This window comes from Scyliorhinus torazame, chromosome 14 (assembly GCF_047496885.1).
Source record: "Scyliorhinus torazame isolate Kashiwa2021f chromosome 14, sScyTor2.1, whole genome shotgun sequence".
NCBI classification, from domain to species: Eukaryota; Metazoa; Chordata; class Chondrichthyes; order Carcharhiniformes; family Scyliorhinidae; genus Scyliorhinus; species Scyliorhinus torazame.
Window position 1 is genome coordinate 169,184,103 of NC_092720.1, and position 72,089 is coordinate 169,256,191.

General features: G+C 47.2%; 1 protein-coding gene across 1 annotated transcript; it reads left to right on the plus strand.

Moving 5' to 3' along the window:
• The first annotated feature begins 6,099 nt into the window (after window positions 1-6,099).
• LOC140390207 (uncharacterized) lies at window positions 6,100-35,178 on the plus strand. The gene is made up of 2 exons (XM_072475173.1): window positions 6,100-6,282; window positions 33,598-35,178. Exon 2 carries the CDS (start codon window positions 33,982-33,984, stop codon window positions 35,011-35,013), a length of 1,032 nt encoding a protein of 343 aa, XP_072331274.1. The 5' UTR covers window positions 6,100-6,282; window positions 33,598-33,981; the 3' UTR covers window positions 35,014-35,178.
• The last annotated feature ends 36,911 nt before the right edge of the window (window positions 35,179-72,089 follow it).

The following is a 72,089-nucleotide window of genomic DNA, read 5'->3' on the forward strand; positions in this document are numbered from 1 at the left end:
TTGCCCACCCTTAGTTGCCCTTCAGAAGGTGGTGGTGAATAACCTTCTTGAATTGCTGCAGTCCCTGCGATGTAGGTACACCCACAGTGCTGTTAGTGAAGGAATTCCAGGATTTTCCCCCTGCGACAGTAAAGGAACGGTGATATATTTCCAGTTAGGGTGGTGAGTAACTTGGAGGGGAACCTCCAGGTGGTGGGGTTCCCAGGTATCTGCTGCTCTTGGCCTTCTAGATGGTAGGATGGTTGTGGTTTTAGAGGGTGCTGTTTAAGGAACCTTGGTTATTTTCTGCAATGCATCTTGTAGATGGTACACATGGATGCCACTGTTCATTGATGGTGGAAGGACTGAATGTTTGTGGAAGGGATAGCAATCAAGTGGGCTGTTTTCTCCTGGATGGTGTTGAGCCCCTTGAGCGCTATTGGAACTGCACTCATCCAGGCAAGTGGAGACTATTCCATTACACTCCTGACTTGTAGATGGTGAACAGTCTTTGGGGAGTCAGGATGTGAGTTCTCACTGCAGGCTTCCTAGCCTCTGACTGACTCTGGGAGCCACAGTATTTTTCTTTTCTGAGGAGGTTACAGAACAGGATGGTGGGTGGTCTCCCATCAGTGAGAATCCTCAGACACTCTGTCCTCCCAGAGAATTACACCTCACCTTCTCATATTCAGTAATGACCCATCAACAAAACCCAGCCTGCAAATCAGAAGGGAAATGCTTCCAATACACTCAATATTCAACACACAGCCAATCAAACAACTCAGCACAAAGCACCGAGTAAACAGATCTCTCAGCTGGATCTTCTCACAGCACAAGGGGCATTTACACACCTGATTGCCACAGGATAGTCAGACTGTCTGCACATCCATGTGCATACTGTTACAATCCGATTCGATGTTGTAACTGGATGGAAAGATCCCAGAATGGAACCTTGGTTCAAAAGATTATAACCTTTTATCTTCAGAAAACGTAGAGGAACGCTAATTCATCTTAACCAGTAAAAATAAACTAACCATGAAAAAGTGGATTATAATGTAATACTCCCCTATCTCCCATTAGTTTCACAAATATACACATACTTTAAGGTTAATGCGGATTACAAAGTATATCTTAAGCTACAAAGCTCTCAGACACACAAAGTCCCTTTAAACACTCAGACTGGCGTGTGAAAATACACACTCCACTCTGAACCAAAGTTTGTGTCTGTGGATTTCTCCATAGAATCTCCCCCAGATGATTTTTATACTGTGAGCCACCTCGTCTCACTTAACTCTAGCTTTCACACGAGTGGTTTCAAATTCCGCTTTCAAAAAGACTTACTTCCAAAATCTTCTTTCAAACAAGGCTTTTCTTTCGATGCATCCATCAAGGATTTGCTTACAGGCATTACAGCTACCCCTTCACGATTGGTTTGTCTTGACTGCTGCACAAACTCTTCACAATTGCTTTAACTATGGATTCCCAGACTCTACGGAAATGGCATCAAATTTTTCATTTCCCTCTGAAGTTTGCTATCCCACTTTAATTCTGGTTACCGCAACGGTCTCTCACAACACTTTGTCTTTTTTATCTTGAATTCTCCTGAACAATACCTTGGCCTCTGTTCTCTTGACTCTTTTCCCTCGCTATCTGGACTGTATCTGGGAAGTCTGCCTCTTTAAAGCTCCCTTATCCTACCCAGTCATTCTTCTGGCAGAATTAAGAGATGTCCACTCTTCGGTGTCCTGTCTCCAACAAAGAAATTAATCTAAAACTAATTTCAAAAGCCTTTCTATTTTAAAAGGCCCCCAGTTGCTAAGTAACTACTGCTTCTTCTGCCAACCTGTATTTACTCTTCACGCCGTAACCTTCTCCAAGCACAATAGAACCACAGTTAGAATTGAAACCAACCCCCACACATACAAACAACTTTGTCCAGAATGAATGGAACTATAGGTGGGCAGCACAGTGGTTTGCACTGCTGCTTCACAGCGCTCGGGACTCTGGTTCAATTCTGGCCTTGGGTGACTGACTGTGTGAAGTTTGCATGTTCTCCCAGTGTCTGCGTGGGTTTCCTCCAGGTGCTCTGGTTTCCTCCCAGTCAAAAGATGTGCAGGTTAGGTGGACTGGCCATGCTAAATTGCCCTTAGTGTCCAAAAAAGATGTGGTAGTGTTATTGGGTAATGGGGATAGGGTGGAAGTGTGGGCTTGGGCTGGGTGTTCTTTCCAAGGGCCAGTGCACTCGATGGGCCGAATGGCCTACTTCTGCACTGTAAATTCTATGAAGTGTAATGTAATAAATTAGCTTTGATGTTATGCACTCCTTGCTGTTCTTTGTCAACACTACAACCGTCACCATCCTGAAGAACAATACAAAGAACACAACATGATACCAGGAGTCACTGCTAAAGGATTTTAGTTAGGTTTAGTAAAGTTAGAAAGAAAATCGTCAAGAAATTTTTTTTGTCGAGGTTCTGTCATCGAAGAAAAACCCCATGCACTCTAAGCCATACTAAATTGCCCCGGAGATACATTGGTGGGGTTATTGATTTCGAGCGAGGAAGAAGGCTTGGGTGGAGGGCTCTTTCAGAGGGTCGGTGCAGACTTGTTGGGCTGAACGGATTCCTTCTGCACTATAGGGATTCTATGATTCCCTTGGGAAAGGTTACCCTGCATTCCTTATTGGATTAATTATTGACCATCTTACATTTTGGCCCCTAGATTTGAAACCCCAACACAAATGGGAACATTTTTCTATTTACTTTCACATTCTTAGCTTTCTAATTCAGCAGGGGAAATGAGACGGTGGGGGGGTGGGGGGAGAGAGAGAGAGAGAGAGAGAAAGAGGACGAGAACGGAGGGGCATGGTGGAGAGTGGAAAGAAGCTGGAGGTGTGGTTGAATAGGCTGGGTGGGGTGCAAGGCGCGTGGGGACGAAGCATGATGAGGCAAAGCGGGGGATAGAACAGCTCGTCAGTGGGAGCAAAGAGTGGCTTTGGCAGAGGGGTAGAGGGAATCTGGGAGTGCCAGGGGTGAGATGAATGGGTGGGGCAAGAGGAAAAGAGGCAGGGAGAGCGGGGGTTTACCGATGGCTCTGAAGTGATACGGGGGGAAGGGGAGCCCAGATGGGAGTGTGAAGGAGGGGAGGTGCGGCTGGTAGAGGGACCTGGGGGCCCGGGGGGGCGAGGGAACTGGGGGCCCGGGGGGGGGCGAGGGAACTGGGGGCCCGGGGGGGGGGGCGAGGGAACTGGGGGCAAGGGAACTGGGGGACCGGGGGGGGCGAGGGCAGTTGGAGGGGGAGTGGGAGGGCGGGGGACAGACTTGGAGGGGGAGGGGGCGGGCGCTTGGAGGGGGAGGGGGCGGGCGCTTGGAGGGGGAGGGGGCGGGCGCTTGGAGGGGGAGACTTGGAAGGGGGAGGGGGAGACTTGGAAGGGGGAGGGGGCGGCGAGTCGGCGGGGGCGGCGAGTCGGCGGGGGCGGCGAGTCGGCGGGGGCGGCGAGTCGGAGGGGGTGGAGAGCCGGAGGGGGTGGGGAGTCGGAGGGGGTGGGGAGTCGGAGGGCGAGGGGGTAGGGAGTCGGAGGGCGAGGGGGTGGAGAGTCGGAGGGCGAGGGGGTGGAGAGTCGGAGGGCGAGGGGGTGGAGAGTCGGAGGGCGAGGGGGTGGAGAGTCGGAGGGCGAAGGGGTGGAGAGTCGGAGGGCGAGGGGGTGGAGAGTCGGAGGGCGAGGGGGTGGAGAGTCGGAGGGCGAGGGGGTGGAGAGTCGGAGGGCGAGGGGGTGGAGAGTCGGAGGGCGAGGGGGTGGAGAGTCGGAGGGCGAGGGGGTGGAGAGTCGGAGGGCGAGGGGGTGGAGAGTCGGAGGGCGAGGGGGTGGAGAGTCGGAGGGCGAGGGGGTGGAGAGTCGGAGGGCGAGGGGGTGGAGAGTCGGAGGGCGAGGGGTTGGAGAGTCGGAGGGCGAGGGGGTGGAGAGTCGGAGGGCGAGGGGGTGGAGAGTCGGAGGGCGAGGGGGTGGAGAGTCGGAGGGCGAGGAGGGGCGGCGAGCCGGAGGGCGAGGAGAGTCGGAGGGCGAGGGGGTGGAGAGTCGGAGGGCGAGGGGGTGGAGAGTCGGAGGGCGAGGGGGTGGAGAGTCGGAGGGCGAGGGGGTGGAGAGTCGGAGCGCGAGGGGGTGGAGAGTCGGAGGGCGAGGGGGTGGAGAGTCGGAGGGCGAGGGGGTGGAGAGTCGGAGGGCGAGGGGGTGGAGAGTCGGAGGGCGAGGGGGTGGAGAGTCGGAGGGCGAGGGGGTGGAGAGTCGGAGGGCGAGGGGGTGGAGAGTCGGAGGGCGAGGGGGTGGAGAGTCGGAGGGCGAGGGGGTGGAGAGTCGGAGGGCGAGGGGGTGGAGAGTCGGAGGGCGAGGGGGTGGAGAGTCGGAGGGCGAGGGGGTGGAGAGTCGGAGGGCGAGGGGGTGGAGAGTCGGAGGGCGAGGGGGTGGAGAGTCGGAGGGCGAGGGGGAGGAGAGTCGGAGGGCGAGGGGGAGGAGAGTCGGAGGGCGAGGGGGAGGAGAGTCGGAGGGCGAGGGGGTGGAGAGTCGGAGGGCGAGGGGGAGGAGAGTCGGAGGGCGAGGGGGAGGAGAGTCGGAGGGCGAGGGGGCGGCGAGCCGGAGGGCGAGGGGGTGGAGAGTCGGGGGGCGAGGGGGTGGAGAGTCGGAGGGCGAGGGGGTGGAGAGTCGGAGGGCGAGGGGGTGGAGAGTCGGAGGGCGAGGGGGTGGAGAGTCGGAGGGCGAGGGGGTGGAGAGTCGGAGGGCGAGGGGAGTCGGAGGAGGAGGGGAGTCGGAGGAGGAGGGGAGTCGGAGGAGGAGGGGAGTCGGAGGAGGAGGGGAGTCGGAGGAGGAGGGGAGTCGGAGGAGGAGGGGAGGGGAGTCGGAGGGAAGTCGGAGGGGGAGTGGGGTTGGAGGGGGATTGGAGGGGGAGGGGAGTCGGAGGGAATGGGGGTTGGAGGGCGAGGGGAGTTGGAGGGCGAGGGGAGTTGGAGGGGGAGTGGTGTTGGAGGGGGTGGGGAGTTGGAGGGGTGAGTTGGAGGGGGAGGGGAGGGGGAGTCGGAGGGCGAGGGGAGTTGGAGGATGGAGGGCGAGGGGAGTTGGAGTGGGGTTGGAGGGGGTGGGGAGTTGGAGGGGTGAGTTGGAGGGGGAGGGGAGGGGGAGGGGAGTCGGAGGGCATGGGGGTTGGGGGATGGAGGGCGAGGGGAGTTGGAGGGGGAGTGGGGTTGGAGGGGGTGGGGAGTTGGAGGGTGAGTTGGAGGGGGAGGGGAGTTGGAGGGGGAGGGGAGTCGGAGGGCATGGGGGTTGGGGGATGGAGGGCGAGGGGAGTTGGAGGGGGAGTGGGGTTGGAGGGGGTGGGGAGTGGGGTTGGAGGGGGTGGGGAGTGGGGTTGGAGGGGGTGGGGAGTTGGAGGGTGAGTTGGAGGGGGAGGGGGATGGGGGTTGGAGGGGATGGGGGATGGAGGGCGAGGGGGGTTGGAGGGGGAGGGGGGTTGGAGGGGGAGGGGGGAGGGCAGGGGGGGGTTGGAGGGGGAGGGGGGAGGGCAGGGGGAGGGGGTTGGAGGGGATGGGGGTTGGAGGGGGAGGGGAGTTGGAGGGGGAGGGGGGGAGGGGAGGGGGGTTGGAGGGGGAGGGGAGGGGGGTTGGAGGGGGAGGGGAGGGGGGTTGGAGGGGGAGGGGGGAGGGGGGTTGGAGGGGGAGGGGGGAGGGGGGTTGGAGGGGGAGGGGGGAGGGGGAGGGGGGAGGGGGGTTGGAGGGGGAGGGGGGTTGGAGGGGGAGGGGAGGGGGGTTGGAGGGGGAGGGGGAGGGGGGTTGGAGGGGGAGGGGTGGTGCGCACCCCAATTCCAACAGCCGCTCGGGATCGCGCTTCCTCCAATTCGAACTCCGAAAATTAGACGCCAACCGCCGCTGCGCGCGACAGAACAACATCCCCCATCAGGCACCGCGAGCGGGAGCCCCAGTGACGTTATCCCCGCCCCATACTGAATTTGGTGGTGTTGCGCCTCTGATTGGCCGTGAGAGACGTCAATCGGGGAGCCCGCCCACTCTGGCCATTCACTCCCCTTCCACCACAGCTGCTGCACACCCCAGACAGGGATTGATGTGACTGTGAGTAAAATTTCAAAGCTTTTGCAGATTTTCTTTGTTATAACGCATAAAAGATATTGCAGTGTACAAGACTCCGCTTGAGTGCGACATAGATTGAATGGGACTTTGGTTCAGGTGCAAATTGCGGTCGTGTTGCTCCTTTTTTCCACTGTTTATTTCGATCCAGAGGTTGGCGAGTCCCCAGGCTAGGTGAGTGCAACCTTTTACTATATCTACACAAATTATTGGCTACATGACTAATTGAATAAAAAAGGTTGATCAGGAATGGAAGGTGTGCAAATATGGACGGCAGGTCAGATGATTGGACAGAATATAAAAGGAAAAATTAGAGTATGAGTGAAAGCTGGTTAGAAATAGAAAGATAGATGTTAAGAGTTTTGATAGATATTTGAGAATGGGCGGCATGGTTGCACAGTGGTTAGCAGGGACCCGGGTTCAATTCCAGCCTTGGGTGACTGTGTGGGGAGTTTGCACGTTCTCCCCGTGTCTGCACGGGTTCCCTCCGGGTGCTCCAGTTTCCTCCCACAGTCCAAAGATGTACGCGTTAGGTGGATTGCCCATGCTAAATTGTCCTTTGTGTCCAAAGATGTGCAGGTTGGGTGGGGTTATGAGGATAGGGCAGGGGAATGGACCTGGGTAGAGTGCTCTTTAGGGCTGTAGGAATTAATATGATTCAATGAAAAAAGGAGTTAATAAAGTGGGTACTAGTCCTTTAGATGGGGAGTCTGGGACATTGATAATGCAAAATAAAGAGATGGCAGATCTATGGAACAGGTCTTCACCGTGATGGATATGAGTAACATTCCAGAACAACTGCAAATCAGGGAATGGAAGGGAGGAACTCCGGAAAATTACAATTACTGGAAAAACAAGTGGTACTGAGCAAACTGTTGGGGCTGCGGACTGATACGTGCCGAGATCCTAAACGAAAGAAAAAATGCTGGAAAATCTCAGCAAGTCTGGAAGCATCTGTGGGGAGAGAAAGGAGCTACTGTTTCAAGTCCGGTGACTCTTTGTCAAAACTAACAGACAGAGAAAGTGGGAAATATTTATACTGTGGAGTGAGAATGAAAGATAAGCCATAGCCACAGAAACCCAGGGAAACCGGGTGCTAATGGCAGTCCCCAGAGAGGACAAAAGATGTGAAAGGTCAAGCAGCAGGGAAACTAACATCAGAGGATGAACTGTAGGTGTGGGGGGAGGGGAAGGGGGAAGAAAAGAGGAGAAAGATGCAGGAAAGGTGGATAAGATTGGGGAGGGTAAGTTCTGATGGACTTCATCCTAAGGTCTTAAAAGAAAGAGCTCATGAGGTAGTTGATGCATTGGTTTTAATTTCCTAAATTCCCTAGTCTTAGGGATGCTTTCATTGGGTTGGAAATCGACACATATATCTGGTTTATTCAAAAAGGGAGGGTGACAGAAAACAGGAATGCACAGACCAGTTGGCTTGACATCTGCCTTGGGGAAATGTTAGAAGCTATTATTACAGATATTATAGTGGGGCACGTGGCAGAATTCAGTGTAATCAGGTAGAGTCTAGACAGAGTCCACGTGGTTTTGTGAGAGGGTATAATGTTTAATCAGTCTATCAGAGGCATTTGATAAGGTGCCAATTCAAAGTTTATTGCGGAAAATAAAAGTTCATTGTGCAGAGGGTAACACGCTGGCAGGGATAGAATATTGGCTAGTTAGCAGGAAGGAAAGAGTAGGTTTAAAAGGATTGTTTGCAGGTTGGTAAGATATAATGGGTGTTGTGCTGTCGCCTTAGTTTTGTTTACAATTTATATAATTGATTGGTTGAAGGGATCAAAAAGGTCTGGTTGCTAAATTTGCTGATGACACAAAGATGGGTAAGAAAGTTTTGATGAGGACATAAGGAGGCTGCGAAGTGACACAGATGAGTTAAGTGAGTTGACAAAAATTTGGAAATAGAGTATGTGGGAAAATGTGAAATTGTCCATTTTGACGGAAAAATTAGAATAAAATACAGGCAGTCTTCGGACTTATGACACAATTGGTTACTGAAAACCATGCATGTCGAAACATCGTAAGTCGGATTCGACTTTCCATCGGAGAAATGTTATAAATGATTCCTGAACCAAGGCCGGCAATCACTTATGGGACTCCCAACAGTGTTTAATGCTCTCAAATGTCGCCCTACCAAATTGCTGAGCTGACTGTTGACGCCTGCACACAGCACAAGTTCCTCAGTTAGTGTGTGTGAATGTGTGTGTGTGTGGGGGGATTTAATGAGGCCATCGATCACTGTCAGTTACCTGTTTAACCTTCAACTTCCGTGAGTCTGAGCGGATATTAAATACTAAGCGTATAAATGTATTAAAATCGCAACGCTTGTGCCAAAAATATTTAACAGAATACAACACTTGTGTCCAACCTAATAAAGGCAGTTCAACCTGTGCAGTCATGTAGATGGGTGGCGCAGAACATCAATGGGCAGTTATGAACTTGCTTGCGTGCCAAGTTGAAACCAGAGTTGTAAAGTAGAAATAGGGTTTCAATTTATAAACGTGAGTTCCATTCGTCGTAACTCGAATGTTGTAATGTCAAGAACTGCCTGTAATATCTAACTGGAGAGCGATTGCAGAGCTCTTGAGATGCAGAGGGATCTGGATGGCCTGGTACATGAACCACAAAAGTTTAATTTGTAGGCACAGCAAGTAATTGGGAAAGTTAATAGAGTGTTGCGAGTGGAATTGATCACAAAAGTAGGGAGGTCATGCTTCAGTTATACAAGGTATTGATGAGACTACAACTGTGTACAGTATAGGTCTTATTTAAGGAAAGATGTAATTGTGTTGGAAACAGTTCAGAGAAGGTTAACAAGACTAATACCTGGAATGGGTGGGTTGTCTTTTGACGAAATGTTGGTCAGGCTGGACTTGTATCCTTTGGTGTTTAGAACATTAAGAGACCAATTGTTTGAAACAGGGGTCTTGACAGGTGGATGTGGAGAGGATGTTTCTTTTGGGGGGGAATCTAGAACTAGGGGTCACTGTTTAAAAATATGGGGATGCCTATTTAAAAACAGCGATGCTTTCCCTGAGGGCTGTGTGTCTTTGGAACTTTTCCTTAAAAAGTGGTGGAAGCATAGTCTTCGAATATTTTAAGGCAGAGTTGGATTAATTCTTGATAAACAAGGGGGTGAAAGATAATCGGGAATCGATAGAAAAGTGGAATTAAAGTTGAAATCCGATATTATTGAATGGTGGAGCGGGATTGAGGGGCCAAGTGGCCTACTCCTCTTCATTTGTACGTTCATATAGCCACACATGTCCAATACTGAATATCCAGTGACTGAAGGAATATTCTTGTGATGTAACATTACTGGTGATGGCAGGAGTGGGTATTCATTGAGTCTAATGGTAGCAGTTCTGATTAGGGGAACTGGTGTGTTCTTGACACTGTCGATACTCTTCAGTTGTTGTTGCTGATGTTCTCCCAGCCATGTGAGTGCTGAGTGTTTCATCACACTCTTGACTTGAACTTTCTCAATGGAGAGGATTTGAGAGGTCTGGAGGGGAATCCTCCAAGTGCCTCAGGAGGAGGCCAGGTTCGATAATCCCTCTATATGTTTGGCTGAAGATACTTTAGCCTTGATTCTTGTGCTTGTGTGCTGAGTTCCACAGGTGAAACCTGTTTTTATCTCTCCTCGGATGCTGTCAGGAAGACTAGGTTTTTCCAACACTTTCTGTTTTTACTATTATTCTCCTGTTGCTTGAGTGCCCTCAGTAGTGCATTAACTAGGTTCAAACCTGGACTCGAAAGTGTATCCAGTGCTGCTCCCGACCTACCTAATGGTTTGAGGGTAATCCTAGAGTGGGAGCTATGCCGGGCCGAGAGCTTTAGAAAGAACGTGATGCTGCTGCTAATGGTTCATTTCATGAATATCTCTTTTTGGGTCCTCTGCTTAATGTACTTCCGTATTGATTTTCTATGAACGTGTTTAACCTGAAGTCATGATACTTCACGGAGTCAATATTGCGGATGTGCCAGTGAGATAAGACCAAACCAGGGATGGTGATAGAAGAGTGTCCAAAAAGTCCAGAATTTATTAGTTGTAGTTTTGGAACATGGAGTGGTCAGTGATTTCTTTTTTGTATTCATTCACAGGACACGAGCAACTGTGATATGACCAGTATTTATTGTCCATGTCATGTCTTAATTGGCCTTGATAATGTTGCTCTTTTTAGCCTTAGTTTATTAGCTCTGATTATGTCACCTTTGCTCACGAGTCGCCAGGTATCTTTCTGATACCGCCACGTGGTTCAAGTTCAAGTTATGATTAATAAGTCAGCACACCGCTTAGTAAGATTGAAATCAACGGTCATTTATTATATACAACAATTAATGCTTACACAATAATCCTACTATCTATATCGGAACCTACCACTACTGGCCGATACTTAACTTTAGGAAGAGCCCACCAGGTCAGGGAAACGAATGGCTTATCGAATCGGATCTGGCCCGCGGGATTCAAAAAGGCTGATACGGGTCGATGGCTAGGAGTCTTTATTGGGTAGCGATCGCTGGAGTCAAACTTATAGTTTCTGGTTGATGTTATTGCGAAGGTCGCGAGCAGGAGAAGAAGGGGGAGAGAGAGAGATCTGAACTTGGCCCCTCACTTTATAGGGCCCAGGGGCTTCCCGCCTCTCGGTGCGGCCCTTGACCCTGAGTCCCAAGTGATTGGACTTGTTCCCAATCACTGGGTTTGATATGTCCAATAACGGGGCGATTCCTCGATCGGGGGGTGGTCGTTCACCTGTCTTTGTTTCGGCCACTGCAGGCGCCGACAGGTCTGGCCCGGCATTCAATTGCTAATATGTTGCAATTGTTCCCGGGGATAGCCGATTAAACTGCAGATGTCTGGGCTGATGTGCTGCTAATAGTCTTGAGTATCGATGTGGGCCGACTTTCCCAGAGCCGAATACGCTATTCTGTCTGCAGCTTTCCGTTTGTGTCCTGTTGGCTGCTTTTCCCGTCAGCCTGGGGGGGGGGGGGCACCTCCTACATGGCCACTACTCTGACCCTAGCTATGCACAAAAATTTACCGAAACAATTCTTGAGGGCGCTATGTCAGGCAGGGTCATGTATCTACAAAATAAAAACTTGGAACCTCTAATTTTACCTAAATACACTCATCAAGCATTGCATCATCCTATCTCTCTAAAACATACAACAACAATCATAACATTCCATATATTCTTTCCTTGCTTGGCAGTCAAGCTCAGGATCATACATTTTTTTTTTCATGAAAGTTTTGTACATCTTTTTATTTACAGGAAAACGCAAGTGCTTGTTCTTTATTTTTGTATTATAGGTCGCGGGGGTCTGGGGTCTGTTCATACCCGAACATAGGGGATTGGATCCGATATACCGGGGTTCGAGCGTGGTACGCTCTCCTTCTCCACTTGCGGAGGCGCATGGTCTGTACTGCACAGCAGAGTATGGCCAACGCTAATAGTGCTTCAATGACGTACGACAGGGAGTACCAAGTTATGAACTTGGCACACCAGGATAATGCAGCGTGGCTGGTGACTGGGCCCTCGGTACTGCGGGCAAGTGAAACATTAACGGCAGGGGGGTTTGAAGTAATGGGGTCCGCGTTCCCGCGCAACCAAATGTCCAGTATAAAAATCTTGATCACGATGAAAGAAGTCCTCATGGCTGTCCTCTTTCTTTTTCTTTCTTTATGTTCTCTGTTTTCTCCGGTCCTGGAGCTTCTGGAGTTCTGTAAAACAAGCATAGTATCTGTAACTACCTTGGTATAATATCCGGTATGTTAGTGTGTCTGTCCTGCGGGGCCAATTATTCCCTTACAATTGGTCACTATATGTGACTCCCTCATTTTTATTTCAAAACAAATGTTAGGACACGGCACACTTCCCAATGGTGGACCAGTGCTGATTTATCATCCAAATGTTTCTAGGATGTAAATAGCATTTGGCAGCAACCCAAAGGTTACCTAAATCAATAAAACTGTTTTTGAAATGAAAAGGTCGAATGAGGTGCGTATGGGCCGCGACGGGTAAGATTTGGATGGAGTCCCCGGGTAGGACGGCTACCAATACCGTATTTTCCCTACCCGAGCGTTTTTGACCAACGGGGGGGTCCCCAGGCAGGGCGGGTCTCACGCCGTTTCTCCACTGCCTGAGCAACCGACAAGAACGGGCAAAAATGTAGTCAACATGGTGGGGTTGCTGCTTTGATTCTCCCGTCAAATCAGGAGAGCAGTTAGGATCGGGCGTCTGATACCCGAACAAGTATCAGCTGAAAAGCTAGTTCCTCTGAACAAGCGTCTGGTCTGTTGACCAGGTATCTGCAGATAAGTTGGTACCACTGAACAAGCGTCTGGCCGCGGTGGGTGTCCGTTGGAAAGTGCTAAAAAGTTCAGGTGAATGGGTGTGTGGCGGTGAGAAAATTCTCCTGTTGGACGAACAACACTTGGACAAACATACAAACAACGTAAAACATCCTGCAGGTTCCATCAGGAAGGACAACACTTTTCACCAAGTGTCTCCTTTAAATCATCATGTGGACACCTTAGTTCTCTGTTGCAAACAGGGTCGCAAAGGGGTTGGCGAATTGGGGGTCTGACTCGGGGGTCGTCCCCTTCTCCCGGGTGCCAAATTCTGGAGTGAATTAATGTTGAGAGGGCTGCGTGGTATGAGTTGGGGTTGCTTTCGTCGTTTCGGACGAGTCTGTAGGAGTTGTCGCGGTGCCAATGGCGTTCGTCAAGTTGTGTGGGGACAAAGTCGGGGTCGTCCGTGTGGTTCGGTGGTGTGGTTTGTTTAAGAAAGTGATGAGGAAGGGATCACTGGAGTCGAACTCGGAGTCGCTGGGTGTGGGACCAGGATAGTAGGGAGGCGTGCTGTGGCTGTCGTCGGAGTCACAGTCGCTGTCTCTGCTGCTGCAGTCTGTGGGCGTTCCGGGGCGGAGTGTAAAGTTTGTGGGTGGAGTCGGGGGCGAGTCCGTGTCTGGGCTGGACGTGGATGGGGTTGGCGTGGTCACGTTGGCTGTGGGCGGGGTTTGGTCTGCTGTGTCAAGCATGACGTGGTGGGCGTGGTTTGACTGTGCTCCATAAGCCTTTAGCTGGTTTATGTGAAACCACGCAGTCTTACCATTTTGGTATTTGATTTTGTATACCGATGGGCTTACTTTATCCGTAATGGAGTACGGGGCCGAGTATTTCGGAGACAGAAATGTGCTGGGGTTATACACAGACAACATAACTTGTTGTCCTATATTACACTCCGTTGCATATACTGCCTTATCAAAACAGGCCTTGCTCTGTTTTCTTTTAATACCCAGTTTAACAGCGGCTGCTAACTGAGCCGTTTTTACATTGACAAGTAATTGTTCAACGGCTTTCTCGTGGGTGAGTGCCGTAACTTCAGGGCTGGTCAGGTCTAAACCCAACAAGTACTCTGTCCCTTTCATGGGGCGTCCGGTCATGAGGGTGTGTGGGGTGAAACCTGTGGAGGTGGAAACAGTGTTACGCAAAAACATCAGCGCAAAGGGGAGGACAGAATCCCAAGTGGTGTTGTTCTGCTGGACCATTTTTCTAAGGGTGGTTTTTAGGGTCCGATTCATGCGCTCCACTATACCACTCGATTGAGGGTGGTACGCAATGTGACATTTTTGGGTTATGCCAAATACCGTGAGGATGTTCTGCATGACCTGTCCCGTAACGTGAGAACCTTGCTCCGATTTATTACTGCGGGGGAGTCCCCAGCTTGTAAAAATGTGGTGGGTTAGGATTTTGGCTGTGGTTTTCGCGGTGTTGGTGCGGGCTGGAAATGCTTCCACCCACTTTGTAAAAGTGTCTATGACCACCAGAACATATTTATAGCCATTCCTGCAAGGGGGCAATGGACCTATAAAATCGATCTGGAGGTTAGTCCAGGGGCCGTTAACGGATCGGGTGTGGCTGAGATGTGCCTTTTTGGCATATCTATCTGGGTTGTTCTGAGCGCAGATGAGGCAATTCTCAATGTAATGGGATACATCCTCTTTGAGATTAGGCCACCAACAGAGCTGTTTGAGGTGGGCTGCGGTGGGTTCGATTCCCTGGTGTCCATGACCATCATGGAATAAACAGATTATTTGGTTCCTATCCTGCTCAGGAACCACATAAAGGGTGTCCTTTAGCACCACACCGTCATGTGTGGTCATTGTATTTCTGTACCTCTCGTATGAGGCTGGAAACTTCCCTTTTCACGATTTCAGTGAGAGCGCTATCCTGCTTCTGGGCCTCTACTAGATCTTCGATCCTAGTCTGCGTGACCTGAACGGCACTCACTGGCGCACTCCCTGGGGCGCACTCGGGGGGGCTTCCAAAAATACCCATGCCTGGATCCTGCCTTAGCCAGTGCGCCGGCTTTTACATTTCCAGGGGGGGAGGAACGATGGTGGCTGTGGACTTTTATAATGCCAAAGGTCCGGTTCTTGGCTTTTTTCAAAATATGGCGGAGTAATGGGGCTGAGGGGAGGGGTTTCCCATCCACGGAAACAAATCCTCTCGTTTCCCAGAGGGGCAGAAATTCAGTGACGCTGTTGCACACGTATAGACTGTCTGAATATATGTCTGCTGGGCTGGGGAAGGAATCTGGGTGCTCTACAATGTAAGCGATGGCCGCAAGCTCTGCTGCCTGCGTGCCTAAGTGTCCGGGTAACTTTAATGCGATTTCCTCGAGGGCGCGTCCCTGCGCGTCCTCCACATAAATCCCACAACCTGTTATGCGTTGCCCATCCAGGATCGTGGAAGATCCATCCACATAAATCCTAATGGGGTCACACGTGTCCGGGTGAGGGGGGGTTCTGAGATGGAGTGGCTAGTTTTCTGGGGGATGTTTTAGCTATAAAGGGGCCTGTATTATGGTGGGGCGAGATGATTTCACACTCATGGGGGGTTCCGGGGTACTGTAGATTGTCCGCTAAGTATGTGTGTGTTTTGGTCCGTTTGACTGTGATGTCCCGTCCTTGTAAGAGAAGGGTCCACCTAGCAGCGCGGATTTGGCTGACGGTACCGTCCTTAAGTCGTCCGTCTAGTAAAAGTTGGGTGGGGGTGTGCTCGGTCAAAGGGTGATGGGGTTCAGTCTGGTAATGTATGAGAAGTACTGGACTGCCCAGAAAACTGCGAGCAGGTGTCTCTCACAGGCTGAGAATCCCTGCTCCACAGCATCTAAAATTCGTGAGGCATAAGCCACGGGTCTTAGCTGGTCGTGCCGTTCCTGCAGGAGCACGGCTGAAAGGGTGCGGTCTGTGGTCGCTACCTCTGTTGCGTAAGGGGAAAGCGGGTCGGGAACTTGTAGTGCGGGGGCGGCTATGACCGCCTGTTTTAATGATTCCACAGCATCCGTATGCTGCGGAAGCCATTCCCAGGGGGCTCCTTTCTTTAGGAGGTCTGAGAGGGGCGCTGCCTTGCTGGCGAAACCGTCAATGAGGTTTCGGCAGTAGCCAACCAGTTCTAAAAGCAACCGGAGGGCTGAAACGTTTTGGGGAAGGGGCAATTTAGCGATCGAGTCAATTATTTTGTGCTCGATCTCGCGTTTGCCGTGTGTGATAATAGTACCCAAATATACCTTTCTCTTCCAATATCTGGGCCTTTTTGGGGTTTACTTTACAGCCAATGGAATGTAGTAATTCCAGGAGTTCGGACAGAAGCTCAATGTGCTCTTCCTTTGTGTCTGTCTGCAGTAGTAGATCGTCTACATACTGTACCAGACATTCGGGGCGAGAAAATTTCGCTAGTCCATTTGCCAGCTGTCGGTGGAAAATGGAGGGGGTGTTATGGAAGCCTTGTGGCAGGCATGTCCACGTGTACTGCTGCGCTCTGAAACTGAAGGCAAATTTATACTGGCGCGCCTTTGCCAATGGAATGGACCAGAATCCATTATTGACGTCCAAAACCGTGAAATATCGGGCATGGAGTCCCTGTTTGAGCATGGTCTCGGGACTTGTTGCAACGGTGGGGGCTGCTACGGGGGTGACTTTATTGAGTTCCCGATAATCTATGGTCAAGCGCTCTGATCCGTCGGGCTTCCTTACTGGCCAAATCGGGGCATTATTAGTTGAGGCTACCGATCTTAGGACACCCTGCTCTAATAAACTTTCTATAACCTTTAGGATTTCTCCCTCTGCTTCTAGGGGGAATCCGTACTGCCTTTGGGGTCTAGGGTCCGGTCCTGTTATTTGTACAGAGCCAGTCATCCGTCCACAGTCGTGCTTGTGGGTCGCGAATGCTGCCCTGTTCTTTTGCAGGACTGCCCTAACCTGTTGGCCCGTGCTGAGTGTGGTGGGGTTGAACCAAAACTCGCCTACTGCGCTAATTTTGTTCATATAATCCCCTACATTGAGCGTTGCGGGGGCTATAGCGGATTTTGCCATCTTCCAGACACACTGGTTGACTGGATCGAAAGAGAGGTGATGAGAATTCATGAAGTCGATCCCCAAAATGTGCTCTGCTGTTGGGGGCAGGTCGACTAACATTACGGGGTGTTTTGTATTAATGGTTCCGATCTGGATGGGTACAGGGGTTGTGATATGTCCCTGCTGTGAGTGGCCTGTGAAGCCGCTGAGGGTGATAGTGGCTGTGGTGGGCCACGTGTCCTTACCAAGGGTGGAGCAATTTAAGATTGTGCGGGACCCTCCTGTGTCCCAGACAAGCTCGATCGGCTGTCCCTTAACCTTTGCTGCGACTACGGGTCGTCCTGACCTATCCCAAAGGGTATCGCAGACCCAGCTGGGGGAGCCTGTACACCGTAAGTCCGTTCCGGTCAAGTCTGTCTGATCGGACTGGGCGCTAACGCTATGTATGGGTTCTGCTTTTTTCTTATTGATAGTGCCTGTCCGTTGGTCTCTCTGTGGCTTTTTAGGGCCATTGCATTCTTTGGCAAAATGTCCCAATTGTCCGCAATTGTAGCATTCTTGCGGTTTTGCTGGGGGGCTGCTCTTTCCCTCGTTTACCCAGGCGGGGTTGTGAAGAGTGGTTCTTACTGCCTGCACGTCTGCGGCGGCTTGTTTTTCCTCGGGGGTTCTAGCTGCGGGTTTACTGTGAGCCGCTTGTTCCCAAACGCAGGACAATCTTTTGACCACCCACTTCTCATTATGAGCCTCCTCCGAGGGGTCATAATTACGACAGGCATTCTGTCCTGCTTCCGTGGCATGGGAGATAAGGGTGCGGGTCCATTTGGCCATATTGTCTGCGGACAAATGGGCACGGTCTACGTTTCCGAAAACGGCTTCAAAGTGAATCCACAAGCGTCCTGCGAACGCTATGGGGTGTTCAGACTTGTTCTGTCTGCACTTATTTAGGCCATATACGGGGTCGCCCCGGTTATACCCGATCGCATCCAGGATCGCGGTATGCTTTTCTGCAAGGGTGCCTCCTCCTACATTCTGAGTCGGGGAGGGCTGCTGCGACCGATGGGTCTAAGCTGAGGACCGTGAGCTTTACCTGCTCTTTCTCATCCAGGCCGTACATGGTCGCCTGGTGTTTGACGGTGGCAAAGAAATGGTGTGGGTCTGAAGCGGGGAAGAACGGTGTGATTTTAGCACACGTGTCCCGTAATTGGGGCACTGTGAGGGGGGTGGAATATAAGACTTCCGCCTCGTCTGCTGTGGCTGTGGACACTGAGGGAGAATTTTGAATTCTCAGCCGGTACGGGAATTGAACCCTGCAAGGTCTTCCCCAAACCACACTCCATCCTATCTTGGAAATATATCACCGTTCTTTAATGTCACTTGGTCAAAATTCAGAACTTCCTCCCTATCAGCACTGTAGGTGTACCTACACCTCATGGGTGGCTGTGGTCAAGGAGGCAGCTCAACACCACCTTATCAAGGCCAATTAAAACATGACATGGACGATAAATGCTGGTCATATCACAGTTGCTCGTGTCAAGTGAATGAATACAAAAAAGAAATCACTGACCACTCCATGTTCCAAAACTACAACTAATAAATTCTGGACTTTTTGGACACTCTTCTATCACCATCCCTGGTTTGGTCTTATCTCACTGGCACGTCCGCAATATTGACTCCGTGAAGTATCAGGTTAAACAAGTTCATAGAAAATCAATATGGAAGTACATTAAGCAGAGGACCCAAAAAGAGATGTTAATGAAGTGAACCATTAGCAGCAGCATCACATTCTTTCTAAAGCTCTCGGCCCGGCATAGCTCCCACTCTAGGATTACCCTCAAACCATTAGGTAGGTCGGGAGCAGCACGGGATATACTTTCGAGTCCAGGTTTGAACCTAGTGAATGCACTACTGAGGGCACTCAAGCAACAGGAGAATAATAGTAAAAACAGAAAGTGTTGGAAAAACCTAGTCTTTCTGACAGCATCCGAGGAGAGATAAAAACAGGTTTCACCTGTGAAACTCAGCACCCAAGCACAGTTGGAGAGTACGAAAATCGGATCAGCGCAGGAGGAGATTTCTGGTTTGACCCTCGAGCCATTAGTCAGAACAAACAAGTTAGGGAAGTCCTGCAGCAACACAAAGCAGCATTTGCACAGCACAAGCACGACTGTGGCAAGATCGCCGGCTTAGTGAATATTACAGGTCCCGACCCCAGACCACAAAAGCAGTGCGGTTTTCCCCAAGAAGCAGAGGGAGAAATCTCAAAAGTGATACAGAGTTTGCTTGATGAAGGCGTACTCCGATCAGTAGCCTCCACGAATAATGCACCAATTTGGCCCATCAGGAAACCCGATGGATCATGGCGACTGACCATTGATTACCGGGAACTGAACAACGTAACCCCAGTAGCAGCCACCACCGTAGCCACGAGTCCTGAGACCATGCTCAAACAGGGACTACAGTGAAAAATATTTTTGGTTCTGGACATTAGCAACGGCTTTTGGTCCATTCCATTGGATAAATCATGCCAATACAAATCCGCATTCACATTCCAGGGACAGCAATATACGTGGACGTGCCTTCCACAAGGCTTCCACAACTCCCCCCTGCATTTTCCACCGACAGCTGGCAAATGGATTAGCAAAATTTTCCCGACCCGATTGTCTGGTCCAATATGTAGACGATCTGCTACTACAGACGGACACAAAGGGAGAGCACATTTTGCTTCTCGCCGAACTATTAGGACTTCTCCAACAAATTGGCTGTAAAGTGAACCCCAAGAAGGCCCAGATTTTACAGGAAAAAGTGATTTACTTAGGAACAGTAATCACACATGGCAAATGCGAGATCGAGCAGAAAAGTATTGATTCGATCGTCAAATTACCCCTGCCCCATAATGTCTCAGCCCTCCAGTCATTTCTAGGACTGGTTGGCTACTGCCGAAACCATATCGAGGTTTCGCCACAAAAGCAGCGCCCCTATCCGAACTTCTCAAGAAACAAGCAACTTGGGAATGGCTTCCACAGCACACAGATGCCGTGGCTGCTTTAAAGAGAGCCCTCAGCATTACAGGTCCCAGATCCACTTTCACCGTACGCAATTGAGGTTGCAACTACCGACCGAACCCTTTCGGCCGTGCTCCTCCAAGAACGCCATGATCGATTAGGCCCCATGGCATACGCCTCACTCGTATTAGATCCAGTCGAGCAAGGATTTTTTGCCTGCAAAAGGCACCTGCTCACAGTCTTTTGGGCAGTACAATACTTCACCTACATTACAGGACTCGACCCCATCACCATTCTCACTGAACACACCCCAACACAGCTACTACTAGATGGTCAACTTAAGGATGGCAGTCAGCCAGATCCGCACAGCCCGTTGGACCCTTCTTTTACAGGGACGGGACATCACAGTTAAGAGAACCAAGACCTACACTTTCCGAGCCGATAATTTACAATAAGCAGGTACCCCACATGAGTGTGACATCATCTCCACGAAACATAATACAGGACCCTTTGTACCGAAGTCAGCTTCCCCGAAAGCAGATACTACACCCCAGAGACCCCAGCCCACAGACACATGCGCACCCCTGAGAATCTATGTGGATGGCTCCTCCACAGTTTTAAACAGGAAAAGAATTACCGGTTGCGGTATTTATGTAGAGGACGTGCAGGGACGCGCCCTAGAAGAGATTTTGTTAAAATTGCCAGGACATTTAGGCTCACAGGCAGCAGAGCTGGCAGCCATGGCTTATATTGTAGATCACCCCGGCTCGTTTCCGACCCCAACCGACATATATTCGGGCAGTTTATATGTCTGCAACAGTTTAACCGAATTCCTACCCCTGTGGGAAGACGGAAACCCCCTACCCTCAGCCCCATTACTCCAGCATATTCTGAAAACAGCCAAAGATGGGAAATATGGCATCATCAAAGTTCGTCGTCATCATCCCCCCCCCCCCCCCCCCCCCCCCCCCGGTAACGTTAAAGCAGACCCCCTAGCGAAAGCAGGTCCCAGACATGGTCACTTTTGGAATCCCCCCGAAAGCGCCCCAGTACACGCGGTTCAAGTTTCACAGACCAACATTCAAGATTTGGCAAAGGCTCAAAAGGAAGATGAGCAGCTCCGGGACGTTTTAAAAGGCAACTTCCCAGCCCCTTATGATAAGTTTACAAACGCGATAACCACACATGACGATGTGATTTTAAAAGACGGCATTTATGTAGTCCCCAGCCAGGACAGGAATCAAATTATTTGTCAGTTCCATGACAATCACGGACACCAGGGCATTGAACCCACCCTAGCGTACCTCAGACCTCTCTGCTGGTGGCCTGATTTAAAAGCCAAAGTTACACATTACATCGAGAATTGCTTAATCTGTGCCCAGAACAATCCGGACAGATAAGCAAGAAAAGCTCAGCTAAGTCACACCCACCCCGTTAATGGCCCCTGGACTAATTTGCAAATCGACTATAAAGAACCCTTACACCCCTGCAGAAATGGTTTTAATTATGTGTTGGTGGTCATCGACATCTTCACAAAATGGGTGGAAGCTTTTCCATCCAGGACAAACACTGCCAAAACGACAGCTAAAATCCTCACTCAGCACATCTTTACAAGGTGGGGACTCCCACGCAGTATAGAGTCCGATCAAGGCTCCCATTTTACAGGACGTGTGATGAAAAACGTCCTCACAATTTTCGGAATAAAGCAAAAGTTCCATATTGCATACCACCCCCAATCGAGCGGCATAGTAGAAAGGATGAACAGAACTTTAAAAGCGACCCTCAGACAAATGGTGCAACAACACAACAGCACCTGGGACACAGTTCTCCCATTTGCATTAATGTTAATTTGAAACACAGTATCCACGTCCACAGGATACACCCCCCACTCCCTCATGACCGGGCGCCCCATGAAAGGCACAGAATATTTGTTCGGACTGGATTTGGCCAGCCCCACAGTCACCGCCCTCACGCATGAGAAAGCAGTACAACAGATTTTTGAAAATGTGAAAGCAGCCCAGTTTGCAGCAGCCGTTAGGCTTGGAACCCGCAAGAAACAAAGCAAGGCTTGCTTTGATAAAACTGTACACTCCACCGAGTTTGCAGTAGGGCAGCAAGTGATGCTTTCCCTATGCAACCCCAGTTCATTCCTTTTCCCCCAAATTTGCCGGACCGTACTCCATCTCTGATAAAGTCAGCCCCTCTGTATATAAAATCACCTATCCCAATGGCAAGTCTGCAGGCTTATGGCTCACAGAACAACCATGCACACCACATCTCGCTTGCAGCAGCAGATAAGCACGCCCCGCCAACGAACTACGTATTCCTACCCTCCCCCAACATGCCCAGCCCGTCCTCAGACACCAGTTCGACTCCACCCCCAGAGGCACGACTTTGTCTCTCCCTTCCTTCAACCAGTAGCGATAGCGATGATGAAAGCCCCAGCACACCACGTTCCGATTATACCCCTGCACCAGGCCCCACTCCCAGCGATTCCGAACATGATTCCAGCGACCCTTTCAAAATAACGTTCATGAAAGCCCCTGACCCAGATCCACCGCCCGACGATTACGGATTAAACTCGAACAGCTCCAACCTCGACACAAGATTCTGGCACCGAGCCAATTCGTTCAGGCTCATCCGGAATGATGAGATGGACCCCAATTCGCCCCAAGCAGCTTTAGCGCACCTACTCCAGTCAAGAGTATGGCAGCCGGGAGAAGATGATGACATAGTCTGACTCCCACCAAACAAATCCCTTTGCGACTCTGTTCGCTTTAGAGCAATGAGGTGTCCAGATGATGGTAAACAGGAACCGATGGAGAGTTACGGTGTCCTTTCTGATGGAACCTGCACCATGTTTGTAATGTGTGTTTGTTTGTTACTGTGAATGTTGAATGTTGGTTGTTCACTTAAAGTTTTCCATGGCCCCACGCCACACCTTGATGCAATCATAACTACCCCTCTGACGCCCAATGGCTGTTAAAGGAACTAGTTTGTCGGCAGATAAGCGATCATAACTGCTCTTCTGCTTTGAGGGTAGAGGTTAGCAACAAATGCAACCCCCATGACGACCACAAATTCTTACCGTTCTTGCCGGTCGCTCAGGCAGTGGCAAAACGGCACTGGTCCCCGCCCCTGCCTGAGGACACCCCACTGGTCAGCTACGCTTGGGTAGAGCACATACGGCATTGGTCACCGTCCTACCCGGGGATTCCACCCATTCTTACCCGCCGCGGCCCATACACACCCCATTCTGGCACTTTTAGTTCAAAAGTCTTTTCTTTGGTTACGGCGACCATTAGGTTGCTTCCAGATGCTATTTACATCCTCAAACACTGGGATGGTAGATCGCACAGGCTGCGAGGCAGCTCGCGCTGTGTCAGTATTTTTCTCGGATGTCTTGTCCCAAATATTTGGTTTTTAAAAAATGAGAGAGTCACGGATGGTGACCAATTATAATGGGTAAATTGACAATAAAAGGACAGACAGACAGACACACGAGATCTTAAACAAAATAATAACAGAAGTTTTGCTTGTGTCCATAGAACCGCAGCTCCCAGATGAGACTGAACCTGTAGGTCCATTAGCATATTGATGGCCCATCTCCGGAAACAAAGAAAAGACAGTCAAGTAACCGATCTAGCTCCATACATCACGGCGCCAGTTCCCCAAACCGAAAGCACAAACAAAGCCAGGCCAACGGCCACCTAGGACACGCCCAGCCATCAGGGCACCCACCCCTTTATTGGTCAAGATCAATACGAGTTAGTAGGATTAGCAAACCCGGGCAGTATCGTGGGGGTTACATGTAATGTGACATGAACCCAAGAGTTACAACCTTCCCGGTTGAGGCCATCCCCATGTTACTGAACTTGGTTACCAGTTTCTGCTCGGCGATTCTGCGTTGTCATGTGCCTTGAAGGCCGCATTGGAGAATGTTTACCCGAAGATCGGAGGCTGAATGTCCTTGACTGCTGAAGTGTCCCCGACTGGAAGGGAACACTCCTGCTTGGCAATTGTTCATCCATTGTCGCAGCGTCTGCATGGTACCACACCTGAGTACATCCTTTCCTGCATCGTATGAGGTAGACAACGTTGGCCAAATCGCTTGAGTGTGTACCTGGTGGGTGGTGTTCTCACATATGGTAGTATCCATGTCAATAATCTGGCACGTAGAGGTGGCAAGGAGGTTGTGTGGTGTTGTGGTGCTATTCTCCTGAAGGCTAGGTAGTTTGCTGTGAACAATGGTCTGTTTGAGGTTAGGCAGTTGTTTGAGAGTGAATTGACCGGGTCAACCCGGATGAGGAATCTGATGAAGCGAATGTTGTAACTCTGAAATTGGAGCTGAGGGGAGCTGACCTCCCCCACACCCCGGACAGGACAAGGCTGTTAGATAACTCATGGAGCATCGACTCACAATGAGCCTCACTTTACTTCCCAAGTTACTGAGTCACTTTCCAAGCATCGAGTCAATCTCCTCTCTCCTTCCCCGCTGTTACCAGACTCCTAAACAACCCTCTTATGGACTGACCTGATTAACACCACACCCCTGTATGCTTCACCCGATGCCTGTGTTTATGTAGTTACAATGTGTACCTTGTGTTGACCTATTATGTATTTTCTTTTATTTTCATGTACTTAATGATCTGTTGAGCTGCTCGATGAAAAATACTTTTCACTGTACCTCGGTACATGTGACAAAACAAATCCAAATCCGAATGCTATTCCCACACTAGAAATCTCTTGTCAAACGTTTACCGGGGGAACTGAGACAGCAGCTGCAATAACTGAGGTTTCATTCAGATGGGAAAATGATAAGTTTAAATCCCCACCTGAGCTGCTGCTCAAAGTCTCCTCCGTTTCACTGGTCAGTTTCCCAAGCTTCAGGAAACTCCTGTTACTGCAGAAATATTTGGATTGGCTGTGAGAGACGTCAATCAGAGAGCCCACCCACTCTGCCAACTCTTTGCACTTCCGCTTCCAGAGCTGGTTTCCTTCCTGTAGGGACTGAAAACCAAGTCAGGAGACGGTGAGTAAAGGAGCAGAATTTATAATAATTACATGGCCTAATATTATCCATACTTAATATTCAGGCAGTCTGACTATCCTGTGGGCAATCAGGTGTGGAAATGCCCCTTATGCTGTGTGAGAAGATCCAGCTCAGAGACCTGTTTACTCGGTGTTTTGTGTTGAACTGTTTGATTGGCTGTGTGTTTGATATTGAGTGTTTATTGGAAAATTTCCCTTCTGATTTGATTTGATTTATTGTCACATGTACCGAAGAACAGTGAAAAGTAATTTTCTGCGGCTAAGGGAACGTACGCAGTATGTACATAGTAGACAAAAAATGAATAATCGACAGAGTACATTGACAAATGGTACATCGAGAAACAGTGATTGGTTACAGTGTGGAACAAGGGGCCAAACAAAGCAAATACATGAGCAAGAGACAGGCTGAGTTTTGTTGCTCGGCCGTTACTGAAGGTGAAAAGTAATTATCTGGGCGGTACAGAGTGTCTGAGGGTTCTCTTGTTGAGTGTTTGTGTGTGTGCCTTTTAACCTTTAACATGATCAACCAGCCCATGTCACAGTTCAAATTTATGTTCCATTCTCCATAGAAGCATATTTTTGCAGAAACCAGTTCAACTTTACCCTTAGTTTATTTTTTAAAGTATTTTTATTCCAAATTTTCAACATTTTTAGTTTACAACAAACACAACCACCCCTCCCTCAGCAGTGAACGGTAACCAACTCTCCAATATGCAATTTTTTAGAACCCATCACCGGCACCCCCACCGAGCAAATTTCACTTTCCCCAGGGCCAAAATCTCCCGCAGGTCCCCCCGCCACGCCGGGCACAGGGTGGGGAGGCTGATCTCCACCCCAACAAGACCCGCCTGCGAGCAATCAGCAAGGCGAAGGCTAAAACATCTGCTCCCGCTCCCGGCTGCAGCTCCGGCTGGTCCGTCACCCCTAATCTGGCTTCTAGGGGACCGGGCTCCACATTCACATGCAGAACAACCGAAATGGTGCTGAAAACTGTCCTCCCAAAATCTTTCCAGCTTCGGGCAGGCCCAAAACCGACGTACATGGTTCGCAGGGCCCCTCCCATATCGCTCACAGACATTCTCCACCCCCTTGAACAGCCGGCTCATCCTTGACTTTGTCAGGTGCGCCCCGTACGCTACCTTCAGCTGTATCAGCCCCAACCTTGCACACGGCATTGAGGCATTTACCCTCCGCAGCACCTCACACCACAATCCTGACTCTAGCGTCGCCCCCAGCTCTTCCTCCCACTTCGCCTTAATCCCCTCCATGGCACCCATCCTCTTCCAAAATCCTCTCGTAAATCGCCGAGACGGAACCCAAGCCACAAGCTTCAGTCCAATCCCAAATTTCTCTAACACCGCCATCAAGTAACTCCACTCCACCCGATCAAACACCTTCTCCGCATCCAACGTCTCTCTTCCCTCTGCCGGAGAAAGCACCACATTCAGCAGCATCCTCACACGATGACAACTTACGAGCCCTGTCTGATCCTCTCCAATTACCCTTGGGAGGCACTCCTCCAACCTTAACAGCAGCACCTTTGCCAATATCTTGGCATCCACATTTAGCAGCGATAAGGGCCTATACGACCCACACTCCACCTGATCCTTGTCCTCCTTAAGCAACAATGAGATGGAGCACTACCCCATTGTCCATCACGTCCTCGAACATTTCCACCATCAACGGCGCCAGCCTACCCTTAGATTGTTTATAAAATTTGACCGGGAACCCATCCGGCCCCATCGTCTTCCCTGCCTGCATCCTCCCGATTGCCACCTTCATCTCCTCTACCCCCATCGGCTCCTCCAGCCTTGCCCTCGCCACCTCATCCAACCTCGGGCACTCTAACCTGCCCAGGAACTCCCTCATCTCCTGCTTGTCCTCTTATAGCTCTGACTTATACAAGACCCTATAAAACTCCTCAAAGACCCTGATAATCTGTTCCGGAGACACCACCAATTCCCGTGTCTTGCCCTGAACCCGAACTATCTCCCTATGGAGCTGACCTGCCCACATACGCCCTGCCTTCTCCCCGTTCTCTTAGACAGCCCCCCCTCACCCTTCTCAACTGACACACCACTTTCCCTGCAAGTTCTTTCTCTTTCCTGGGAGCCTGGGGTCCGGGTGCCCTGCATCCACCTCCAAAATCTCTTCTACCAACCCTTTGCGTTCCTTCCTCTCCTCCGTATCCACCTTGGTCTTAAATGAGATCACCTCCCCCCTCACCATTGCCTTCAGAGCCTCCCAATGGCGAGCCCTCCTCCACACAATTGAATTCCACATACTCCTCAATCACCTTCCCTATCGTTTTACAAAAGCTCCGATCTGCCAATAACCCCACATCCATCCACCACCAACCCCACATCCATCCACCACCCGACTTCTGGGCTGCCCCTTCTCCAATACCACATCCATCCAATGCGGAGTGTGATCAGAAATCACAATTGTTAAATACTCTGCCTTTTTAACTCTGATGTGGAGATGCTGGCGTTGGACTGGGGTGAGCATAGTAAGTCTGGGGTGAGTTTTACAACACCAGGTTAAAGTCCAACAGGTTTGTTTCAAATCACTAGCTTTCAGAGCACTGCTCCTTCCTCAGGTGAATCCTGAGGAAGGAGCAGTGCTCTGAAAGCTAGTGATTTCAAACAAACCTGTTGGACTTTAACTTGGTGTTGTAAGACTTCTTACTGTGCTCTTAACTCTGGCCAACAGCTCCTTTCCCGCCACAAAAAAATCAATCCTTGAAACCACTTTGTGTACCGTGGCGAAAAATGAATACTCCCAGTCTCTCCGGTGCAATAATCTCCACGGCTCAACCCCCCCATCTCCCGCCCCATCTCCTTCATGAGCCTGGCCAACGCCTCCACCTCCACTGCACCCCCCCCCCCCCCCCCTCACCCCATGGGGTGAGTGAGCGTGGCTGGGATCTGTCCACTCTCCGCTCCCCCCCCCCCCCCCCCCCCCCGATTCCTACTATCAAAATCCGAACGATAAACCTGATTCACCCAACCCTTCCTAAGCCTCATCTGTACTTCACCCATAGATGGGTCACTTGCAGCATCACCACATCGGCTCTTAAACTCATCAGATGTTCAAAAGCTCTCGCTTTCTTCACCGGTCCCCCTAGCCCCCTAATATTCCACGTCACTATTCTGACTGGGTGTCTCTCACCCACCCCACCTCTCCTATTCACCATCACCATTCCCCCTCCCAGAGTCCACCCATCTACTTCCTCTTGCAAACACCTCACCCAGTATCGGTCCCCTCCCCCCATCATTCACACCTCCCAGGCCCATCAAAACCTGCTTGACCAGGCTCCAATAACCGCTGCCCCTCCCCCCACCACACTCCCATTTACTAGCCAACCTTTGTTCGCTCGTGCAGTGACCCCTGCCAGAACCCCCTTCCTCCCCACCCCCTCCTAAGTAACCCAGCCCCACCTGCCCAAAACCCACCTCTCTCAAACCAACGAACAAAAAGGAACCACACCAATAATAAAAAACAAGAACACATGTAAATCCAAGTAGAACACACTCAATAAGAAAGAGCATTTCCCCGTCCCCACCAACTAAGTCCAAATCCCAACTCTCATTCCCGTCTCAGTCCTTCAGCCTTTAACAACGCCTCTGCCATCTCAAAATAAAAGTCCTTTGAATTGTGTCATCCTCTGCTTCACTGTGTAGACCACCCAAACCTCACTCCGCTGCCATATAGTGCCATCTTCACCCGTCCTAAGACCGCCTGCCTTCTCGCTAACTCCGCCGTCAGAACTTGGTACATGCATATACCAACTCCTTCCTACTTCACATCTCGTCTCTGCTTCGCCCAGCTCAAAACCATCTCTTTCACATGGTAGCTCTGGAAGCAAACTATGACTGCCCTTGGTGGCTCATTCGCTTTAGGCTTTGGCCTGAGCGACCAATGTGCCCTGTCGAACTCGTAGCGGGAGGACTCTTTCCCCCTCCCCCATTAGCTCGACAAATATCTTTGCAAAGTACTCAGTTGACCTCAGGCCCTCCACCCCCTCGGGCAGACCCACGATCCACAAATGTTGCCTCCTCGACCTGTTCTCCTGCTCCTCCACCTTGGCTCTGAGCCCTTTGTTGACCTCCACCACCCTCCACAGCTCCTCACCCATCGAGGCAAACTGGTCACTGTGTTGCAACAGTGCCTCCTCCACTCCCTTCACCTTCTCTCCTTCCTCCTGCACCTCGACCAACGTCTTCGTCACTGCCATCTTTTTCGGGGCAATCGCCTCCTCCACCCACTCTTTAAGCAAAGCCGTCATCTCCTTCCGAAGCACCTCCAAATGTTTGGAAAACCGCCTTTCAAACTCCAGTGACATCACCTCGGTCAGAGTTTCAACTATGAGGGGAGGCCCAGTCCCCGCCATCTTTCTTCCTGCGGGATTCACAGCAACACTCGCCGGCAGACTTTCGCTCGTCCCCTTTCCAGACCTTTCTTCTGGGACTTTGGCATCCCCCAAACTCCTGATGACTTCCCACACCAGGTCATCCAAAAACTACCCCTAAGACCAGGCATAAAAGTCCCAAAAACCAGAGACTCTAGGAGGAGCCACCTAATGTGCAAACTCCACCTCCATGTTGCCAACGGAAGTCCACCCTCCGTTTCGACGGGTTTTTTCTCCCAGTTCGGCCACGTCTTAACTTTGAATGTCAAAAGGTACTTCTCTGCTTTCTGAGCTAAATGGGCACAGTGGTTAGCACTGCCATATCAGCTCCAGGGACCTGGGTTCAATTCCAGCCTTGGGTGACTGTGTGGAGTTTGCATTTTCTCCCCGTGTCTGCGTGGGTTCCTCCGGGTGCTCTGGTTTCCTCACACAGTCCAAAGATGTGCAGGTTAGGTGGATTGGCCATGCTAAATTGCTTCTTCGTATCAAAAAGGTTAGGTGGGGTTACTAGGTTACGGGGATAGGGTGGAGGCGTGCTCTTTCCAAGGGCCGGTGTTAACTCGATGGGCCAAATAGCCTCCTTCTGCACTGTAAATTCTATGAAATATCACCAGTGAGGTCAAATCCAGCTATTCTGAGCTGTCCTACCGACGCCCAGGCATTCTGCATTCCTTAGATTGTCACAGGATGCGTGTCTATGGCCAAAGACCGTGACCAATCCTGCTTTCTGCCTAACTGCCCACAGAAACAACACTATCTTCTCTCTGCTGACCACACTGGCTCCAGTACTTGGTGCCTCTTTGAGATCTCTCTGTCTGTCTGTCTACTTTCTCTTTCGCGCTCTCTTTTCCAGATCATGGAGACAGGAAACCTGTCCAGCCACTCTCAGCTTTCCTGCCTTTGTTTTCAACTGGGAATCTCTGCTATCTTGCTCAGCAAATCCAAACCTGTTCCCATGATAACCAAGCCATCTGGTGTGTTGCTGTGCATGGTTATACAACTTCCTGCAAGCTCACCTTTCCAGGATATTCTGTTTTACCTTAATGACAAAGATGGTTTAAAATGTAGTAATCTTGCAAACTCTGCATTACTAACACACTCTTGACCGTTAGGGGAATTTGAGTGGTCTGGAGTAGAGTTCTTCCAGCACCTCATGAGAAGTCAGGTTTTGATTTTCCACTCACCATTTTTGGTTGAGATGCTTTGACTTTGTGTCTTGCTGTCATGCTGGGCTCCATGGAGGTGCTCATGGAACCATCATTTCCAGTTACTTCCTGACCAAATGTTGTAGGTTACAGAGCTTTGCTCTGATATTTTGGTTGTGGGACTGTTTATTGCTGTTTATTTCCTCTTATCCTTGGTGTTTAGTCTGCTTCTAGTACGTTCACTGGGATCAAATCTGGACGCTAAAGTATACCAACGCTATTCCTGATGTATCTCATGGATACCTAGTTTTTAGATCTGTCCTTAGTTTGGTGATGATTAACATGGTTAAGTCCTCATTCATCAGTTGGGAGGGGAGTGGTAGTTTTCCATGAACTTGTTTGACCTGAAGCCATGAGACATCCTTGGAGACAATATTGAGGAATTCCCCACCTGCCAGTGTGATGGGACATTCCCAGGAATGGTGAGGGAGGAGTCTGGGATGTTTCCGGATTGATACCATTCAGTGAGTATCTCTGATACTTGACCAGTCTGCGGGGCAGCTCTCCTCACTTGGGTACTTGTCCTCAGACCTTGGTAAGATAGACTTTACAGATTTTACTGGGCTGAGATTGGGCAGTACGGCAGGGTCCCAGGTTCGATTCCGGCTTGGGTCACTGTCTGTGCAGAGTCTGCACATCCTCCCCGTGTGTGCGTGGGTTTCCTCCGGGTGCCCCGGTTTCCTCCCACAGTCCAAAGATGTGCAGGTTAGGTGGATTGGCCATGATAAATTGCCCTTCGTGTCCAAAATTGCCCATAGTGTTGGGCGGGGTTCCTGGGTTATGGGGATAGGGTGGAGGTGCTGACCTTCGGTAGGGTGCTCTTTCCAAGAGCCGGTGCAGACTCGATGGCCCAAATTGCCTTCTGCACTGTAAATTCTTTGATCTTAATCTTATTCTGACACAATGCCAGCATTGTCCACATCTGTCTGATTTTTCTCTTATTATTGGACTTTGAACTGATTATTTAAGGAGGTCTTGTGGTACAGTGCGTAGCTTCCCTACCTCTGGGTCTGGGTCTGGAGCTCTCGGTTCAAGACCCAGTCCAGGACTTGGTGATCATGAATGATGCATTCAGAACGGGGCCAAATCCTTCCAACATATGCTAAAAGCATGTGGTAAGAGTGGGAGGGAGTCCTGGTCAGCCATGTGAGAGAAATAAATTGAAGTATCTACCACTACTATCCATATTGGTGCCAACAGCACGAGGTTAGACCTAACTATCCACTCTGTCCAGGCCCCTCATAATTTTATATGTTTCTATAAGATCCCCCCCCACATCCTTCTGAATTCCAACGAGTACAGTCCCAGTCTCCTCAAACTCTCCTTGTCATCCAATCCCCTCAACTCTGGGATTAACCTAGTTAATTTCCTCTGCACACCCTCCAGCGCCAGTACATCCTTTCTCGGGTGTTCAAAACTGAACACTACTCCAGGGGTGGCCTCACTAACACCTTATACAGTTGCAGCATAAGCTCCCTAGTCTTAAATTCCATCCCTCCAGCAATTAAGGACAAAACTCCATTTGCCTTCTTAACCACCTGTTGCACCTGTAAACCAACTTTTTGCGACTCATGCACTAGGACACATAGGTCCCTCTGCACAGCAGCATGTTTTAATATTTCATTTTAAAAATAATCCCTTTTGCTGTTATTCCTACCAAAATAGATAACCTCACATTTGTCAACATTGTATTCCATCTGCCAGATCCTAGCCCATTCACTTAAACAATCCAAATCCCTCTGCAGACTTCTAGTATCCTCAGCACTTTTTGCTTTACCACTCATCTTAGTGTCATCTGCAAACTTGGACACATTGCACTTGGTCCCCAACTCCAAATCATCTATGTAAATTGTGAACAATTGTGGACCCAACACTGATCCCTGAGGGACACCACTAGCTACTGATTGGCAACCAGAGAAACACCCATTAATCCCCACTCTTTGCTTTCTGTTAATTAACCAATCCTCTATCCATGCTACTACTTTAGCCTTAACGCCATGCATTAACGCCATGCATCATTATCTTATGCAGCAACCTTTTGTGTGGCATCTTGTCAAAAGTCTTCTGGTAGTGTGGTGACCAGAGTTGAACACTATATTCCAAGTGTGGCCCAGCCAAGGTTCCATACAGCTGCAGCATGACTTGCCAATTTTTATACTCAATGCCACGTCCGATGAAGGCAAACAATGATGTATGTCTTCTTGACTATGTTCTCCACCTGCGTTGCCACTTTCAGTGACCTGTGTACATATGCACCCAGATCCCTCTGCCTGTCAATACTCTGAAGGGTTCTGCCATTTACTGTATATTTCCCACCTGTATTAGACCTTCCAAAATGCATTACCTTACCTTTGTCCGGATTAAACTCCATCTGCCATCTCTTTGCCCAAGTCTCCAACTGATCGAGATGCTGCTGCATCCCCTGACAGAAGGCAGGATGGAATTGTTAATGAACAAGCTATTTATTGTTCAAATTTAAGGTCGGCTGCTTGACTTAGCTTGGTCAAGGCATTGCCATGGGGTTGGATGTCCCTCAAGCTTTTTAGTCTTAAAAAGGTGTAATGCGTGGACATGCTCCTTCTGTCTGCAAAGGATAGTGTGCTGTGTGTTGGAATAGTTGTGGCTTCAAGCAAGCTGTTCTGATGAGTGCAAGGTGAAAAGCTTTGATAGAATGTCTAATTTTTCAGCAAGACTCAAATTCTGTGTACCAAATGACTAACCTCCAGATTGTAACACAGCACGAGCAGTCCAGCTGTTAAAGCTGGTGACACAATTATTGTAATATCTTTTAATGTCTTCTTTAAAGATTTTAACTGAAGCCCATAAGCCTGGCCTTGGTTTTGATAGTTTTACCCAGTGCTATGTGTGAGAACTGAATTTGGGATGTGCAGTCTGCAGTGTATCTAATTTCCCAGGGAAAAACTACAACCCTTCAATCAGCTGCACTGAAGCAGTATTTCCCTCCGCTTCCAACACTTCTTACTCTGTGCGTTTTCCTCAAATAATTTTAGAAAACAAGGGAAGAAATTTCAAAGTCACCACTGAATTAACATTCGTCCTGAGTGATGTTATATTAAATGCATACATGAAGAATAACTCAGATCATTGCCAGCACAACAAGAGCTGTTATTTAATAGGTAACCTGTTTTACCCTCTGTCTGACTGCCTTTTCCATTCTGCTCATACTGCTGGGATGATGGGGGCACTAGGAGGAGGATAGAAAGTTGCCATGTTTTCTGCTTCTGGTCACGATCCAGTGTCCCTGCTGGAAACACAGGGTGTGTGACAGTCAAGTGAGGAAGAAGAAAGGACTTGTATCTGATCTCCCACATGGGAATAGTAGACGGCACTCACTGTGGAACAGTCTCTAACTGAGGAGTCAGCCTCTTTAATAAATGAGGAGAGGTAGTTGGAGGGAATAATGTTTCCTTTTCCTGTTTTACAGAAGTATTGCACCGCACTACACCAGTATACGGAGACGATAGACACTGCAGATAGATCCTAACCATCACTCAAGGAAAAACTACGCAACTGTGAGAAGACATCCAGCCCCTTTGCAGCATAGAGATCAACATGGAGATCATCTGGAAATCGGTCGGGTCAGGGGAGCTTTGACATATCATCAGATCTGAAACTGGTCAGTGGTGTGGAACTTCCATCAGAACCAACCTTTCCAAAGGTACAGCTGTGGGTGATTGGTCAGGGTGAGGCTGGGACAGGTATGAGTGAGCTTCAAGTGTGTTGAGAGCTTCAATCATTTATTGAGCCTCATGGACCACTGACTCACAAGGTGAACCTGGAGTACAACTGTTAACACAAGGAAAGACACATGGAAGATACACAATTCAAGCAAGAGGTGTGTGACCAAGTGCCCACACCGTCATCAGTTCCTGTGATTCAACAAAGCATCCACACTGGGGCGAAGGTGGTGACGTGTGAGGTTTGTGAAAAGAGTTTTCCCCGAACCTGTGATCTCCTAAAGCACCAGAGGATTCACACAGGTGAGAAACCATTCAAGTGTGAGGTGTGCGATCAGGCATTCACACTGTCATCGACGCTCGTAAATCACAGACGCACTCACACTGGGGAGAAGCCATTCAAATGTGAGGTTTGTAATGAGGGCTTTGCACAGTCATCAACTCTCTTGTATCACAAACGTATTCACACAGGGGAGAAACCATTCACCTGCGAGGTGTGCAACAAATCATTCTCCCACTCATCTTCCTTCCGGAAACATCAACGAATCCACACTGGGGAGAGGCCATTCAAGTGTGAAGTGTGTGACAAAGCTTTCACAAGTTCGACATCCTTCCTAATGCACCAGAGGAATCACACAGCGGAGAAACCCTTCAGGTGTGAGGTTTGTGAAATGGCCTTTGCTCAGTCCTCTGATCTTCTGAGGCACCAGAGGACCCACACAGGTGAGAAACCATTCAAGTGTGAGATGTGTGAGCGGGCCTTCACACGGTCATCGACGCTTGTGAGGCATCGACGCACACACACTGGTGAGAAGCCATTCATGTGTGAGGTTTGTGAGATGGCTTTCACCCAATCGTCCGAACTCCTGATGCACCAGAGGATCCACACAGGGCAGAAGCCCTTCAAGTGTGAGGTGTGTGATCAATCTTTCACACGGTCAGCGACACTTGTGAATCACCGGCGCATTCACACTGGGGAGAAACCATTCAAATGTGAAGTGTGTGACCAAGCCTTCGCCCGGTCATCGACACTTGTGAATCACCGGCGCATTCACACTGGGGAGAAGCCGTTCATTTGTGAGCTGTGCAGTGAGTGTTTTGCACAACCAATGGCCCTGCTGAATCATCAACGCATTCACACAGGAGAAACCATTCACTTGTGAGCTGTGTGGCAAATCATTCCCCAGATCATCGACCCTCCATTTACACATATGCATTCACAAAAGGGTGAAGCTATTCAATTGTTCGGTGAGCAACAAAGCTTTCAAAAAATCTTGCAGCTTCTGCTCCATCAAAAGATGCATACTTGTGAATAACAGTTCAATATGAGGTTTGTGGTAAAGCTTCTATATCTTTAACCCCACCCCAGTAGCTCCAAATAAGGGAGAAACTCTTCAAGCGCAATGTTATGATACAGCTTTCACCCACACCTCCAATCTCCTGAAGCACCACTATGTTCACACTGATGAGAAACTATTCAAGTTTGTGGTGTATGACAAGGCTTTCAAACAGTCAGCGTTTCTCCTGGTCCATCAACATTTTCATAATGGGATAAATCTCTCTTGGTGTAAATTTTATGATAAACCATGGACACAGTTTTTGCACCTTTTTGGAGCATTAGTGAACCCACACTGAAAAACTCTTGCATTGTGACAAGCGTCAGAGGTATTTCATTGACTCTTCCTCTCTCCCCAGACAGAACTGGAGCCGGGACACCTTATTCCATCTTACTGAATATCTGTTTTGTTTAACCTTCAGTTCTAGCACCGGGGAGTTGTTCTAAAGCACTGTCTGGCTCAGCAGTGTCTGTTTGGACCGCCTACCATCAGTACAATTGGTTCAAGAAGGCCAATTTAACATTTGGCCAGATTGATGAACATCACCAAAAGACGGTATCAGCATACCTAACATACCCCAAAACCCACTGTGGAGCACAACTCACAGTCTGGGCATCCCTACTGTCGGGACTGAAAACTAAGAGGGATCACTGTGAACATTTTGTACAGTTTATATCTCATAATATCCACACTAATGTTCAGGTCTGAATAACCAGTGAGTCAAGAATCACATTTTATGCCAATATTTTTTATGTTGTTGTATTCATTCTCGTGGTGTGGTTGTTGCTGGCCAGGTAAGCCTTCATTGCCTATCCCTAATTGTCATTGAATAGGTTGTGGTGAGCTGCCACCTTGAATTGCTGCAGTCTTTATGGTTTAAATACACCAAAGGACTTCCAGGATTTTGACCTAGCGACAATGAAGGAATGACAAACATTTCCAAGTCAGGCTGGTGAGTAGCTTGGAGGGCAATTTGAAAGTGGTGGTATTTCCCATGCACCTTCTGACTTGTCCTTGCAGATATCAAAGTTTCTGGGTTTGGAAGGTACTGTCTAAGGAGCCTTGGTGAGTTGTTGCAGTGCATCTTGAAGATGACACACACTGTCACTGCATTGGTAGTGTTGGGAGTGGATGTTGCCTGTGGTGGATGATGTGCCAGTCAAGCACACTGCTTTATTCTGGATGGTGTTGAGCTTCTTGAGTGTTGTTGGAGCCGCACTCCAGGCAAGTGCTTATCCATCACACTCCTGTCTTACGCATTGGAGATAGTGGACAATATTTGGGGATTTAAGAGCTGAATTACTTTCTGCTGAGTTCCTAGCCTCTGACCTGCCCTTGTAGCCACATTATTTATATGGATGATCTAGTTCAGATTTTGGTCAATGGCGATCCTGATTGGCAGTGTGTGATTCAGTGATGGCGGTGCCATTGAATGTCCAGGGGAGCTGGTAGATTCGCTCTTGCTGCAGATGAGCTGCTATTTGTGTGGCCTGAATATTACTTGCCACTTATAAGCCCAAGCCTGAACGTTGTCCAGGCCTTGCTGTATATGGGCACGCACTACTTCAGCATCTGAGAAAGGTTGTATTCCATAACATCTGCATTAATATTCAAAACTGAATATCCAGTGAATGAGGGAGCAGAGGTTATGCAGATTGTACCCCATGATATCCACAGTAATGATCAAGACTGAATAACCATTGACTGAAGAAGCAGTGTTTATACAGATTATATCCCATAATTCCCACTCTAATGTTCAGGACTAAATATCCAATGAATGAATGAATAAAGCTTATGCTGTCCTGGAATGAGAATTTAGGGAACTAGGTAGAAAATTAGCAAGCAGAAACTCAAATGCAATAATCTCTGGATTACTCCCAGTGACATGTGCAAATGAGTACAAAAATAGGAAGATGAAGCAGATGAATGCATGGCAGGAAAGATGTTCTTTGTTTTTTGAATGCATGGCTGGAAAGATGGTTTGGGAGGGAGGGTTTTGACTCCTGGGATACTGGGACTGGCTCTGGGAAGGATGGCATCTGTACAAGTCGGATAGTTTCACATGAATGGAACTGGCACTGATTCCTTGTGGAACATTTTGGTCGTTTAAACTAACATGTCATTGGTGTGGGAACCAAGAGAGAATATTACAGAGGAAATCCATGGTGTACAAAATAATGAGAGACAGGTAGCACTAGTAGAGAGAATAGGAAGTTAATAGGTGGATCCAGAGTAAGGGATTAAGTAATGAATTCTAAATCAGGGTTACAGTACGGGGTTATAGCGCATGTAAGGGAATGCATAGTGTACAAGTAAGATTTGGGAGTTACAGGCGCAGGTTGACATGTGGAAAAATTCTGTCATGACGATAGACCTGGCTCAAGGAAGGGCAGGACTCGGCGTTATATATTCCTGGGTATAAAGATATTCAGAGATATTAGAAAGGCAGAAAAAGAAGAGGGTTGGTGGTATTTATTAAGGAATGCATTGCTGGAGAAAGAGGATGTCCCAGATTTGCTGGAACTAAGGAACAGAAGGGGTGCATTTACATTGTAGCATTTACATTGTAGTCTACAGCGGTGTATTCAGTCCAACAAGAAATGATGCACTGTTGAACCTGGTCCTTGGAAATGAAGTGGGCCAAGTTGATCAGTTGTTAGTGGGGGAACATTTAAGAAACAGTGATCATTATATGAAGTTTTAGGATGATGGTAGAAATGGACAATCAGCAATCTAGAGTAAGAATAATAAACAGAGGGAGAGTCGACTTCAAGGGGACAAGAATGGAGCTGGGTTAGATAGACTGGAATGAAAGGCATTTTGGAAGGACTAACCACAAAAGAGACCTGGGTGTGATAGTGCATGAGTCGCAAAAAGTTGGTTTACAGGTGCAACAGGTGATTAAGAAGGCGAATGGAATTTTGTCCTTCATTGTTAGAGGGATGGAGTTTCAGACTAGGGAGGTTATGCTGCAATTGTATAAGGTGTTAGCGAGGCCACACCTGGAGTATTGTGTTCAGTTTTGGTCTCCTTACTTGAGAAAGGACGCACTGGCGCTGGAGGGTGTGCAGAGGAGATTCACTAGGTTAATCCCAGAGCTGAAGGGGTTGGATTACGAGGAGAGGTTGAGTAGACTGGGACTGTACTCGTTGGAATTTAGAAGGATGAGGGGGGGGGATCTTACAGAAACATATAAAATTATGAAGGGAATAGATAGGATAGATGCAGGCAGGTTGTTTCCACTGGCGGGTGAAAGCAGAACTAAGGGGCATAGCCTCAAAATAAGGGGAAGTAGATTTAGGGCTGAGTTTAGGAGGAACTTCTTCACCCAAAGGGTTGTGAATCTATGGAATTCCTTGCCCAGTGAAGCAGTAGAGGCTCCTTCATTAAATGTTTTTAAGATAAAGATAGATAGTCTTTTGAAACATAAAGGATTAAGGGTTATGGTGTTCGGGCCGGAAAGTGGAGCTGAGTCCACAAAAGATCAGCCATGATCTCATTGAATGGCGGAGCAGGCTCGAGGGGCCAGATGGCCTACTCCTGCTCCTAGTTCTTATGTTAGTGGGGAAAAACAAGCTAAACAATGGGCTGTCTTCAAACCAGACATGTTTCAGGCACAATAGAAGTATAGTCCCTTAAAAGACAAAGGTAGAACAAATAAATCCAGAGCTCCCTGGATGGAAAAGGAGAGCGAAATTAAGATAAAGAAGAAAAAGTGTGCTTACGGAAGGTGTCAGGTTGAAAATACAATTGAGAACCAAATTGAAGGGGAGATGAAAAAGCACATTAGAGAAGTGAAGATGGGTTATGAGAAAAGACATGCAACCAACATAAAGGGGAATCCCAAAGTCTTCTGTAGGCATATAAAGAATGAAAGGGTGGTGAAAGGAGGAGTAAGCCCGATTAGAGACCGAAAAACAAATTTACTTTGAAGGCTGAGGGCATGGCTGAAGCAATAAATGAATACTTTGCACTTGTCTTTCTCAAGAAAGCCTGCTATGTAAGTCATGATGACAATCGAGAAGGAAACCCTTGTCACTAGAAGGTTCAAAATTGACAAGGAGGGATGTTGGATAGGCTGTTTCTCCTAAAGGTTGACTCGACACAGGGATGGAATAAGATCCATCCAAGGATATTGAAGGAAGTGAAAGTGGAACTTGCAGAGGCACTGGTCATAATCTTTCAGTCTTCTCTAGACTCTAGGGAAGTCTTGAGTGGACTGGAGAACTTCAGACATTATGCCAATGTTTGTAAAAGGTAAGCCAGCATTTACAAACCAGTCAATTTACCTTACGGAGTGGGGAAGAATCTGGAAACCATTATTTGGGATAGAATTAGTAGGAAAAATGTGGGCTGATTAGGAAGGAATAGAATTCCAAAGGGGAAAATTATGTTCGACTGACTTGCTACAGTGGTAACAGAAAGGGTTGATGAAGGAACTGCTGTTGATGTGATGTACATTGACTTTCAAAAGGCAATTGATAGACTACCACACAAAAGATTTGTGAGAAAAAATATATATAATTCATGGAATAAAAGGAACAGTAGCAATGTGGGTACAAAATTGGCTAAAAATAGGACGCCGTTGTAAATAGATGCTTTTTGGGCTGGAGGAGGGTTTGTAGTGCAGTTCCCTGGGGTCAGTATTGGGACCCTTTTCCTGATTTATATCAATGATTCAGATCTTGGTGTGCAGGAGACAATTTCAAAGTTTGCGAATGATACAAACCTGGGAAATGTTGGTAACTTTGAAGAGTAGAGTATAGAACTTCAAAAGGACACTGACAAGTTGGTGAAATGGGCAGGTAGGTGGCAGATGAAGTTCAAGATGGAGAAATATGAGGTGATGTATTTTCGTAAGAAGAACATGGAGAGACAGCATAATATAAGGGGTACAGTTCTTAAAGGGGTGCAGGAGCAGAGGGACCTGGGTGTATATGTGCATAGTTCATTGTAGCTGTCAGGAGAGGTGGAGAGAGCAGTTAATAAAGCATACAGTATACTGGGCTCTCTTAATAGGAGCATAAAGTACGAGAGCAAGGAGGTTATGCTGAACTCCTACAAGACACTAGATAGACCTCAGTTGGAGTATTGTGTACAGTTCTGGGTGCCACACTATGGGAAGGATGTGAACACATTGGCGAGAGTGCAGAAAATGTTTGCAAGAATGGGTCCAAGGATGAGAAACTTAAGTTATGAAAAATGAAATGAAAAATTATGAGGATAGATTGGGACTGCACTCCTTACAGAGCAGAAGGCTCAGAAGAGATTTGATAGAGATATTCTCTATCATGAGGGGACAGAGCAGAATGGGAGAAACTGTTCCCACTTATAAAATGATCGAAAGGGAATAGGTTTCAGTGATTTGCAAAAGAAACAAATGTGATGCGAGAATTTTGTTTTTCGCACAATGAGTTTGGAATGCTCTGCCAGGAAGTGTAAGAGGACATTAGGGGATTATTTGAATAGAAACAATGTACAAGGGTGCAGGGAAAAGGCAGGATAATGGCACAAAGACATAATGCTCGTTTGGAGAGTTGGCATGGACAGATGTGCCAAATGGTGGCCTCCTGCACGTAAAGATTCTGTAATCCAGTTTCTATCTCATAACATTCACACTAATGTGGACTGAATAGAAATGAGTGACCCGAGAAGACTTTTTCAAGTCCCAATACCTTCCTGATAAGGCTGATATGTTGGCAGAGAAGCAAGTAAAAACACTCAGGATCTCACTGACCCATGGAATGTCCTACCCCTTGCGGGCAAAGAACTGAAATTGAGAATCAGCATGATCAATCACATGAAGACCTATGGCAGACACTTGTGATTATGAGTAGGTGTCAACCTTAGATTAGGGATGGCTAAAATGTCAGAGATGCGATTTTAGGAGTGTGTGAAATGAAGAGAGAGACTAAGATGTCGAGAGGTTAAGAAGGGAATTGTTTATTTTTAAAATTTCGAGTACCCAATTAATTTTTTCCAATTAAGGGGCAATTTAGCATGGCCAATTAACCTAGCCTGCACATCTTTTGGGTTGTGTGGGCGAAACCACGGAAACACTGGGAGTATGTGCAAACTCCACACGGACAGTGACCCAGAGCCGGGATCGAACCTGGGACCTTGGCGGCGTGAGGCAGCAGGCTAACTACTGCGCCACCATGATGCCCCAAAGAAGCGAATTCATGAGCATGGAGCTGCGATGGTCAATGGTGAAGTGAAGGAAATGGGGCAGATGTTCTAAAGACCAGGATCGGAGGGACATCGAGATTATAAAGGGAAAATAAGTTAGAGATGACACAGAGTGGGTGAGGTTATGCATCTATTTGCACATAAGCATGAGAATTTAAATTGGAGGGACAGATAACCAGATGAGTGAGCAAAGGCGTATTAGGAATAGAGCTAGGCATAATGTTTATGTAGCGTAGAGATAGGAAGCTGGACAGGAGACCATTGGAATGGTCTAGTCTGATCTAGAAACAACAACAGCATGGATGAGGATGTTACAGAGGGGGAAGCAGGTGATCTTTGTGATGGAGAGGCTCAGCTGGGGGTTGAAGAGGACGATACTGACCAATTGTTGGGGATGGGAGGGCAGTTGAGAGAGATTGTAGGAACTGAGTAGTCCTAGCAAGAATGAAATTGGGTTTCTACGATGGAAATGAGCTGCACCCAGTGCTACTGAAGTTCAGTGTCATTTCTGACCATCCAACTTGGGAGCCAGACTAAGCGCAGAGATTTGAAATGAACCTCTATCTGTCATATTTAGAGAGTTTCCCCTGATAGGAGTGTGAAAGTGTTTTCTGTTCGTAAAGTCAGCCAGCTCTCGGGAGTGGGTATGGGGTAGAATTGGACCCTGCTTTAGTTGATGTAAATAAGATCCTCTTCAAGTGATGGGTTTTGACTAATAACGTGGGTAATATTTGTACTGTTCTGCCTGAGAGGACTACTAGCCTGAGTATGGTGAGGAAGTGGGCGTGAGTATCTACAGACTTGAGTTCCCTCAGCACATCATACCCCGATGTAATAACAGTGTGATATGGTCACTTTACCCTCTTCCGAGATTCATTTCATGTTCTGGAAAAAGTCTTGATCATTTTCAAATGCTTTGTTATTTTGGTGTAAGCTGAATATTGTGTTGTTGTTTGTTTGCTGTTTTATAAATCTTCTGTATAGATTTATAACTCACAATAAATTCACGTGTTTGTCTTACTCAAACTGCCTGATCTGTCAGCATGGTGTGTTCCAATTCACTAAAACACTCAGGACACTCAGGAACCTACAGTACAAGTCCTGTAAGCAATATTTTGGTCAATGTCACTGTGACTGTCACTGATACTTTCTCCATCAAAGGGTTTCTAATTTCCAGTTCATGGTATAATGTTTCCCTAAGAAAGCATTACATTTATAGAATTTACAGTGCAGAATGAGGCCATGAGGCCCATCGATTCTGACTGGCCCTTGGAAAGAGCACCTTCCTTTAGCCCACGCCTCCACCCTATCCCCGTAAAACAGTAGCCCACCTAACCTTTTGGACACTAAGGGGCAATTTAGCATGGCCAATCCACCTAATCTGCACATCTTTGAACGGTGGGAGGAAGCCGCAGCACCCGGAGGAAACCCACACAGACACCCGAGGCCAGAATTGAACCCGGGTCCTTGGAGCTGTGAGGCAGCAGTGCTAACCACTGTGCCGTCATGCTGCTCTATAAATCAACTTTCACTAATGCAATATATCCAAAAGTTATTCACAAACAATGAAGTAATTTCTGAAGTGCAATCACTGTTGGAAATGTGGCAGCCAAATTAGGAACAGGAAGATTATCATAGAATTTACTGTGCAGAAATCCTGCAAACCAGAATCTTGCAAACTACAATGTGATGATCTGTTTTTGTGACCGCAATTGTGAGATCCATAGTGGTCAAGATATCAAGGAAAACCCCGCTGCTCTTCTACATTGTAGTCATGCAATCTTTTACAATCTTTACATCCATCTGAAAAAGTTGGTATCTCTGACAGTGCTAGTAAAGCACAACTAAAAACGTAGACTTGAGACTTAATTCAGTTTCTGCGTACAGAATGCTTTTTCTCCTGTAAACTGTCAGCTTGAAAGTTTGATTTGATTTAAAGTGGTAACTAGTTTGAGCTGCAGATGTCAGTGTTGTCTTTGTGTCTGGGTTCCTGAAGCTGTGAAAAGTGGTAAAGTCCCTGGTATCAGCTGGAATTGACTTTTTAAGGGATTGTCTTCAATCAGTACTGCTGATTAATCATTCTGCTTTCATTCACTCATGACAGTTTAATTGTTTAGGCACTGTTCTAACAGTCTTGTCAGGAATAAAACTTGAGGAATAACCCACTCGTTCCAGGAAAACTGAGGTTTTTGAGCTTGTTCTCAAATCCCTCCACAAGCTCTCCCTTCCCTATTTCTGTAATCTCTTCCACTCCTCAGTACTTCCCTGGAGTGTTAGCCAGGATCTTTTGTGCTCAAGTCCTAGAGACTTGAACCCACAATTCTCTGACTCGGAGAACAAGATTGTGGGTTCAAATCCAACTCTAAATGCATTATTCCATCAACATGGATTAAAGTTGTTATCATGGCCACAAATATTTACAAAAGAACTAGGAGCAGGACTAGGCCATCTGGCCCCTCGTGCCTGCTCCACCAGTCAATGAGATCATGGCTGATCTTTTGTGGACTCAGCTCCACTTTCCGGCCCGAACACCATAATAACCCTTAATCCCTTTATTCTTCAAAAAACTATCTATCTTTATCTTAAAAACATTTAATGAAGGAGCCTCTATTGCTTCACTGGGCAAGGAATTCCATAGATTCACAACCCTTTGGATGAAGAAGTTCCTCCTAAACTCAGTCCTAAATCTATTTCCCCTTATTTTGAGGCAATGCCCCCTAGTTCTGCTTTCACCTGCCAGTGGAAACAACCTGCCCGCATCTATCCTATCTATTCCCTTCATAATTTTGTATGTTTCTATAAGATCCCCCCTCATCCTTCTAAATTCCAACGAGTACAGTCCCAGTCTCCTCAACCTCTCCTCGTAATCCAACCCCTTCAGCTCTGGGATTAACCTAGTGAATCTCCTCTGCACACCCTCCAGTGCCAGTACGTCCTTCCTCAAGTAAGGAGACCAAAACTGAACACAATACTCCAGGTGTGGCCTCACTAACACCTTATACAATTGCAGCATAACCTCCCTAGTCTTAAACTCCATCCTTCTTGCAATGAAGGACAAAATTCCATTTGCCTTCTTAATCCCCTGTTGCACCTGCGACTCATGCACTATCACACCCAGGTCTCTCTGCACAGCAGCATGTTTTAATATTTTATCATTTAAATAATAATCCCTTTTGCTGTTATTCCTACCAAAATGGATAACCTCACATTTGTCAACATTGTATTCCATCTGCCAGACCCTAGCCCATTCACTTAGCCTATCCAAATCCCTCTGCAGACTTCCAGTATCCTCTGCACTTTTTGCTTTACCACTCATCTTAGTGTCGTCTGCAAACTTGGACACATTGCCCTTGGTCCCCAACTCCAAATCACAAGACCATAAGACATAGGAGCGGAAGTAAGGCCATTCGGCCCATCGAGTCCACTCCACCATTCAATCATGGCTGATTTCAACTCCATTTACCCGCTCTCTCTCCATAGCCCTTAATTCCTTGAGAAATCAAGAATTTATCAACTTCTGTCTTAAAGACACTCAACGTCCCCGGCCTCCACCGCCCTCTGTGGCAATGAATTCCACAGACCCACCACTCTCTGGCTGAAGAAATTTCTCCTCATCTCTGTTTTAAAGTGACTCCCTTTTATTCTAAGGCTGTGCCCCCGGGTCCTAGTCTCCCCTGCTAATGGAAACAACTTCCCTACATCCTCCCTATCTAAGCCATTCATTATCTTGTAAGTTTCTATTAGATCTCCCCTCAACCTCCTAAACTCCAATAAATATAATCCCAGGATCCTCAGACGTTCATCGTATGTTAGGCCTACCATTCCTGGGATCATCCGTGTGAATCTCCGCTGGACCCGCTCCAGTGCCAGTATGTCCTTCCTGAGGTATGGGGTCCAAAATTGCTCACAGTATACTAAATGGGGCCGAACTAATGCTTTATAAAGCTTCAGAAGTACATCCTGCTTTTATATTCCAAGCCTCTTGAGATAAATGACAACATTGCATTTGCTTTCTTAATTACGGACTCAACCTGCAAGTTTACCTTTAGAGAATCCTGGACTAGGACTCCCAAGTCCCTTTGCACTTCAGCATTATGAATTTTGTCACCGTTTAGAAAATAGTCCATGCCTCTATTCTTTTTTCCAAAGTGCAAGACCTCGCACTTGCCCACGTTGAATTTCATCAGCCACTTCTTGGACCACTCTCCTAAACTGTCTAAATCTTTCTGCAGCCTCCCCACCTCCTCCATACTACCTGCCCCTCCACCTATCTTTGTATCATCGGCAAACTTAGCCAGAATGCCCCCAGTCCCGTCATCTAGATCGTTAATATATAAAGAGAACAGCTGTGGCCCCAACACTGAACCCTGCGGGACACCACTCGTCACCAGTTGCCATTCCGAAAAAGAACCTTTTATCCCAACTGTCTGCCCTCTGCCTGACAGTCAATCGTCAATCCATGTTAGTACCTTGCCTCGAATACCATGGGCCCTTATTTTACTCAGTAGTCTCCCGTGAGGCACCTTATCAAAGGCCTTTTGGAAGTCAAGATAGATAACATCCATTGGCTCTCCTTGGTCTAACCTATTTGTTGTCTCTTCAAAGAACTTAATCATCTATGTAAATTGTGAACAATTGTGGGCCCAACACTGATCCCTGAGGGACACCACTAGCTACTGATTGCCAACCAGAGAAACACCCATTAATCACCACTCTTTGCTTTCTATTAATTAACCAATCCTCTATCCATGCTACTACTTTCCTCTTCAGCTCTGGGATTAACCTAGTGAATCTCCTCTGCACACCCTTCAGTGCCAGTACGTCCTTTCTCAGGCAAGGAGACCAAAACTGAACACAATACTCCAGGTGTGGCCACACTAACACCTTATACAATTGCAGCATAACCTCCCTCGTCTTAAACTCCATCCCTCTAGCAATGAAGGACAAAATTCCATTCGCCTTCTTAATCACCTGTTGCACCTGTAAACCAACTTTTTGCGACTCATGCACTAACACACCCAGGTCTCTCTGCATAGCAGCATGTTTTAATATTTTAACATTTAAATAATAATCCCTTTTGATGTTATTCCTACCAAAATGGATAACCTCACATTTGTCAACTTTGTATTCCATCTGCCAGACCCTAGCCCATTCACTTAGCCTATCCAAATCCCTCTGCAGACTTCCAGTATCCTCTGTACTTTTTGCTTTACCACTCATCTTAGTGTCGTCTGCAAACTTGGACACATTGCCCTTGGTCCCCAACTCCAAATCATCTCTGTAAATTGTGAACCATTGTGGGCCCAACACTGATCCCTGAAGGACACCACTAGCTACTGATTGCCAACCAGAGAAACACCCATTAATCCCCACTCTTTGCTTTCTATTAATTAACCAATCCTCTATCCATGCTACCACTTTACCCTTAATGCCATGCATCTTTATCTTATGCAGCAACCTTTTGTGTGGCACCTTGTCAAAGGCTTTCTGGAAATCCAGATATACCACATCCATTGGCTCCCCGTTATCTACCGCACTGGTAATGTCCTCATTAAATTCCACTAAATTAGTTAGGCACGACCTGACCTTTATGAACCTATGCTGCGTCTGCCCAATGGGACAATTTCCATCCAGATGCCTCGTTATTTCTTCCTTGATGATAGATTGCAGCATCTTCCCTACTACCGAAGTTAAGCTCACTGGCCTGTAATTACTCACTTTCTGCCTACCTCCTTTTTTAAACAGTGGTGTCACGTTTTCTAATTTCCAATCCGCCGGGACCACCCCAGAGTCTAGTGAATTTTGGTAAATTATCACTAGTGCGTTTGTAATTTCCCTAGCCATCTCTTTTAGCACTCTGGGATGCATTCCATCAGGGCCAGGAGACTTGTCTACCTTTAGCCCCATTAGCTTGCCCATCACTACCTCCTTAGTGATAACAATCCTCTCAAGGTCCTCACCTGTCATAGCCTCATTTCCTCTCTGTCTAAACCCTACCCACCATTTATTGTAAAATGAGGTTATCCTGTAAATGTTGACATACTCCATTGATCATGATGTCAATGCATCATCCTGAAATAATATGTTTCAATTGTTCACACATTAAAAAAAAAAGTTTGCTTGAGTAAAACTCTTTGAAAAACATGCAACAACCACAAGTGTGCAGGTTGTGGCCAAAAGTTTATACTAGTTTTTATCGGTTTTATTAGCATAATACAGCTGACATTGACCGTATCAGGAATTTTAAATGTAAGTTACATTAAGCATAAATTTAGCTTGTTGTGATCTTAAACATCAGTAAACATCACCCAGTAAGCTGGTTCCAGCCAAAGAAATGACTACAGCCCCAGATGGGAATAATGCGAGTGGTGAGTTTCTACCGATTGCGCCTGTTTGAGGCGGCTCTTCACGTTACACTCAGGATCTTCGGGCATTCAAGCACCAACAGTCAGTTATATTCATGAGTCCAGTCTGCATACTGTGGCCAGAAATTTCAGCAAATTGCAGGCCCACAGATTTATTTCAGTTATGTCCTAAACTGGAGAAATAGTTATACAAGTAGTCAAAATTACTTTCATCATCTCTATTGGATGGAGTTTCTGTTTTTTCATTAATGATGGAGTTTAACTGTAGCACTTTCTCTCCATCTCTCTCACCTTCATATTAATGGGTGAGGAGAGAGTGAGGTGGAGGCAAAATAATATAAAGAGAGATGACAGGAGAGGGAGAACGGGAGATAGGAGAACAAAAGTAGAATGATAGGAAGTGGAGCGAATGGAGGAGGAGGAAAGAACAATAGGAGTGCTAAAGTCAATATTTTCCCGCTTCTGTAGTAGAAAGATTCAACACGCTCGTTAAGACAAAATAACAGCTTTATTTATGAAAAGATTGCATGCAGTAATGGCTGAAACTTGAAGTCAGAGAGCAGTCAGCAAAACTGCTGAGTCTTTCTCAAGTTCGCATTTTCACAGAGAATCAGCTCAATATTTATACATTATCAAGATACATTGACAACAGCTTAGTCAGGAATTTGATCGGAAATAGAAACGGAAGCATAAAACAGACCTTTTTTGGTCGCATCACTCATACCATTATCTTGTCCTTGGAGGGAACATTGAAAGGTCGGAGTAGAATTATTTCTTCCTGAAGTTATCTTGTTTTATTCCTGCGGCCAAGTTAGTTTTATCAGGAGTTGCCGAGGTCCGGTATTTTGTAATGGCTCGACCTTCTCTGATCTTTTCAGACTTCAAGTTATGCAGAGTCTTACAGTCTTAAATGGTTAGGGCAGCATTTCTTACAGGGGTCTGGTGAACTGTGAGCATTCTTTACATGGGCCTGGTGAGCTGGAATGAGTAGTTCAGCCTTTCTTACATTGCATCAAACATTTTGACCAGTCTTCCCATTGACCAGTTTTCCCATCATGCCATTACTTAATTCGTACCATATCACAGGAGGAGAGTAAATTGCTCTGCAGAATAAATGGCTTCATTGATGATAACACTGAGAGCAGCAACCAAAGTCACTGGAGTTTTGTGGAATAGCTGCTTCCCCAAGTTGCTGGGAGTGATTGATAAAATTCACATGACATTGAAGTGAGTTTCACCGAGGTGACTCCCAGAGCTCCCTGAACAGAGAACAATTCCCCTCCTTCATGTTGTGTGCAATGGCTATCTTGAGAATATTCCAGGTGTACGTCACTCACACTGGATCATCCCACAATGCTTTCCTTGTCAGGAACCCAGACATCACACCCATATTCGGGAAGTGAGTAACATGCTGGTCCGTCACTTCCTTCTGTGGCTGATGCCATGATTTATTTGCACCAATTACTGAGGAGGAGGTGTTTTATTGATGTTGTGTCTCTTGAGGCAGCTGATGGAGAGAAGCTAGGATGTTGAAGAATTGGGGCTGGTTTAGCACACTGGCTAAAAAGCTGGCTTGCAATGCAGAAGAACGGCAGCAGCGCGGGTTCAATTCCCGTACCGGCCTCCCTGAACAGGCGCCGGAATGTGGCGACTAGGGGCTTTTCACAGTAACTTCATTGAAGCCTACTTGTGACAATAAGCAATTATAGAATAGAATAGAATTTACAGTGCAGAAGGAGGCCATTCGGCCCATCGAGTCGGCACCGGCTCTTGGAAAGAGCACCCTACCCAAGGTCAACGCCTACACCCTATCCCCATAACCCAGTAACCCCACCCAACACTAAGGGCAATTTTGGACACTAAGGGCAATTTATCATGGCCAATCCACCTAACCCGCGCATCTTTGGAATTATTATTATTAATTGTTTCAGGCACCGGCCACTATTGGACTGGAACTTCCTGGGAGGTTTAAACTAATTTGTCAGGGGCTGGGAAAACGAGCTGTAGTCCAGAAGCCAGTGTTGAGAGTTGTGAGGTACTGAGGAGGGTATCAAGGTCGCAGGAGTGTACAGGCAGACAGGAAGGTGGGTTGAAGTGTGTCTACTTCAATGCAAGGAGCATCCGGAATAAGGTAGGTGAACTTGGAGCGTGGATTGGTACCTGGGACTACGATGCTGTGGGCATTATGGAGACATGTTTAGAACAGGGACAGGAATGGTTGTTGGACGTTCCGGAGTATAGATGTTTCAGTAAGAGTAGGGAAGGTGGTAAAAGAGGTGGAGGAGTAACATTGTTAATCAAGGATAGTTTAACGGCTGTAGAAAGGCAGTTCGAGGGGGATCTGCCAACTGAAGTAATATGGGTTGAAGTTAGGAATAGGAAAGGAGCGGTCATGTTGTTAGGAGTTTTCTATAGGCCCCCAAATAGTAATAGAGATGTAGAGGAAGAAATTGCAAAACAGATTATGGATAGTTGTGGAGGTCTCAGGGTAGTTGTCATGGGTGACTTTAACTTTCCAAATATTGATTGGAACCTCTATAGGTCGAACAGTTTGGATGGGGCAGTTTTTGTACAGTGTGTGCAGGAGGGTTTCCTGACACAATATGTAGATAGGCCGACAAGAGGTGGGGCCACATTGGATTTGATACTGGGTAATGAACCGGGCCAAGTGTTAGATTTGTTTGTGGGAGAGCACTTTGGAGATAGTGACCACAATTCGGTGTCTTTCACGATTGCAATGGAGAGGGATAGGGCCATATGGCAGGGCAAGTTTTATAATTGGGGGAGGGGTAATTATGATGCGATTAGGCAAGAATTAGGGAGCATAAGATGGGAACAGAAACTGTCAGGGAAAGGCACAAATGAAAAGTGGAGCTTGTTCAAGGAACAAATACTGCATGTCCTTGATAGATATGTCCCTGTCAGGCAGGGTGGCAATGGCCGTGTGAGGGATCCATGGTTCACAAAAGAGGTTGAATGTCTTGTCAAGAGGAAAAAGGAAGCATATATAAGGATGAGAAAACAAGGTTCAGTTGGGTCGCTTGAGGGTTACAAGGTAGCAAGGAATTAGCTTAAAAAAAGGGCTTAGGAGAGCTAGGAGGGGGCATGAGAAGTCCTTGGCGGAAAACCCAAGGCTTTTCACTCTTATGTGAGAAATAAAAGAATGACCAGGGTGAGGTTAGGGCCGGTCAAGGACAGTAGTGGGAACTTGTGCATGGAGTCAAGAGATAGGAGAGGCGTTGAATGAATACTTTTCTTCAGTGTTCACCAAGGAGAGGGGCTTTGTTTTTGAGGATGAGAGTGATACAGGCGGGTAGGCTGGAGGAGGTAGATGTTCTGTGGAAGGATGTATTAGCAATTTTGAAAAACCTTCGGGTCGACAAGTCCCCTGGCCCAGATGGGATCTATCCTAGGATTCTTTGGGAGGCAAGGGATGAGATTGCAGAGTCTTTGGCTTTGATCTTTGGGTCCTCACTGTCCACGGGGATAGTGCCAGAGGACTGGAGAGTGGCAAATGTTGTTCCTCTGTTCAAGAAAGGGAATAGGAATGACCCTGGTAATTATAGGCCGGTTAGTCTTACTTTGGTGGTCGGTAAGTTAATGGAAAAGGTCCTGAAGGATAGGATTTATGACCATTTGGAAAGATGCAGCTTAATCTGGGATAGTCAACATGGATTCGTGAAGGGTAAGTCTTGCCTCACAAATTTGATTGAATTCTTTGAGGCGGTAACTAAGATGAAGGTAGAGGAGTTGAAGTCGTATACATGGATTTTAGTAAGGCGTTTGATAAGGTTCCCCATGGTCGGCTCATGAAGAAAAAGGTGCGGGATCGAGGAAAATTTGGCCAATTGGATAAGTAACTGGCTATCACATCGAAGACATTGTAGTGGTGGATGGAAAATTTTCAGACTGGAGACCAGTTACCAGCAGTGTACCACAGGGATCAGTTCTGGGTCCTCTGCTATTTGTGATTTTTATCAATGACTTGGAGGAAGGGGCTGAAGGGTGGGTCAGTAAGTTTGCTGATGACACCAAGATTGGTGGAGTAGTGGATGAGGTGGAGGGCTGTTGTAGGCTGCAAAGAGACATTGACAGGATGCAGAGGTGGGCTGAAAAATGGCAGATTGAGTTTAACCCTGATAAGTGCAAGGTGATTCATTTTGGTAGAAAAAATTTGAATGCGGATTGTAGGGTCAACGGCAGGGTTCTGAGGAATGTGGAGGAAGAGAGATCTTGGGGTTCATGTGCACAGATCTCTGAAGGTTGCCACTCAAGTGGATATGACGAATGTGATATAAAATAGTTACTTTAGAGATATTAGTTAATGTAATGTAGAGGTAGGCCAGTCTAATTCTGGTTAGTTCACAGACAAAGGATTTCAGACCGCATGGAAAAGCAGGAAGAGGTGTGTCCACCAAAGCAGGAGAAAAGGATGCTGGGTAATAGGGACCAGAGGAAGGGATTGGAAGCGAGCCAATCAGAATAGATCAACAGGTCAGGAGGGATATAGGATGACCTATGGGCATCGTGTATGTGAAACTTGATGCCATTTGAATGTATCAGTACAGATTCCTTTGTTCTATATCCTCACTTGATTCCAGAAGTCCATGGAGCAGAATGTGCTTCGTGCTCCTGAGAATTGAGGAACGCTTGCAAGCTAAATAAAATAACTAATGCTGTACCTGCAAATCCATCTCGACTTTTATTGAGGCCAGACTGACGGGTAAAGAAACTTGGGATTCTACAATTGGTGCCGAAAACCCGGGATTTCTCAAGACGGTTCTGACCAACTGCGAAATCAGAATTAGACTGATTATGGACAGGAGGATGGGGAAAAAGGGCCCACAATGTAGAACTGGAAAATGACCACGCATTGATTTTTCCCCTCTTCTTATCGTCTGATTAGTCTGGTCACTCGCGGTTGGTACGGAAAGATCGTCTCGACGAAATCAAAGGTCAGTCTGTGGATTAGCAATTTAATTGATGGGATTTCATATTGTTGATTCGGCTTGGGTTAGGTTTTTGGGTTGATGTGACATCTCAAATGATGATTCAATTCCAAGTATAAGTGTTTTTAAGGCTGATGCGACTTCAGTAGTGGAGGTTCAGTCTAGTATATGGGTTCAGGGGCTGATGGGACTTCAGTAGTGAGGGTTCAGTCCAGTATAACTTTTTAAATCTGAAGATGGTTCAACTCCATGTGTGAGTGTTTTAAATATATAGTTGATTAAGCTAAAATTGTACCCTTGGACTGTGGTGGCGAAGGGCGCAGTTCTGAGGACTAGTTGAGATTGTGGGGAATGCTGCATATTGGTTGAAGCAGAAGTCTCTCAAAGGGTTAACAGCAGCAGCCAAAGTTAAAGACGACAGACTGTGCTTCTCACTCAGGCCTTGAGATAACAGCAGCAGCCTGTAGTGTAATCGGATATCTTTCCTTTGAGTCAGTGAACTCCAGCAAAGTTACGTTTTGAATTAATTAAAGGAAACCAGTGGGTTTCTCCACCTCTTTGATAAAAGTTATTATTTTCGAAAGCAATTGATTGAAATTGCCAGAATCTTAAGTTTTACTTACTTGAAATAATGTTTATCTCATTTTATCTGGAGATTAATAGAAACTTAAAGAAGATCACGGACACCATTTAAAAAAGTGTAAATCTGGAGATGATATTTGACTTTGCCAACATTTTTGTGAATGTAAGAAAAACTTGTTAAAAGAAAAATTGTTAAGATAAAGAATTAATTAAGTTGTAAATGTTATACAAGTTTGTGTTAAGCAAATCGTAAATTTAGTTCTGAGTTGAGATCAGAGCTAAGCTTGCAAGTTGCAGTAATTCAATTTGAATTTTCAAACATTTTTAAGTTTTAAAAAAAACAAACAGTTAGAACCTTTTCAATCGGTTTGCCAAGAAAAAAAACCAAAAAAAAAAACGCGCAAGTAGAGACAGGAAAGGCACGGGTCAAACAAAAGATGAGCTACGTAGTTCAATGGCTGGCCTTGAATTGACAGAAAATGATAAATTCAATAATTTAGAAAAGTCACTAAAAGGTTCCGACTGCACCTGTAGCATTGTCTACACTAATTCCAGAACCACCAGAGTATAATAATTGATATCCAGTCACTGCTCCCAGATTCCAATCATGCCAGTAACTCCAGCCCTTTTGGGTGATAGTGTGGGTCCTGATTTACCATCTTCACGATCAGTAGAGAAAGAGGAGCTCTGTTCCGCAAGCCCAGTTAGCTCTAGGACCAGATCTCGGACAGCGAGAGAAGGGCTTGATCCTAACCAAAAACAATTAAGCATACCACCTAAATCCCTCCAAACCAAGGGGAAACCGCAAATTTCAGAACAAAGGGAGCTGCAACAGATGATTTTGAAGAGAAAGAACTCCCTCTAGTGACAGGGAGGGACGTCGAAGTCTTGGAAGAACCAGAGGAAATAGCTAGAGTGCCCCCTGGTGAGACTCGGAGACAGTTGCCGATTAGGAAGATACCAATCACTTGAATTATGCTAGCCATGCCGCACTTCAGCAAGCCCATGCGTTAGACGACGATAGAAGGACACAGATCCTGAATGCGTTGAATAGCACATTTCAAAAGCCCATAAATCTTTCTGTTATCTTAGACCTAAAACCTAAGAAGATTGAAGAGCCAGAGGAATTTCTGGAGCGTTTTAATGAAATCTACCGTGGGCAATCAGGCGACTTGCTATATCAAAATGGTCAGAATTCCCCTCAATATTGTGCTATGTTAATGCATTGCCTACCACCTTCTGTGGCTACTGCTGTGAAATGTAATAACATGAATTGGACAGAGAACGACCCTTCCCAGATGGCAAGGGCAGTCAGATTTTATTGGAAGGAGGGTATAGGCCAGGAAGGAGGCTCAGTTACAAAGGTTAAGACTGAGTATGTAATGAAAAAGGATGATCTGCGACCCCAACAAGCGGCAGAAATGGTAGTTTACCAGCAGGAGCCCCAATATTGTGACTTTGGGTGGGTGGATCAGCGAGGGGGAGGATACCAAACCCACCCAAAGGGACCCTCGGCTCCTTTTTATGGCCCACCGTATGCATCAACAGCTTTACAACCGCCGCCTCCTCTGAGGGGCCATTGGTCTACTGGGAGAAGAGGACGGGGCAGATATAGAGGGAGCAATGCATGTTTTAATTGCGGCCGTGCAGATCACTGGCAACAGGAATGCCCCTTTAAAAGACAGGCAGCAGAAGGAGGGGGTACCCACCAAGGGGAAGACAGACGAGATACACTGACTTCTCCCAGGCAAACCCTTTCCCAACACAGGATTGACTAGCTAATTTAGTCATAAGGACTCTCCAATTGGACAGGGAACCTATTATCTCTCTGCAGATAGGAGAAGAACATCACTCATTTGTAAACGACACTGGAGCAGCCATGTCTTCTGTGCAATCAGAACTTCGACTACCATTATCCGACCACACGCAGCAATTGTCGGGGTTCTAAGGACAGGTGTGTGAGTATCCTATTTCTGAACCTGTGACAGTCACTTACGAGAATAAGTCTGCAGCTCATCAGTTTGTAGTGACTACTGGATTGGACTGTAATTTGTTGGCCCGAGACTTACTGTGTATCTTCCAGCTACAGCTAGAGTGCGGAGACGAGGGGGTAACGGTTAAATCATGGAGGATGAGACAACAGTGCTATATTTCTATCACCCCCCAGTGGTGGACGTTAGACATTGAACATTCACTGCATCACGTTACCCTGGCCTATGACAGAACTGGACAAAACAGGGAGTTGGAGGACAAATACCGGCCATTAATTGGGACCGAATGGCCAGTCAAGGTTACAGCCACAGTCACGGGAAAAGAAGGTACAGCCGATTTTGTTACAATATCACCTCATTTATGGCCACAGTCAGCTTCGGTAAGCCCTCATATTACACGGCAGGTCCACGACCAGTACCATGCCAGGGATCTGGGGCGAATGGTAAGGAGGGCAGTGGATCATTCGGATCCAACAGAGTACGCACTTCAAGTCATGCCGGACGGCACTACCATAAAATATTTTGAGGTCCCTGAAACAATTAACACTCGACTGCAGCATCACTGGGGACATGATGTGTTGGAATATGTCAATCCACAGGTCTGGGCGAATACCCATCACAAGTGGGAAAGACACATGTTACATCTATTAAGGTAATGATTAAGGATCATGTAAAGCTACCTTCCATTCGGCAATACCCCCTGAAATCCCAAGCTGCTCCGTCTATAGACAAATTAATTCAAGAGCTGTTGCAATAGGGTATTTTGGTCCCTTGCCAATCAGAATGTAACACCCCCATACTTGCTGTGCCTAAACCAGCCAAACCAGACCAGTACCGATTAGTACAGGATTTACGTTCAATCAATGCCATTGTACAGCCGTTACATGCTCTCGTCCCTAACCCTGCCCACATACTGGCTCAAATTCCAGCTCAAGCCCGGGTCTCCGCCGTAATTGACCTTCAGCACGCCTTCTTTGCCCTCCCACTTGCAACTGAAAGCCAATATTTGTTTGCCTTCACTTACAATGGGCAGCAGTATACTTGGACCCGACTGCCACAGGGGTTCGTCAACTCACCTACACTCTTCTCCAGATGTCTGCAGACCCAACTCCAGGCCTTGACATTGGAGCATGGTTCCACTCTAGTGCAGTATGTAGATGACATATTGGTGGCAAGTCCTGACGAGCCCAGTAATAGGGATGATGTGATCCAATTATTGAACAACCTATCCTCGTTGGGTTATTTTGTCTCACAAGCAAAGGTCTTGGTGGCTCAGAGAAAGGTTAAGTTCTTAGGAGTTTTATTTACAGCCACAGAAAGAAGTCTCGAACCCAGTAGGATTGAACCAATATGCCAATTCCCCGCCCCTACAATAGCCAAGGAGGTTCGTCATTGGCTGGGTATGGTGAATTATTGTCGGCAGTGGATACCAAACATCGCTGTCTATACAAAGCTGCTGACGCCTTACACTAGTGAAGAGGGGAACTTTACTCTCACCACCGAGGCACTCGAGGCCTTCCGTTGCCTGAAGCAGGCCTTGTTACAAGCACCGGCCCTCGGGAGGCCCTTGTACAACCGACCATTCCAGATATACTGTACTGTTCTGGAAGGATGTTCAACAGCGGTACTCACCCAGCAACATGGGGACAAGCACCGGAAATAGCATATTACTCTTCCAAACTCGACCCAGTGGCGTTGGGCCACCCTGTTTGCACCCAGATCTTGGCAGCGATATACAATAGTTTGCTGGCTGCTGCCAATATCACTCTCCAACAGGATATTACGGTGTGTAGCTCCCACTCGGTAATCGCACTATTGGGCAACTGCAGACTCAGCATCTTACCGCAGCTCGTCAGAATAGGTATGAGATATACCTTTTGAACAATCCACGTCTGACATTTAAATACTGTACCACTATCAATCCAGCCTGTTTTCTTAGTGGTCCCCCTGTCCATGAGGACGCACCTGGTCACAACTGTTTAGCCTTGATTCAGGAAACTACAACAATAAGGGACGATCGGAGTGATATTCCGTTAGAACAACCTGACATGATTATGTATGTTGATGGCAGTGCATTCGTAAGCCCCACTGGCCGGAGACTGTCCGGTTACACAATCGTAGATCAGGATGGTCTGATTCTAGAAGCGGCAGCTTTCCAGACCCCTTATTCAGCTCAACAAGCCAAACTTTTTGCCCTCACCCGTGCATGTATACTTGGGGGAGATCGTCGGGTAAATATTTACACTGACTCCCGATATGCTTTCGGGGTAGTTCATGACTTCGGACAACTCTGGAAGAATAGGGGATTCCTTACCTCGGCAGGCACGGAAATATCCCACCGGGGTTTAGTTAATGACCTACTGCAGGCCCTCCTTATGCCCACGCAGATTTCCGTTATTAAATGTGCTGCCCACACGAATGGTACAACCCCAGTTGACGTTGGTAATGAACGAGCAGATTGTGCAGCGTGGACAGCCGCGCAAATTCAGCAAGTGATGGTGCCTAAAATGATAACTCAGACTAACCGATCTACTATAAATATGTTTGCTTCTGACAAGTCAATGCCAACCATCCAAGACGTCATAAGGTTACAGGAGGACGCTCCTGAGAGTGATAAACAAATGTGGAAACGGTTAGGTTGTACATATGATTCTGTTTCCTCTTTATGGACCACGCCAGCACATCAGACTTGTATGTCTGATGTACTGGCTTTATGGGTCATTGAATGTGTACACTTTGCAACTCATTGTGGGGCTCGAGGGACTAGTGATTTGTTGCTGGACACTTGGTGGCACCCTAAAATGCAGGGGTTGGCCCAGAGTATCAGTAATCGGTGTTTGATTTGTCAGCAATATAACACCGGAAAAGGTATCCCTTGTGGGATGGGGCAAACCCCGTTGCCCAGTGGTCCCTTTGAGACGCTCCAAATGGATTACATTGAGTTGGAAAGGTGTCAATGTTATAAATATGTTTTGGTCATTGTGGATGTGTTCAGCAGATGGGTGGAGGCGTATCCGACTATCGATAATAAAGCTGCTACTGTGGTTAAAGTCTTGATGCGGGAAATCATTCCCCGGTACGGTATACCAGCTCAGTTAAGTTCTGACAATGGGCCTCATTTTCTTGGACAGATTAACCTGCCTCCCTTCTCCAGTGCTATTTTCCAGGTGTGGAGTGGCTACGCACCGTCTGTGTGATATTTGGCCTCACTTCGCTTGGAGTGTTATTGGCGATGGACATGGAAAAGGGGAATATTATTTATATTTGTAACCCCAACCAATCTACAAGGATACATCACCTATGCAAAGGTGATGTTCTTCGCTGCCCCCATATACGAGGACATGGTATCGACTCATGGAAGGTCGTCAAAGTTAAGGAGAATGCAGGACTCATGAAGCAATTGCACCGGTCCCGGCGATGGGAAGGGAATATTATATGGACATTGCCTTGTTTTTGGAATACATGTAAATTTAATTTTGGATGTGTTAAGATTGGTGCGATAAAGGTAACATCAGGCCGTCAGGAGAGTGTAGGAAGAGGCTATGAGAAAGAGAGAGGGACTAGAGAGAGGACGGGGCGTGTGAGAAGGGAAGTACAGCTAGAACGTAGGTTACCGGGAGATACACTTAAGTTAGTTAAAGGCCAAACTGAGGAAAACCTGGGTAGTATGAATTTCTTCTACCAGATTTACCACCGCTTGTATGGCCACGGACGGGTTGTCTGCTACCCGAACCCCGCAGCAGTGTCTAGGTTATTTTCTGTTTCACCGCTTTGGGGCACTCCCCAAACGGTGGTTCATTGTCAGCATTCCGAGCCACTGCCCGAGCAAGTCACTCTTCCTTACGATCCGGGTTCAGCACCACCGGCTATTTGCCTTCCCCTTCCTCGGGATAATTCCCATTCACAGTATGATAGGCTGCAACGGTGAAGGGCGTATATACCTAGCCACTTCACTCCCAATAGGGATTCCCGGTCGTACGAGAATTGTTTCAGCAGTGAAGGATACGGTTGTTTGCTGGTAGAGGTGGAAACGAATATAACATGTCTGTTCCCCACCTGTACGGACAGGAGGTGCCATATCACCCAGGCGTCTGGCCAATGCGTTTGTTACAACACCACTTGCGTTCCATTGAACGCCGGCCTCCAGCTCCTTTGTGGCTGGGCGAATGTCTCTCATATCACTGTTGGGACTAGGGCTTTCCGCATTGCTAGGCGGCCCGAATGGGCGTTTCGAAGCTGGATAAACTGGGCTACTGGGGGATCCTTACGAAACCGATATACTGATTGTGATGCTAGCCTGCACACGGAGCAAGGATACTACTTTTTATTTAATGGCACAGCGACCAACATTTTGTCACCCCCATTTCCCCGCCAAATTGCTGTAGGGACTCTAGTCCTTACCACAGTCCCCTGCCCTTCGGCGTGGAAGCTGCATAATCAGTCAGCACGCCGGGCAGTCTCTGCTGAATTTTGCGAGAACTGGAAAAAACCTCAGGCTCTCGCACCCAACCAGGGCCACTCAGCCGGATGGGGGATTCTGAGCGTCTTGACACTGGGAGGTGTGGGGGGTTCCTTGGCTGTCAGCAATAGGAATTATTTTATTTGTGGCCTTACCATCTTGGAAATGAAACCTTGGGAGCCCTCGGGGCAATAACCAAGGAATTGTCTCAGCTACGGTTGTTTGCAATGCAGAACCAGTATGCTCTTGACTATCTTCTGGCCCGTGAGGGTGGGGTATGCGCCATAGTGCAGGGCAAGTGTATCATGGGAGTTCAGGACTTGACCGCTAACATCACTAAATTTATGGATCATATACGGGATCACCTAGACGGAATGCAGGATCCTGGCTCTTGGGGTAACTGGGGATTTGGGGGTTGGAAGGACTGGTTGATAAATATGGCCATGTATTTAGTGGTTGCTATCGGCTGCATCTTTGTGGGCCTAGCCATCCTTAAATGTGTGAAAGGGTAGAATGCGGGGTGCACTGGAACAGATCAACGCCCCTAAAATCTTAACTGTTAAAATCCATGAGGGTGCAGCAGATGAGGGGGGGGCTAAGCCAGGAATTGGAAATGCAGCGACTGATCTTTTTAGATGAGGAACCATAGCTATGGATTGGATAGTTCGGTTATCATGGAATGATAAAAGGAGGGAATGACGAATGTGATATAAAATAGTTACTTTAGAGATATTAGTTAATGTAATGTAGAGGTAGGCCAGTCTAATTCTGGTTAGTTCACAGACAAAGGATTTCAGACCGCATGGAAAAGCAGGAAGAGGTGTGTCCACCAAAGCAGGGGAAAAGGATGCTGGGTAATCGGGGCCAGAGGAAGGGATTGGAAGTGAGCCAATCAGAATAGATCAACAGTTCAGGAGGGATATAGGATGACCTATGGGCATCGTGTATGTGAAACTTGATGCCATTTGAATGTATCAGTACAGATTCCTTTGTTCCATATCCTCACTTGATTCCAGAAGTCCATGGAGCAGAATGTGCTTCGTGTTCCTGAGAATTGAGGAACGCTTGCAAGCTAAATAAAATAACTAATGCAGTACCTGCAAATCCATCTCGACTTTTATTGAGGCCAGACTGACGGGTAAAGAAACTTGGGATTCTACAGATAGAGCCGTGAAGAAGGCCTATAGTGTGTTAGTGTTTATTAACAGGTGGCTTGAGTTTAAGAGCCGTGGGGTTATGCTGCAACTGTACATGACCCTGGTGAGACCACATTTGGAGTATTGTGTGCAGTTATAGTCACCTCAATATAGGAAGGATGTGGAAGCATTGGAAAGGGTGCAAAGGAGATTTACCAGGATGCTGCCTGGTTTGGAGGATAGGTCTTGAGAGGAAAGGTTGAGGGAGCTAGGGCTTTTCTCTTTGGAGCGGAGGAGGATGAGAGGCGACTTCATTGAGGCTTATAAGATGATGAGGGGGATAGATAGAGTGGACGTTGAGAGACTATTTCCTCGGGTGGATGTAGCTGTTACAAGGGGGCATAACAATAAGGTTCAGGGTGGAAGATATAGGAGGGATGTCCGAGGTAGGTTCTTTACTCAGAGAGTGGTTAGGGTGTGGAATGGACTGCCTGCTGTGATAGTGGAGTCGGACACTTTAGGAACTTTCAAGCGGTTATTGGATAGGCACATGGAGCACACTAGAATGACAGGGAACGGGATCGTTTGATCGTGGTTTTGGACAAGGCTCGGCACAACATTGAGGGCCGAAGAGCCTGTTCTGTGCTGTACTGTTCTATGTGAAGGGACCAGGACATCCCAGGAAAAGCAACTGGATTGGATATCCCATGAAAGGTGAATGGCACAAAGTCATAATGCTCATTTGGAGAGCTGACATGGACAGATTCTGTAGTAAAGATTCTGTAATCCAGTTTGTATCTCATAACATTCACACTAAGTGGACTGAATAGAAATAAGTGACCCTCGATGCACAGGAAGAGGCGAATCAACCCGGGGCATTCCGGGTGAGGAATCTGATAAAGGGAATGTTATAACTCTGAAATTGCAGGCAAGGAGAGCTGAATCTCCACAGGAAATGATTCCCTGGACATGACAGGGCTGTCAGATAACATACCATGGGGTATATACTCATACAATGATCCTACCTCATTTCCCGAGTTACTGAGTCACTCTCCCAAGTACATAGCCATTTTCCCTTAATCCTGTCCTGATCACTTCTGTGTCCCTCCAGTGCATGTTCTGATCCCACCACTGCATCTCATCGCTGCTTTGGGTCTTCCTCTTCTGAAATGCTGTCAAACACAATCAAAGCTGCACACCCCACACTGTTGTCAGCATGCAAGCCTCTGAGGATGAATGCTATGCCCACACTAGAAATCTGTCAATCGTTTACCAGGAGAACTGAGACAGCAGCTGCAACAAGTGAGATTTTATCCAGATGGGACGATGGTAATGTTATTCCAGAAATATTTGGATTGGCTGTGAGAGACGTCAATCAGAGTGCCCGCCCACTCTGCCCATTCTCTCCTCTTCCTCTACCACTTCCTGCAGGGACTCAAAACCAAATGAGACGTTGAGTGAAGGAGCAGAATTAATGTTCAGGCGGTCTGACTGTCCTGTGGGGAATCAAGTGTGGAAATGCCCCTTATGCTGTGTGAGAAGATCCAGCTCAGAGACCTGTTTACTCGGTGCTTTGTGCTGAGCTGTTTGATTGGCTGTGTGTTGGACATTGAGGGTGTTTATTGGAAGAATTTCCCTTCTGATTTACAGACTGAGTTTTGTTGATGGGTCATTACTGAATAGGAGAAGGTGAGGTGTAATTATCTGGGAGGGGTGGAGTGTTTGAGTATTCTTTCTGAGTTCCTATCGTTGAGCTGTGTGTGTGTGTGTGTTGGGGGCTGGTTATCCTATGCACTAAATAGCGGCCGTGATTTTTCAGGCCCCCCCACCCTCCTATGGTGAGTTTTCTGTTGGCGGAGGGGACTTGCAAGTGGACGATGGCATGGTCATCCGGTCCCACTATTATCGATGGCTATTTACGCTGTGCGCAAGGTGTGCTGCTGGAGAACCCGCCACGGAGTGAGGGCTGCCTTAGGTGGGGCCAAAAGCACCTGCCTGCGAGAAGGTTGAGAAAATACCACCCAGTGAGTTCCCTGTCTGTGGTTGGAACCTGGATATTGCCTGTCACTTCAAATCCCACCAAGATCTGCCACCCTCGCTCTGCAGCTTGCTCAGTAAAGGTTTAAACAGTTTTGCCTTTCTATGGAGCCTTTCGCAACCGCCAGATGTCCCAATGAAATATTTATGATGGTCCCTGTTCTAATTGTGGCAGCCAGTGTGCGCACACTAAACTCCCATGATAATGACCAGGTGGCCTGTTTTCAATGTTGCTGATTGTGGTATTGTTATGCACCCATGGAGCCCGATAACCTTTTAAAGAATGAATTGAAAGGCCCGCAGCAAAACTTTACATTAAAAAAATTAAATCAACATCTACTAAACAATAACTAGCAGATAATTAATACACTAAACTACGGAAAAGATACCCCCTTTTAATACGACTGAACATCCCATGTCAGAGTTCAAATTGATGTTCCGTTTTCTGCATTTTTACAGAAACCAGTTACGCTCTTTTCCAACGTTTCTCCCAGTTTTACTGAGTCGTAACTTTGTGTTATTTAAAAGGCACTTCTCTGCTGGTATTTGGTTTGGAAAGTGAGTGTGGTTCAATCCAGCTTTTCTGAGCTGCTCTCACCACACCCAGGCAAATGTTCTGTATTCCTTAGATTGTCACAGAATGCATCTCGACGGCCAAAGACATTGCTTTCAGTCCGTCACCCCACAACGGCACTCTCATCTCTCCACTGACCACACTGGCTGCAGTACCCTTGGTGTCTTTTTTGATCTCTCTATCTCTCTCTCACTCATTCTTTGTTCCAAATCAGAGAGACAGACAACCTGTCGACTCAGTCCCAGTTATTCCTGCCTTTGTGGGAATCTTTGCATTTTGCTCAGCAAATCCAAACCTGTTCCCATGATAACCAAGCCATCCTGGCTTGTGCTGTGCAGGATTATACAACTTCCTACAAACTTTCACCTTTCAAGCATGTTGTTTTACCTGAAATGACAAAGACGGTTTAAAATGTAGTAATCTTACAAACGTTGCATTAATAACGCACACCAAACCTGAGCATTCTCGATTAGGGGGAATTTGAGTCGTCTGGAGCAGAGTTCTCCCAGCACCTCAAGAGAAGTCTGGGTTTGATTATCCACTCACTGTTTTGTGTCTTACAGTTGTGCTGGGCTCCACATTGTTGAAAATGGAGGCGTTCATGCAGCAGCCATCTCCTGTTGCTTCACTGACTGTCCACAATTCCTGACAAGATGTTGAAGCCTGCAGAGCTTTGCTCTAATCTTTTGGTCATGGGGCTGTTTATCTCTTTATTTCAGAGATATTCATGATGTTTAGTTTGCACACAGCTCTCTAGCGCCATCCCTAGGTTCAAACAAGGTGTACCAAATGCTGCTCCTGTCATGTCGACCTAGGTAAGGTAAAGTCGACATAGTCCCAGATGCTGCTTTCCCCTTTTGAGGGGAGAGCGAACTGGTGGTGGTTGATCACCACAACTCTGGCGAGGGGCAAGGTTGAGAAAGCAAGGGTTTCATGAATAATCTCAGCCGGTATGGGACCTGAATCCGCCCTGCTGGCCTTGTTCGGCATCACAAGCCAGCTGCCAATGGATGGGGCATTCCCAGGGTTAATGAGGGAAGGGGTCTGGCATGTTTCCAGATTGATGCCATTCAGTGAGAGTCAATGCTATTTGACCAGTCTGTGGGGCAGCTCTCCTCACTTGGGTACTTGTCCTCAGACCTTGGTAAGCCAGACATTACAGATTTCACTGGGCTGAGACCACCTTAACTTATTCGGACACAATGCCAGGATTGTCCAGATTTATCTTATTTTCCTCATGAGTGGACTTAATAGTGATTGTTTAAAGAGGCCTTGTGGCACAGCATGTAATTTCCCTACCTCTGAGCCAGAAGATCTGCGTTTAAGTCTCAGTCCAGGACTTGATGACCAAGGGCGATGCATTCACAATGTGGCGTGACAGATTGAGTATCAACCTGTCAATCCTCCCAACATGCACTAATAGCAGTTGATAAGAATGAACAAAGAACAAAGAAAAATTACAGCACAGGAACAGGCCCTTCGGCCCTCCAAGCCTGCGCCGATCCAGATCCTCTATCTAAAACTGTCGCCTATTTTCTAAGGATCTGTATCCCTCTACTCCCTGCCCATTCATGTATCTGTCTAGATACATCTTAAATGACACTATCGTGCCCGCCTCTACCACCTCTGCTGGCAATGCGTTCCACGCACCCACCACCCTCTGCATAAAGAACTTTCCACGCATATCTCCCTTAAACTTTTCCCCCCTCACCTTGAACTCGTGACCCCGAGTAATTGAGTCCCCCACTCTGGAAAAAAGCTTCTTGCTATCCATCCTGTCTATACCTCTCATGATTTTGTAGACCTCAATGAGGTCCTCCCTCAACTTCCGTCTTTCTAATGAAAATAATCCTAATCTACTCAACCTCTCTTCATAGCTAGCGCCCTCCATACCAGGCAACATCCTGGTGAACCTCCACTGCATCTCCTTTTGGTAATGTGGCGACCAGAACTGTACGCAGTATTCCAAATGTGGCCGAACCAAAGTCTTATACAACTGTAACATGACCTGCCAACTCTTGTACTCAATACCCCTTCCGATGAAGGAAAGCATGCAGTATGCCTTCTTGACCACTCTATCGACCTGTGCAGCCACCTTCAGGGTACAATGGACCTGAACACCCAGATCTCTCTGTACATCAATTTTCCCCAGGGCTTTTTCATTTACCGTATAGTTCGCTCTTGAATTGGATCTTCCAAAATGCATCGCCTCGCATTTGCCCGGATTGAACTCGATCTGCCATTTCTCCGCCCAACTCTCCAATCTGTTTATATTCTGCTGTATTCTCTGACAGTCCCCTTCACTATCTGCTACTCCACCAATCTTAGTGTCATCTGCAAACTTGCTAATCAGATCACCTATACCTTCCTCCAGATTATTTATGTATATCACAAACAACAGTGGTCCCAGCACGGATCCCTGCGGAACACCACTGGTCACAGTTCTCCATTTTGAGAAACTCCCTTCCACTACTACTCTCTGTCTCCTGTTGCCCAGCCAGTTCTTTATCCATCTAGCTAGTACATCCTGGACCCCATGAGACTTCACTTTCTCCATCAGCCTACCATGGGGAACCTTATCAAATGCCTTACTGAAGTCCATGTATATGACATCCAAAGCCTTTCCCTCATCAATCAACTTTGCCACTTCCTCAAAGAATTCTATTAAGTTGGTAAGACATGACTTTCCCTGCACAAAACCATGTTGCCTATCATTGATAAGCCAATTTTCTTCCAAATGGGAATAGATCCTATCCCTCAGTATCTTCTCCAGCAGCTTCCCTACCACTGATGTCAGGCTCGACGGTCTATAATTACCTGGATTATCCCTGCTACCCTTCTTAAACAAGGGGACAACATGAGCAATTCTCCAGTCCTCTGGTACCTCACCCGTGTTCAAAGATGCTGCAAAGATATCTGTTAAGGCCCCAGCTAATTCCTCTCTCACTTCCTTCAGTAAACTGGGATAGATCCCATCCGGACCTGGGGACTTGTCCACCTTAATGCCTTTTAGAATACCCAACACATCCTCCCTCCTTATGCTGACTTGACCTAGAGTAACATCATGTCCCTCTCCTCGGTGAATACCGATGCAAAGTACTCGTTAAGAATCTCACCCATTTTCTCTGACTCCACGCATAACTTTCCTCCATTGTCCTTGAGTGGGCCAACCCTTTTTCTAGTTACCCTCTTGCTCCTTGTATATGAATAAAAGGCTTTGGGATTTTCCTTAACCCTGTTTGCGAAAGATATGTCATGACCCTTTTTAGCCCTCTCGATTCCTCGTTTCAGATTGGTCCCGATATTCTTCCGAAGCTTCGTCTGTCTCCAGTCGCCTAGACCTTATGTATGCTTCCTTTTTCCTCTTAGCTAGTCTCACAATTTCATCTATCACCCATGGCTCCCTAATCTTGCCATTTCTATCCCTCATTTTCACAGGGACATGTCTGCCCTTCACACTAATCAACCTCTTTTTAAAAACCTCCCACATATCAAATGTGGATTTACCTTCAAACAGCTGCTCCCAATCCACATTCCCCAGCTCCTGACGAATTCTGGTATAGTTGGCTTTCCCCCAATTTAGCACTCTTCCTTTAGGACCACTCTCGTCTTTGTCCATGAGTATTCTAAAACTTACGGAATTGTGATCACTATTCCCAAAGTAATCCCCGACTGAAACTTCAACCACCTGGCCGGGATCATTCCCCAACACCAGGTCCAGTATGGCCCCTTCCCGAGTTGGACTATTTACATACTGCTCTAGAAAACCCTCCTGGATACACTTTACAAATTCTGCTCCATCGAGACCTCTGACACTAAGTGTATCCCAGTCAATGTTGGGAAAATTAAAATCACCTATCACCACCACCTGTTGCTCCGACATCTTTCCATAATTTGTTTACATGTTTGTACCTCTATCTCACGCTCGCTGTTGGGAGGTCTGTAGTACAGCCCCAACATTGTTACCGCACCCTTCCTATTTCTGAGCTCTGCCCATATCGCCTCACTGCTCGGGTCCTCCATAGTGGCCTCCTTCAGCACAGCTGTGATATCCTCTCTGATGAGTAATGCCACTCCTCCACCCCTTCTACCTCCCTCTATCCCGCCTGAAGCATCGATATCCTGGGATATTTAGTTGCCAATCATACCCTTCCCTCAACCAAGTCTCAGTAATAGCAATAACATCATACTTGTACCAGCCTCCCCGAACCATTTCCCCTCCCCCAAAAGCCGCCGGAATGTGGCGACTAGGGGCTTTTCACAGTAACTTCATTGAAGCCTACTCGTGACGAGCGATTTTCATTTCATACTCCCAGGTACTAATCCAAGCCCTAAGTTCATCTGCCTTACCTACTACACTTCTTGCATATAAACAAATGCACCTCAGACAACCAGTCCCTTTGCGTTTATCATCTGCTCCCTGCCTACTCTTCCCCTTGGTCACGCTGGCTTCATGATCTAGTTCCTTAGAGGCTTTAGTTACTACCTCCTTACTGTCCACTAACCTCATTTGGTTCCCATCCCCCTGCCATATTAGTTTAAACCCTCCCCAAAAGCGTTAGCAAAAGCACCCCCAAGGACATTGGTTCCAGTCCGTCCCAGGTGTAGACCGTCCAATTTGTAGTAGTCCCACTTCCCCCAGAACCGGTCCCAGTGTCCTCCTGCGCCATCTTTCAAGCCACGCATTCATCCTGCCTATTCTTTCATTTCTACTCTGACTACCACGTGGTACTGGTAGCAATCCTGAGATTACTACCTCTGAGGTCCGACATTTTAACTTGGCTCCTAACTCCGTAAATTCTGCTTGTAGGACTTCATCACGTTTTTTACCTCTATCATTGGTGCCTATATACACCACGGCAACTGGCTGTTAACCCTCCCCTTTCAGAATGTTCTGCAGCCGATCTGAGACATCCCTGACCTGTGCAACATACCATTCGGGAGTCTCATTTTCGACCACAGAACCACCTATCTACTCCCCTTACAATTGAATCCCCTATGACTATAGCTCTCCCACTCTTTTTCCAGCCCTTCTGTACAGCAGAGCCAGCCACGGTGCCATGAACCTGGCTACTGCAGCCTTCCCCTGGTGAGCCATCTCCCCCAACATTATCCAAAATGGTATACCTGTTTTGGAGGGTGATGACCGCAGGGAACACCTGCACTGCCTTCCTGCTTTTTCTCTGCCTTTTGGTCACCCATTCCCTTTCTACCTCAGCAATCCTAATCTGTGGTGTGACTAATTCGCTAAACGTGCTATCCACGACCTCCTCAGCATCGCGGATGCTCCAAAATGAGTCCATCCGCAGCTCCAGAGCCGTGATGCGGTCGAACAAGAGCTGCAGCTGGACACACTTCCCGCACGTGAAGGAGCCAGGGACATCAGCCATGTCCCTGAGCTCCCACATTGAGCAAGAGGAGCATAACACGGGTAATGGGAGGGATTCCTCATGCATCCATGTGATTAAAAATAAATCGGAGTCTCTACCATCACAACCAACATGCATTTAAAATTCCACTGACAGCCTCAACTCTTCTCAAAAGCCTGGGCTTGGATTTGATAGTTTAGCCCAGTGCTGTGTCTGAGAACTGAATTTGGGATGTGCAGTCTGAGTGAGTGCAGTGTATCTAATTTCCCAGGATAAAGCAGAACCCTTCAATCAGCTATACTAAAGCAATATTTTCCTTAGCTTCCAGCACTTCATGCCCAGTGTGTTCTCTGTGAATAATTTGAGAAAACAAAGGGAGAAATTTCCATCTCTTGAATTAAAATTCTCCAGAGTTTTTTATGTTAAACCCGTACCCTGAGGATAAAACTAGTCATTGAGAGCACAACGTGAGCTCCTGGAGCATTAAACAAACTATGTCTTTTCCATTGCCCTCATGGTGCCAGAGGGGATGGGGACTGGGTGGAGATAAGAAAGTAACCATGTTGTCTGCTCCTGGTCATTATCCACTGTCCTGCTGGAAACAAAGGGCGTGTCGCAATCAAGTGAGGAAACACAAGTGAGAACTTGTATCTGTTCCCCCACAAAGGGGAGTAGCAGACTGACACTGAAACAGTCTCTAACTGAGGAATCAACCACTTCAGCAAAGGAGGAGAGGGAGTTGGAAGAATAATGTTTTCTTTTCCTGTTTTACAGAAGGGTTGCACCGTACTGCTCCAGAGAATACAGAGAGGATAGACACCACAGATATATCCTGACCATTAACCAAGGAACAATTACACAAGTGTGGGAAGATACCCAGTCCCTTCACAACATTGCTGAACACAATGAAAGTTTGGCTGTAAAACCATTGTTGGAAAATCAGTCAGGACAGCAGAGCTTTGACATACCTTCAGATCTGAAACTGGTCAATTTTCCATTAGAACCAGCCTTTCCGAAGGTTCAGCTGTGGGCGATCGACTGGGAAGAGGTGTGAGTGGGCACCGAGTGCAATGAGAGCTCCTGTCATTTACCCAGCCTCTTGAACCACTGACTCACAAGGTGCAACTGGAGTACAACTATTAATACAAGGAGAGGACATGGAAGACACACAATTCAAGCAAGAGGTATGTGACCACATCAGTTCCATGCCCTTCCTGACTGCTTGTCTCCAGGCACTCCAACCAGCAGTGAGGACATCGCAAGCAGTGACTGTGATCCCGGTCAACCTGAAGTCTCACTTGCAGACATCGCAGTTGTGGATGACGTGTTGGTCTCGTGTTGATAGCAAGCGGACCATTGAGCATGTTTTGTGTGATGTGGCTGCCAACCATTCAGCTCACGTGACCCAATCAATGGAGTCGATGCTGATTCAAGAGGGCAAGCATGCTTGGGATCCCTGAATGCTGATGTACTTCCATATTAGGCACTCTGTCTTGCCTGGAGATGCCCAATATTTGTCTAAGCTAGTGGAGGTGGAAGCAGTTCAGCTACTTTTCTTGGCCTACATAATGCCTCACTCCTGTAAAGGAGCTGAGAACACGAGCTGAATGCACTGAACTTTGCATATTTAAATAGTTTGCCACTGGCCCACATTCGATTTCTCAACTTTGATGTGACAGCTGCGGCCTTGGCAAACCTGGTGCTGATGTTGCCATTCAGGGACAGGTGACTGATAAATCTTGATCCAAGTTATGTGAAGTCGTTAATATGGATTGTAAATAGCTGGGGGCCAAGCACTGAACCCTGTCGCACCCCACTAGTTACATCTTGCCCTCCAGAAAAAGACCCATTTATCCCGACTCTTTTGTCTTCTGTCCAACAGCCAGCCTTCTATCCAAGCTAATAAATTACCCCTAATCCCATGTGATCTAACCTTGTAAATTAACCTTCTGTGCAGCACCTTATCAAACCCCTTTCAGACGTCTAGATACACTACAGCTACTGGATCCCCATTATCCACTTTGCTTGTTACATCTTCGAAGAGTTCTAGCAAATTAGACTAACATGATTTGCCCTTCATAAATTCATGCTGATTCTGATGGATAGCGTTTTGATTCTTCAAATGTCGTGATATTATTTTCTTGATAATTGACTCTTAACAATTTCCCAACAACAGATGTTAAACTAATTAGTCTGTAATTTCCCACATTCTGCCTCCCTTCCTTTTTAATGAGGATGTTATGTTAGTATTTTTCCAATCCATTGGAACCTTTCCTATGCCCAGGGAATTTTGGAATATTATAACCAATGGATCCACTATCTCTGCTGCCACTTTCTACAACACTCTAGAATGTAGTCCATCAGGTCCTGGGGGACCTGTCGGCCCTCAATCCCAATAGTTTATTGAATACGATCTCCTATTTTTGTTCTAAGTTCCTCCCTTTCCGTTACCTCTGAATTGCCTGTTCCTATAGGGATGGTACTAGTGTCCTCCACCGTGAAAACGGAGGCAAAGTTTTGATTTAGCATCTTTGCAATTTCTGTGTTCCCCATTAACTCCCCGGTTTCATTTTCCAAGGGACCAACATTCACTTTTGCAACTCTGTTCCTTTTTATGTACTTTTAGAAGCTTTTGCTATCCTTTTTGGTACTTTGCTAGTTTTCTTTCGTAATTTACCTTGGCTCGTTTGATTACTATTTTGATATTTTGCTAGTTTCTTTCATAATTTACCTTAGCTCGTTTGATTACTTTTTAGTATCCCTTTGTTTGAAAGTTTCCCAATCTTCCAGCCTGCAATATGGTATAACTTAGTTTTTGTCTTTATATTGTCCTTGTCATCCTTGTTTAGCCACAGATGTTTTTTTACCCCTCTTACCATCTTTCTTCCTCACTGGGTTATATTTTAGTTGTGAAGAATTGAATATCTCCTTAAACAACTGTCACTACTCATCAGCTGTTCTACATTTTAACCTTCCTACCGAGTCTACTCGGGCCAAATCTGTCCTCATGCCTGTGTAATTTCAATTATTTAATTCTAGAACCCAAGTGTGGGACTCCACTTTCTCACCCCCAAACTGAATTTTGAATTCTTCTATGATCACTACTCCCTGGAGGATCCTTAACTGTGAGGTTATTAATTAATCCCTTCTCATTACACAATACTAAATCGAGAGTAGCGATGAGGACTGTCAGAGGATACAGCAGGACGGATAGCGATGAGGACTGTCAGAGGATACAGCAGAATTTAGAT

Excerpts from the sequence above, each read along its gene's own strand:
- LOC140390207 (XM_072475173.1), top strand. The coding sequence starts at position 33,982 with ATGGAAGATACACAATTCAAGCAAGAGGTGTGTGACCAAGTGCCCACA.